General features: G+C 37.4%; 4 protein-coding genes and 1 long non-coding RNA gene across 6 annotated transcripts in view; 3 read left to right on the forward strand and 2 right to left on the reverse strand.

The window, feature by feature from the left end:
• The window catches only part of LOC101006247 (olfactory receptor 14A16), a 5,977-nt gene extending 3,029 nt beyond the window's left edge, over positions 1 to 2,948 (forward strand). Inside the window, exon 1 of the mRNA XM_021932251.2 lies at positions 1 to 2,948. This exon is cut by the window's left edge and continues 3,029 nt beyond it. Coding sequence (XP_021787943.1) covers positions 570 to 1,499 — 930 coding nt within the window. The 5' untranslated portion in view covers positions 1 to 569 and the 3' untranslated portion in view covers positions 1,500 to 2,948.
• Positions 2,949 to 22,030: 19,082 nt separating this feature from the next.
• On the reverse strand, positions 22,031 to 23,330 carry LOC101005205 (olfactory receptor 1C1). The gene has a single exon (XM_031660393.1). It carries the CDS (start codon positions 23,054 to 23,056, stop codon positions 22,097 to 22,099), a length of 960 nt encoding a protein of 319 aa, XP_031516253.1. The 5' UTR covers positions 23,057 to 23,330; the 3' UTR covers positions 22,031 to 22,096.
• Positions 23,331 to 40,706: 17,376 nt separating this feature from the next.
• LOC101004852 (olfactory receptor 1020-like) lies at positions 40,707 to 46,352 on the forward strand. The gene has a single exon (XM_003893647.4). The coding sequence runs from the start codon at positions 44,829 to 44,831 to the stop codon at positions 45,954 to 45,956; it is 1,128 nt and encodes a 375-aa protein (XP_003893696.1). The 5' UTR covers positions 40,707 to 44,828; the 3' UTR covers positions 45,957 to 46,352.
• Positions 46,353 to 50,165: 3,813 nt separating this feature from the next.
• The window catches only part of LOC103880238, a 23,550-nt gene continuing 1,626 nt past the window's right edge, over positions 50,166 to 72,089 (forward strand). Inside the window, exons 1-4 of one of the 2 annotated variants that reach the window (XR_002519354.1) lie at positions 50,166 to 51,395; positions 54,147 to 54,340; positions 64,363 to 64,447; positions 71,830 to 72,089. The exon at positions 71,830 to 72,089 is cut by the window's right edge and continues 1,626 nt beyond it. This is a non-coding gene — a long non-coding RNA (uncharacterized LOC103880238). The remainder of the gene's footprint in view (positions 51,396 to 54,146; positions 54,341 to 64,362; positions 64,448 to 71,829) is intronic. The other variant, XR_002519355.2, reaches the window with a different exon arrangement.
• LOC101004511 (olfactory receptor 11L1) overlaps positions 71,946 to 72,089 on the reverse strand; it is a 6,805-nt gene continuing 6,661 nt past the window's right edge. Inside the window, exon 3 of the mRNA XM_021932262.2 lies at positions 71,946 to 71,997. Coding sequence (XP_021787954.2) covers positions 71,979 to 71,997 — 19 coding nt within the window. The 3' untranslated portion in view covers positions 71,946 to 71,978. The remainder of the gene's footprint in view (positions 71,998 to 72,089) is intronic.

The following is a 72,089-nucleotide window of genomic DNA, read 5'->3' on the forward strand; positions in this document are numbered from 1 at the left end:
GATTTTATTTAACTCAATAATTAATGGGGGAATTTGCAAGATATTCCAACTGGTTCAGAAGAGAAGTCAAAGTACCACAGTGAAATCAAAGTACCACACATATAAGGGCAGATAAAGAAAGCTGAAATAAACTTACAAATAGATGTAAAATAGGTCTACCTACAGAACAGTAATCAATTACATTACATCAGAATATAACTAATTTGTATTTTTATGAGAAAGAATAATTTGCACATTAACTGCTTCCTATGACTTCCAGAATTGTAAAGTAGCTCAAAGATAATAAAAACAACTAGACAGGACACTTAGTATTTTTCACTGTTGTTATTTTCTTATTACAAAGTTTTTCACAATTTTTCCTGACTCTGGCATAAGAATGAAGATTGGATGAGCAGAGGAAATGCTATTTGTTAAAGTCCTCCTTGTTCCTTGGTGTTGTCTGATATGATCTTGAAGTTTTTGGCAGATGCACATCTGAGTGGGAGAAAGATAAGTGAAGGAAATAAAACAGTAAACCCTTTTGTCCAAGTCTAAAACTGCTTACTTTATTTTTTACAGCAACTGGTAAAATGTCCAAAGAAATGAATAACTTCACCTTTGGGAGACTATTCTTCCTCATGGGGTTCTCCGACATTCGGGAGACCCAGATCCTACATTCTGTGCTCTTTTTGCTAATTTACCTGGTGGCACTGATGGGGAATCTTCTCATCATCACCCTTATCATCAAGGATCATCGGCTCCACACGCCCATGTACTTTTTCCTAAAGAACTTATCTTTCCTGGATCTGTGTCTCATTTCCGTCACTGTTCCTAAGTCCATCACAAACTCCCTGATGAATTGCAACACCATTTCATTCCTTGGATGTGTGTGTCAGGTTTTTTTCTTCTTTCTCTTAGCCAATACAGAAGTAGCTGTTCTCACGGTCATGTGCTATGACCGCTATGTTGCCATCTGCCACCCACTCAGATATGAGGTCATAATGAGTCATGAAGCCTGTGTGCAGATGGCTGTCTCTTCATGGGTCAATGGAGGTCTCAATGCAATCCTGCACACAGCTTGCACCTTCTCTGTGCCCATGTGTGGGTTTCCTGAGGTTCATCATTTCTTTTGTGATATCCCACAACTGCTCTCCCTTGCCTGTTCTTACAACACTGGTGAATTGGTAATCATTGGGCTCAGCCTCGTGTTGGACTTTGGCTGCTTTGTGTTTATTGACATTTCTTACATTCACATATTCTCCACTGTGCTCAGGATGCCCTCCAAAGAAGGCAGGTCCAAAGCTTTCTCCACATGCCTGCCTCATCTCACTGTTGTGACTTTATTTTTCTCTTCAGGGTTTTTTGCCTATTTACGCCCTCTGCCTAAATCTCCATCACCCTTGGATTTGCTGGTTTCAGTGTTCTACACTGTGATGCCACCCATCATGAATCCCTTCATCTATAGCCTAAGAAATAAGGATATGAAGATGGCATTCTGGGAACTACAAATTAGTAGATAGCATCTTTCAAATTAGAAGAGTTATTCTCACATACAACATCAGCTTTTCATAATCATCTAAACCATATGGTTACATAGTCTGGCAATAATATTGGACATCTAGAGTAAGAGTTCTCATGAAAAATCTGGTGACACTCATTGGAGTGCTACTGAGAAGTGCCCTTATGCCCAGATCGAGTGTGTGGTAAGGCCAGTAGTGTTCCACTTGTAGACACTGGGAAGAAGTATGCCTTGTATGTATCACCCTAGTGGGAGCTCCTTTGTTTCTGACAACTGGACAGGATGCTGGGACATTGGAGATAAACGTGGACACTCCCAGGAAAACCAAATGTATAGTCATTCTTAACTAAGGTGATATCTGAAATGCTATGTGAGATGACATGTAGAATCAATTCTCAAATTAAAGGGACTAGGTAGAGGTGATAGTTGCACAACCTTGTGAATGTACTAAATGCCTCTGAATTGTACAAGCTATAATGGTTGATTTCATGTTATGTGAATGTCACAACACCAATAAGACAAAACTAAAACCAAACAAGTCTCTTTTCCTCTTTTCTTCCCCAAATCTACTAACATTTCCTAGCATAGTGTGGATCCTTGTCATCTGGAAAGAGATATATTAAAACTCAACTTTACTATATATCAATACATATATTTTTAAATATTAAAACAAGTTCCTGGGTGCACTGAGTAAAAGTACTCACACTAAAGAGCTTAGAATAAATTTGGGTATAGGGAGGCAATATAATATTTTTTGGAAAGGGAAATATCTAAGCTGTATTTGAGAGGATGAAGAGGAATAAACCTGAAAAAGAGAGAGAAAGACCAGAATGAAGGCTGAGAGGAAAGCAAAACTAAACAAAACCAGTGAAGGCTGGGAGAAGATGAGAACCTGATCTAGGAGGGAAACTACAGTGAACTGTGTCCTGAAACACATAAGGGAAAAGCTTGGGCAGAGGGGTAAAGGCTGGGCAAAATTTTGAGAGGCTGAAAACACACACAGGGAGATGAAGCTTTGCTCGACCTTTGGCATGAAGAGAAAGTAGCTACAGGGCCTTTCTATCACATGGCTAAGCTATTAGATATGTTTAGAGAGGCAAAAACAACAGCCAAGAAAATCGAGGTTACTCCCAATAACAATTTCAGATCTTATAACGTCTGGATATGCAACTCCCTGTGATTTTAAGTCTGCTTTGCCTTCCTACAGTAATGATTATTTTCCTGTTGTGGTGGACGTAGTCCAGATCACCTAGGCCTAAGAATGCTGCAGAGGAGCTCTAATTCTCTGCTTAGATGCTCTCCCAGCCCCATTGGCCTGTGATGGTGCTTATTTCGGCTGTGACTTGACATTCTCTCTCTAAGTCTTTGATATCTGCTGTCTTCCCTCACTAAGCTGTGCATCATGAGGTAGATTTCTTTCATTCATATATATACACACACACACACACATATACACGCACAGACATATATATAAAACTTTAAGTTCTGGGATAAAATATATATATATTGTTTTACTTTAACTTCTGGGATACATATGCTGAAAGTGCAGGTTTGTTACATAGGTATACATGCGTCACGGTGGTTTCCTGCACCTTTCTCTCTGTCATCTAGATTTTAAGCCCCACATACATCAAGTATTTTGTCCTAATGCTCTCCCTCCCTTTGTCCCCACCCCCTACAGGCCCGCCGGGTGTGTGATGTTCCCCTCCCGGTGTCCATGAGTTCTCATTGTTCAACTCCCACTTATGAGTGAGAACATGCGGTGTTTGGTTTTCTGTTCCTGTGTCAGTTTGCTGAGGATGATGGCTTCCAGCTTCAACTTACTGTTTTTTATGGCTGCATAATATTCCATGGTGTACATGTGCCACATTTTCTTTATCCAGTCTATCACTGATGGCGATAGATTTCTGTCTTTAGAATACGGGCGGATCACGAGGTCAGGAGATCGAGACCATCCTGGCTAACACGGTGAAACCCCTGCCTCATTACAAAAATACAAAATTAGTCAGCGAGGTGTCCTCACTGTGGTTCCAGCTGCTCGGGAGGCTGAGGCAGGAGAATGGCTGTGAACTCCGGGAGGCGGAGCTTGCAGTGAGCTGAGATCCCGGCCACTGCACTCCAGCCTGGTGATAGAGCTGAGACCCGCCTCAAAAAAAAAAAAAGAAAGAATATGGCTTCATGTGTGGCCTACCCTGGACAGTAGCAAGTGGTTAACACATGAATGAATGGGCGCTACTCACATCTTTCTCTGTTGCCACAAAATTTTGTTATTCTCCCTATTTTCCCTATCTTTAAAAGTTTTAGACCCCTGTGCCTGCCAGACCTTGGCGGTCCTATGAGCCCTGGGAGCCCATGGCCATCCCCGACCCAGAGGCATCTGGGGCCGCACAGCCTCTCGCCAGCTGTTGCCGTAGCCCGGGAGGTCAGGCCAGTGAGGGCGCTCTTTGTGGCGGTAGGTGTGTTAAGATGGCGGCTGTGGCTACGGAGGAGGGGAGCGGGAGGCGGAGGAGGTGCCAGGAGGGAAGCAGCGGCCGAGAGGGGAGGGGGAAGGAGGGGGAAGGAGGGGAAGGAGGGGGGGAGGAGGGGGAGGAGGGGAGGGGGAGGGGGGAGGAGGGGGGAGGAGGGGGAAGGGGGGAAGGGGGGGAAGGGGAAAAGGCAGGGGCCACCAGTTGCCATAATTCCAATGTTATTTTTCATAGAAATAGGAAAAAAATCCAAAAACTTGTATGGAACCACAAAAGACTGCAAATAACCACAGCAATCTTGAGCAATAAATAAATAAATAAATAAAAAATGAAGAGAACAACAGAAAAATGAAAACAAAGCTGCCAAAGCTGCAGGCATCATGCCACCTGATCTAAAAATATAATGCAGATATATCTGACCATTTTTAAATAAGATTGTTATTTTGCTATTTGAGGTGATTGCATTCCTTGTATACTCTGGGTATTAATTATCTTTCAAATAAATGGTTTGCAAATATTTTATCTTTTTCTGTAGCTCTTTTCACTCTTTTGTTTCCTTTGTTATGCATAAGCTTTTTTAGTTTGATATGATCCCATTTGTTTATTTTTGCTTTTGTTGCCTGTGCTTTTGAGATCTTATTCATAAAGTGATTTCACAGACCAACTCTTGAAGTATTTTGCCTATTTTTTCTTTTAGTAGTTTTGTTGTTTCCGGTCTTAAATTTAAGTCGTCAATCCATTTTGAATTTTGTATAGGGCAAGAGGTGGGGATCTAGTTTCATTCACCTGCTGATGGATATTCAGTTTTCCCAGCACCATTTACTGAAGAGACTGGCCTTTCCCCAGTGAGTGCTCTTGGTGCCTTTGTCAAAAACAAGTTGACTGTAGATACGCGAATGAATTTATGGGTTTTTGTATTCTGTTTCATTTGTCTGTTTCTATTTTTATGCCAGTACCATGCTGTTTGATTACTGTAGTTTTATACTTATATTGTTTTTAACTTTTAGGTTCAGGAGTACATGTGTAGATTTGTTATATAGGTAAATTGCATGTTGTGGGGGTTTGGTGTACAGATTATTTTGCTACTCAGGTAATAGGCATAGCACTCAATAGGTAGTTTTTTGATTCTCATGTTCCTTCCCCTACCCTCAAGTAGGCCCTTGTATCTGTTGTTCTATATTTTGAAGTTTGGTAGTGTGATGTCTCCAGCTTTGTTATTTTTGCCCAGGATTGCATGAGATATTTGGGGTCTTTTGTGATTCCATACAAATTTTAAGGTTTTTCTTTCTATTTCTGTGAAGAATGTCATTGGTATTTTGCTAGAGATTGCATTGACTCTGTAGATTACCTTGGGTAGCATGGCAATCTTTTTTTTTTTTTTTTAATTATTATTATACTTTAAGTTCTAGAGTACACGTGCATAACGTGCAGGTTTGTTACATATGTATACTTGTGCCATGTTGCTGTGCTGCACCCATCAACTCGTCAGCACCCAACAACTCGTCATTTACATCAGGTATAACTCCCAATGCAATCCTTCCCCCCTCCCCGCTCCCCATGATAGGCCCCGGTGTGTGATGTCCCCCTTCCCGAGTCCAAGTGATCTCATTGTTCAGTTCCCACCTATGAGTGAGAACATGCGGTATTTGGTTTTCTGTTCTTGTGATAGTTTGCTAAGAATGATGGTCTCCAGCTGCATCCATGTCCCTACAAAGAACAGGAATTCATCCTTTTTTATGGCTGCATAGTATTCCATGGTGTATATGTGCCACATTTTCTTAATCCAGTCTGTCACTGATGGACATGTGGGTTGATTCCAAGTCTTTGCTATTGTGAATAGTGCCGCAATGAACATACGTGTGCATGTGTCTTCTATAGCAGCAAGATTTATCGCTGGGTATATGCCCAATGTAATGGGGATGGCTGGGTCATATGGTGCATCTAGTTCCTAGATCTTGAAGAGATGTACATACATTTTCCACCAATGGTTGAACTAGTTTACAATCCCATAACAGTATAAAGTGTTCCTATTTCTCCCACATCCTCTCAGCGCACGGTATTTTCCTGACTTTTTAATGATTGCCATTAACTGGTGTGGGATAGGTATCTCCTTAGCGGTTTTGATTTGCATTTCTCTGATGGCCAGTGATGGTGAGCATTTTTTCATGTGTCTGTTGAAACAGCATGAATGTCTTTACTTTTTAAGAAATGTATTTCATATCAACTGCCCACTTTTTGAGTGGGGTTGTTTGCTTTTTTCTTGTAAAATTTGTTTTGAGTTCTTTATCAGTTCTGGATATTAAAACCCCTTTGTCAGATAAAGTAGTTGCAAAAATTTTCTCCCCATTCTGTAGGTTGCCTGGTATTTTACTCTAGGTGGTAGTTTCTTTTGCTGTGCAGAAGCTTTTTGATTTAATTAGATCCATTTGTATCAATTTTGGCTTTTGCCGTTGCTTTTTGGTGTTTTGGGCGAAGTCTGCGCATGCAGATGTCTAGATAATTTTACTGCCTGGGATGAGTTTTCCTCTGAGACTTTCCATGTGGTATTAGGTCTAACATTTAAGTCTCTAAATCCATCTTGATTAATTTTCATTATAAGGGTAGGAAAGGATCCAAGTTTCGAAAAGCTTTCCTGCTTATGGCTAGCCAATATTCCTAACAGAGGTATTTATTAAAATAGGAATCCTTTCCCCATTTCTGCTGTTTCTCTGAGAGGTTTGTCCAAAGATCAGATGAAACATAGATGTAGGTATTATTTCTGGACTCCCTATTTCTATTCCATTAGTCTATATCTCTGTTTTACAGTACCAGTACCATACTGTTTTGAGTTACTGGCCTTGCAGTATAGTTTGGCAGGTGGGTGTGATGCCTCCAAAGCTTTATTCTAACGACAGGATTGTCTCTAGGAGATGCGGGCTCTTTTTTGGTTCCATATAGACTTTAAAGCAGTTTTTCCAGTTACCAGCAGAAGAAACTCATTTAGTGGCTTGATAGGATTAGCATTGAATCTATAGAAGCAGCCTTGGGCAGTATGGCCATTTTCACGATATTCTTCCTGTGTCCATGGGCATGCTTCCATTTGTTTGTGTCCTCTTTTTATTTCACTGAGCAGTGGTTTTGTAGTTCTCCTTGAAGAGGTCTTTTGTCCTGTAAGTTTAGTTCCCTGCATTATTTTATTCTCTTTGGAAGCAGTTGGCAGATGGGATTTCATTCCTTGATTTGGCTCTCTGTATCATGCGGGTGTATAAAGTGCTTGTGATTTTTGTTAATTTTTGTACATCCTACCAGAGACTTTGCTAGAGTTTCTTATCGAAGCATAGGAATTTTAGGCTGGGACAATGGGGTTTTCTAAATATACAATCATGTCATCTCTACAAAGAGGGACAGATTTGACTTCTTTCCTAACTTTCTGAATACCCTTGATTTCTTTCTCTTGCCTGATTACTAGCCAGAACTTAACACTATGTTGAATAGAATTGAGTGAGAGAGAGGGCATCCCTGTCTTAATGCCAGTTTCAAAGGGAATTTTTCCAGTTTTGCCCATTCCGGTATATGATGTGGCATGGGTTTGCGTATTATCAATAAAACTCTTATTATTTTGAGATACGTTCCATCAATGCCGAATTTATTGGGCGTTTTAGCTGAAGGGCTGTTGAATTTTAATCAAAGCCTTTCTGCATCTATTAGGGGTAATCATGTGGTTCTTGTCTTTGGTTCTATTTATATGCTGGATTATGTTTATTGGTTTTGAGATGTTGAACCAGCCTTGCATCCCAGGGATGAAGCCCTTGATCATGGATAAAACTTTTGATCTTGCTGCTTGAATCCGGTTTGCCAGTATTTATTGAGGATTTTTGCATCGATTTCATCAGGGATAATGGTCCGTTCCCTTTTGTTGTATTCTCTGCCAGGGCTTTGGTATCCAGGATGATGTTGGCCTCATAAAATGAGTTAGGGAGGTTTCCCTCTTTTCTTGATTGGAATAGTTTCAGAAGGAATGGAGTACCAACTCTCCTTGGCCTCTGGTAGAATTCCAGCTGTGATCATCTGGTCCTGGGCTTTTACCGCACACACATGGTGGTAGGCTGTTAATTATTGCCTCAATTTGGGAGCCTGCTATTGGTCTATTCAGGGGATTCAGCTTTCTTCCTGGTTTAGTTTTGGAAGGAGTGTAGAATTAATCCGGTATCCATTTTTCTTCTAGATTTTCCTGTAGTTGTTTGCGTAAGTGTTTATAAGTATTCTCCTGATGGTAGTTTATGTATTTTCTGTGGGGTCGGTGGTGATATCCCTTTATCATTTTATTCGTCACATTTGAGTTCTTCTCTCTCTTTCCTTTTTATTAGATCTTGCCTAATTAGTCTATCAATTTGTTGATCTTTTCAAAATAACCCTGGATTCATTGATTTTTTGGAGGGTTTTGTGTCTCTATCCTTCCAGTTCTGCTCCTGATCTTAGTTATTTCTTGCCTTCACTTCTTAGCCTTAGAGATATGAACACACTCTTGCTTCTCTGATTCTTTTTTAATTTGATATTAGAGTGTCAGTTCGATCTTTCCTGCTTTCTCTTGGCATTTGGTACTTATAAATTTCCCTCTACACACTGCTTTAAGTATGACCCCAAAGTTCTGGTATGTTGTATCTTTGTTTCATTGTGGTTTCAAAGGGAGACATCTTTATTTCTGCCTTCATTTCGTTATGTGTACCCAGTAGTCATTCAGGGCAGGTTGTTTCCAGTTTCCATGTAGTTGGTGGTTTTAGTTGGGTTTCTTAGTCCTGAGTTCTAGTTTGATTGCACTGTGGTCTGGGAGACAGTTATTTATAATTCTGTTCTTGTACATTTTGCACGGGAGTGCTTTGCTTGCAATTATGTGGTCAATTTTGGAATAAGTGTGTTGATGTAGTTGAGAAGATATGTATGTCTGTTGGTTTAGGGTGGAGAGTTCTATATAGATTCTATTAGGTCTGCTTGGGTGCAGAGATGTGTTTCAATTCCTGGATATCCTTGTGTAACTTCCTGTCTCATTGATGATCTGTCTAATGTTGACGAGGTGGGTGTTGGGAATCTCCATTATTGTAGCAGGAGTCTAAGTCTCTTTAAAGTCTCTAGGGACTTGCTTTGTAAGATCTGCATTATGCTCCTGTATTTGGGTGCATATATATTTACAGGATGGTGCCAAGAAACCTTCCTGTTGAATTGATCCTTTACCAGTATGTATGACTTCTTTGTCTCTTTTGATCTTTTGATGGTTTAAAAGTCTGTTGTATCAGAGAGACTAGTATTGCAACCCTGCTTTCTTTTGTTCTCCGACTTTGTGAAATCACCTTCATCCCCCGCTATTTTGAGCCTATGTGTAATACTACTGTGAGATGGGTCTCCTGAATACGTGACAGACTGATGGGTCTTGACTCTTTTGTCAGTTTGCCAGTCTGTAGCAGGTGGAATTTTAGTCCATTTAAAGGTTAATATTGTTATGTGGGCTTTGTTCCTGCCATTATGATATTAACTGGATTTAAACTTTTGCTCCGTTAGTTGATGCAGTTTTCCTGGCCTCGATGGTCTTTTACATTTTGGCATGTTTTTGTAATGGCTGGTACCGGTTGTTCCATGTTGAATGCTTCCTTCAAATTCTCTTGTAAAGGGCTAATGGTGACGAAAATCTCTAAAATTTGCCCTCAAAAGATTTTTCTTTCCTGTAAAAATATATGAAACTTAGTTTGGATATGGTCTGGGTTTAAGGCCTTTTCTTTAAGGATGGTAGAATGTGGCTTCCACTCTCTTCTGGCTTGGAGTTTTCTGCAAGGAGACTCTGCTGTTAGTCTGATAGGCTACCTTTCTTTGGAGTAAGCCTGACCTTTCTCTCTGGCTGCCTTGCCAGATTTTTCTTCATTTCAGCTTCGGTGAATCTATGAATTATGTCTTGTGGGATTTACTCCTATCAGGGTATCTTTGTGGCTGGATCTGTATTTTTAGGATTCAGATGTGTGGCCTGCCCTCTCTGGAGTTCAGGGGAAATTCTGGATGTCCATATAAAATCTGTTTTCCAACTTGGTTCCATTTTCCCCTCACTTTCAGGGCCTTCCAAATCTCGGACGTAGATTTGGTCTTTTTCCCACATAATCCCACTTTTCCTTTCTTGGAGCTTTGTTCATTTCTTTTTCTTTTTCTTTGGTTTCCTTCATTTCGTTCATTTGATCTCCATTAAACACCTCTTCAGTTGAGTGGTGGGATTACTGAAACTTTAGCCATTTTATGCGTCTTTCTCGGTAATGGGTTTCATCTCTTTCATTTCGTTTGACCTTCTCTGCATTAATTCCTCTAGCCATCAATTCCACCACTTTTTTCAAGATTTTTTTAGTTTTCTTTGCGTTAAGATTGCATCAGTTCCTCCTTCCAAGCTCTGAGAGTTGATGGACAAAAGCCTTCTCTCATCTAAATCAAGTCATTCTCCAGATCAAGCTTTGATCGTTGCTGGTGATGAGCTGGCTCCTTGCTCCCCTGCAGGGGACCCATACTTATTTTCTGAATTTCCAAGCTTTTTGCCTGCTTTTCCCTTTATGTAGCTGGGTTTTGTCTACCCCTCTAGTCTCTTTGTTGGTGATCAACTGATGGGGTTTTGGTGTAGGTATGCTGTTTAGGTAGTTTTCCATTCCCAACAGTCAGGAACTTAAGCTATCAAGTCTATTTGGAGATTTGCTGAGGGTCCGCCAGACCCTGTTGCCACTGTTGTCAGCAGAGGCTGCCAGGGGAATGAGAATGTCTTCTTAACAGGTGTACCTATCCTGATTCTTGCTTTGGAGCTGCCTCTCAGGGTGTAGTCACCTGTGAAGTTGTGTGGGGTCAGGGCTGCCTGAGTGGGGATGTCTCCCCGGATGGTCTGGAGGCTACTCAGGGGTCAGGGTTGCCAGGCAGGCAGTCTGTCCTTTTCAGATCTCAGCCTCCACTGGTGTTGGAGATCCCTGCTCTCTTCAGCTGTCAGACCAGAGTTTAAGAATGCTGCAGAGGACACTGCTTTGTTGTTATCTGTGCCCTGTTAATACCAGAGGTGGGAATGTCTACAGAGACCCAGGCGGGTTTCAAAGCTGCTGTAGGCTCCACCCAGTTCGAACTTCCCAGCCACATTTGCCTGGCTGGCCCCTCAGCCTTGAGGTAGGCGAGGGCACCACCAGCCTCGCCTTGCAGTTAGTGTGAACTGCTTGGCACTGTAATGGGGAATAACCATTAGGCGTGGTTCTCCTGGCCGGGTGGGATATAATCTCCTGGTGTGGCCTTGCCTGTTTTGCTTAAAAGCCTGTGGTATTAGGTGGGGTGCCTCAGCTCCGGGTGTTTGGCTCTCAGTTCCACACTGGCTAGGAAAAGTTCCTTTTTATGGGCTTTGGTGAAAGTGATGCACCTCGCCCTGCGCTCCAGCCTCTTGCTGGTCGGGCTTGCAATTAGCATGGCGTTGCTAGCACTCCCCTAGTGAGATGGAGCCCAATTACCTCAGTTAGAGAAATGCAAAGTCACGTTAACTTCTTTAGCCGGCTAGTGCTGGGGTTGGGGCTGGAGCTGTTCCTAAAACATAACCCCATAAATGATGCCATAGAACATGGAATGAATTTAAATAATCTTTTCATTTGTGTGTATCCTCTTCAATTTCTTTTATCAGAGTTTAGTCGTGTTCCTTGTAGAGATCCTTCACCTCCTCGGTTAAATTTATTCCTAGGTATTTTATTTTATTTTAGTCTAGTTTAGTTTTGTAGCTCTTGTAAATGGATGGCCTTCTTGATTTTTTTCAGCTAGTTTATTGTTCGTGTATGGAAACATTACCAGTTTTCATATGTTGATTTTGCATCCTACAGTTTTATTGAATTTCTTTATCAATTCTAAGAGTTTTTTGGTAGAGTCTTCAGGATTTTCTTTTTTTAAAATTTAATTTTTTTTTTATTATTATACTTTAAGTTCTAGGGTACATGTGCATAACGTGCAGGTTTTGTTACATATGTATACTTGTGCCATGTTGGTGTGCTGCACCCATTAACTCGTCAGCACCCATTAACTCGTCAGCATCCATCGACTCGTCATTTACATCAGGTATAACTCGCAATGCAATCCCTCCCCACTTCCCCCTCCCCATAATAGGCCCTGGTGTGTGATGTTCCCCTTCCCGAGTCCAGGTGATCTCATTGTTCAGTTCCCACCTATGAGCAAGAACATGCGGTGTTTGGTTTTCTGTTCTTGCGATAGTTTGCTGAGAATGATGGTTTCCAGCTGATTATATAAGATCTTGTTATCTGTAAACAGGGACAATTTGACTTCCTGTTTTCCAATTTGGATGCCCTTTCTTTCTTTTTCCTCATTGCTCTGGCTAGAAGAGGCATTTTTCAAAAGAAGACATAGAAATGGCCAACAAATATATGAAAAGAATGTTCATTACTCATTATCAGAGAAATACAAATTAAAAACCCAATGAAGTATTTTCTTACTCTAATTAGGATGGCTATTATCAAGAAAACAAGAAATAACAAATGCTGGTAAGGATGCAGAGAAAAGAGAACTCTCATAAACTGTTGGCAACAATGTAAACTAGTACAGCCACTAAGGAAAACAGAGCAAAAGTTTCTCAAAAAAGTACAGATAGAGCTACCATATGATCCAGCAATCCCACTACTGGGCAGTTATCCACAGGAAAGGATATCAGTATATATTGAAGAGACATCTGCAATCCCATGAGACAATTGCACAATATTCACAATAGCCAATTGCAGCCCGATTCACAATAGCCAAACTATGGAATCAACCTGGGTGCCCAACAACAGATGACTGGATAAAGAAAATGTAGACTATCTATACAATGGAATACTGTTCAACTATAAAAAAGGAAGGAAACCCGGTTATTCACAGCAACATGGATGGTACTGGAGGTAATTGTGTTAAGTGGAATAAGCCAGGGACAGAAAGATAAACACTGTGTGTAGTGTTCTTACTCATATGTGAAAGCTAAAAATAAGTTAATGTCATAGAAATAAAAAAGTAGAACAGAGGATAATGGAGGCTGAGAAGGGTAGGGAGAAGGTTTTGATAAATAATCGAAAAACTCAAGGAGGTTTTGATAAGTAATTCAAATTACAGCCAGGCAGGAGGAATAAGTTTGGGGTTTTTTTTTTTTTTTTCCTTGAGACGGAGTCTCGCTCTGTCACCCGGGCTGGAGTACAGTGGCGCAATCTCAGCTCACTGCAACCCCTACCTCCCAGGTTCTCCTTCCATCAACCTTCCGAGTAGCTGGGATTATAGACAGGTGCCACCACTCCTAGGCCAGGAGGCCCAGCCAACTGGTTTTTTTTTGTTTTTTTTTTTACTTTAGTAGAGATGGGGCTTCATTCACCATCTCAGCCAGGCTGGTCTCAAACTTTTGACTCCAGGTGACCGGCCCACCTCCGACTCCCAAAGTGCAGGCGGGCACCACTGTGCTGACCCCCACGTTCTAATGTTCTGTAGCAGTGTAGAATATCTATATTTAATAATACATATTTAATATTACATAATCATATATTATTTATTATATATAATTATATATGATATATATTATGTATGATATATTACATATATTATATATTATGAAATTATATAATTATATATGATATATGTAATATGTCATGTATAATACTTTATATAAATATATAATTATATAGATAATAATTTTAATTATATATAATTATATATAATTTATATTATTAATATATAATTATACATATTTTATTTACAATTATATTTATTATGTATAAATAATATTTATATTTTTATATTTATAATTTTAATTTATAATTATAAATATATTTGTAATTTTAAATATAATATTTATATTTTCTATATTTATAGTTATAAATATAATAATTATTATATAATATTATATATTATAAATGTATAATAATATATTATATATACATTATGTATTAAATATTATATCATTATATATTATTGTATGTATTATATAATATAAAATTTATATAATATATAATATAAGATATAGTATATATAATATATAATAATGTATAATGATATATAATATATCTATATTTAATAATATATAGTTTCAAATACCTGGAAGGATATTTGATGTTTTCAACATAAACAAGTAATAAATGTTTGAGATGATGAATATGTCAATTACCTTGATCTGATACCTGTACATTATATTTATCAAAACATCCCTGTGTACTCCATAAGTGTGTACAATTATTTTATGTCAATTAAAGTTTAAAATGCAATAAAAAGACACAATAATAAAAAATGGCATGGTACTGGCATAAAAATAGACACATAGAAATAAATTGATACATTCATGGTCAATTGATCTTTGACAAAGGTGCCAAGGACACACAATGTGGAATGGACCATCTCGTCAATAAATGGTTTTGGAACAACTGAATATCCATATGAGGATGAATGGAATTGGACCCTTATCTCACACCATATACAAAAATCAACTCCAAATATGTTAAACACATAAACAGAAGACCAGAAACTATAAAACTAAAAGAAGAAAGCACAGGGGAAAAGCTTCATGATATTGGTATGCACAATAATATTTCAGATATGACTCCCACAACACAATCGACAAAAGCTAAAATTAACAAGTGCTACTAAATTAAACTAAGTCTTGTGTACAGTAAAGGTAACAACCAACAGAATGAAGAGATGACCTACAAAATGGGAGAAAATATTTGCAAACCATACATCTGACAAGGAGTTAATATTCAAAGTATATAAGGAGTTCAAATAACTCAGTAGCAAAAAACTGCCAAATTACCCAATTTTTAAAAAGAGCAAAGTACTTGAATAGACATTTCTCACAAGAAGACATTCAAATTGCCAACAGATATGAAAAAATGCTCAAAATCATTATTCATAAGGGAAATGCCCATTAAAACCACAGTGAGATGCACCTCACACTTCTCTGAATGGCTATTAAAGAAGTCAAAAGATAAAAAAAATTGATCAGGATGTGGAGAAAAAGGAATCTTTCTTTACTATTGGTGGGAAAGTAGATTAGTATAGCCCTTATGGAAAACAGTATGAAGTTTACTCAAAAAATTAAAAATAGAAGTACTATATGATCCAGCAATCACTATTGGGTATATATTCAAGAGAAATGGTATCAGTATGTTGAAGAGGTATCTGCACTCCCATGTTCATTACATTATTATTCACAATAGCCAAGAAAAACAAGATCTATCAATGGATGAATAGATAAAGAAAATGTGGTATACATAAAAAATGTAATACTATCCAGCCTTAAAATAGAAGTAAATCCCGTTTGTTACATGAATGAATCTGGAGGACATTATATTAAGTGAAATTAGCCATGCACAGAAAAACATATACTTCATGGTCTCACTTATATGTAGAATCTAAAAAATAAGTTTAACTCATAACAGCAGAGAGTAGAATGGTGATTGTCAGGGGTTGGGGCTGCTAAGATTGGGGAGATGTTGGTCTAAGGATACAATGTTTCAGTTAAACAGGCTGAGTAACTTCTGGAGATCTATTAATGTGTTGTATACCTGAAAACTGCTAAGAAATTAGACATCCAGCAGCTATCTGGATGTCTCCATAGCCACCTGAGTGCATAAAATGTTCTCAACATTCTTACAGGAAAAGAAATATGAGAGTGGTAGGTTAATTATCACAATTTAATCTTTTCACAATATCTCCATATATTAAAATATCACGTTGTACTTAATAAAAATATGGAATTTTTATTTGTCAATGATATCGTAATTCAGTTGAGAAAAAAAACGAAGAACAGAAACAAAATTAATAGAAATGACAATCAAAATTTATTTTGATAAAACACAAAATCTTAGAAACAGTTTAAAACTTCTTATTAAGCACAAACAAATAATCCAAGAAACTTTGCCCTTAAAGAGAAAAAACAGTCTCTAGTTTTGAATCAGTGTATTTTTGATATTAAAGCTAATTTTAAAAACTTATAAATAAATACATCCAATCTTAGCCAAATTTGACCACATAGGATGATTCATTTTCAAAGGTTCTTTTACCATGAATCTTCTATAATTTTTTATATCCATGCAGTTTTTTCCATATATTTCTTCTTTCTCATTCTGGGACAATGAATCATTTTATTTTAGATCAAAATTACTCTTTCTTTTAACAAAATTATATTTACTTTCTTTGCATACTTTTAATGTATAGTTGTTTTCCTTATTATTTTTATTAGTTTAATTTACATATCTTTATTATAATTTTTAACCATTAGTGACTATTCTTTACAGATAAAACAAGGAAGTAGATACATGTGAATTGCTTGTTAGATACCATGATTTTACAGCAAACTAGCAAATTTTATAAATATATCATCCTACAATATTAGAAGCATTTTTTATGGTATCAATTTTCTATGTGGCAAGAACATGTTCATTAACAGACAAATATGTTTTGTTTCTGTATAGCATATTAAAATACCCAAAAGTGTATGAATGAAAACTTATAATGAATATTTCAGTAGCTTCAATGAATTGAATATTTAATGAATATCTATTACTTAGAATGCATAACTCTAAGATTTCAAGTTACCAAAAAAATTTAGAAAATGTTTTTGATAGAAGTAAGTTAGCCATCATGTCAAGTTATTTCCCTGTTTACTGTTTTTACAGAACATTCATGTTAGGCAAGTATTATAGAAGTAAGCCTACAAAACATTATTTTTGTTTTGTTTTGTTTGTATTTGTTTTGTTTTACTGCTGTACGTGCTATGTGTTAAGTAATGGATATCAAGAAATTCTTTTTTTACTGTGTCTTTACTAGTACATTTGTTATTAGGTTGAATTTATAATCTTTATAGCCATAAACATTCAATAATTTTAACAGTTTATTTGACTAGTAAATCCAAGAAGAATAAAAATTCATGCTCATATGTAATCCCAATAATTCAGAAGATATAATTTTTATTAATCCAACAATATTAAACTAGTCCTCAAAGATTTATACAAATTGTAATAGCTTGAAAAGCATTTGGGTTAGTTTCTATAATTCAGGGAATTTTAGGAATATTTAATTTTCTATGCGTTTGCTCACCTCTAAACCAATAATGTAGAGCTCTTTTAAAGGATTTTATTGAATGATTTGACAAACATCTAGAGGTAGAAAAAATATTACATAAAGATATGAACATGCATATGTGAACACATGCAAATAGAGTCCTTATAGCTTTCATTCTAACATTTTAACTGCGAGTCAGATAAACACAGTAATACAAACTCACACATTTACATAAAATAGTAGGATCTGAATAGTGTTTGACAGAACATGGTTACTTATTCAGTATGAGGACTAGAGATTTTTAACAATATTTGTGGAAAAGCCTTTTAGGACTTTTTTGTCCCAATATATAATCTTATGGAGGCTATTTGTTACATTTTTAGTTAGTGGCTGAGAAGACATCAAGCAGCTATCTGGATGTCTCCATAGCCCACCTGAGTGCATAAAATATCTGGTCTGTTTCTAATTAGTTTGTGTTTTCTTTTCAGTCTCAGGTAGTTGCTTTTGGGGGCCCCTGAGTTCTTTGAGAGCCCAGATGGGGATCAAAATCTCTGTAAAGATTTAAGGGGCTAGAGTTGGGAGGGAGAAACTCTCATGTTCTAAACTAATGCTACCTTTATACTTGTGGACAGAGAAACTTGGGACTCTGACCCAGCTACTGTTTCTTACAGAGATGAGCCTCTTACAAAGAGAGAAGCCTACAACTGTAACCCAGCCTTTCTGCTTGCCTTAGATTCTAACCCAGTTTCTAACAGAGAAACCTAGGGTTCTAAACCGGGTTTGTTCATCTAGGACTCTAACCTAGCCTTTTGAGACTCTTGACATGGAGTCTTAATTATGAAAATCTGTCCTTACCATGCTTCAGTGGACAGCCATCCATAGCACTGGCTCAAGAGCCAGACCCCCAAGTGGATCCCTGATCAATTAGTCAGGAGTGAAGACTAAGGATTCAAAGGTACACATTTGGGGTCCTGAATGAGAGGTCAGGGGATCCAGTGATAAACCAGATACTGTACAAGCTTTAGCAGCATAAGGAATAAATTATTCCAACCTGCACTGAGATGGTAAGAAAGACTTTTTTTCAGGACTATCACAATGAGGAAGAAAAACTGGTCTCAACTTTGAATACAGCACAAATAAGTGGAGATTTGTAGCCAAGGAGTAGTTTGGGGATTAGTAAATGGAAAATTACTGCAGTTAAACATTGGGGTGTGGGGGTAGTTCTTGATAGATGGGCCAAACAGAATTTTTGCTGAAGACAGGCCAGGGTGATCAGCTATCAATGGTTGGGGATAAGGAATTTGGTTAGATATCAAGAATCGTCAGATAATAAAGATGGGAGATTCTCTCTAAGCTGACTTAGGTGGATTCTTACTAAAATGGGGTTATGCAGGCATGGCAAGGACAATATCAGGAATAAAATAGGTGTTACTCCTGCCAGACAGACTGCGGATAATCAGAATTTGGTGTTTGACATTTTTTTAATGAGTGAATTGTAAACCATTTACAAATTGAGTTGCTCATAATAAAATTTGAATTTCAAATCAAAATTTGAATTTTGGACACTTGTGTTATTCACATGAGCTTGATGTTTTCTCAATACTTATAGACCTTTCTGATGAGATTAGTAGTGTTGTTAATCAACATAATTGACTTTGGCATTGTATAATGAAGTATATTAAGAAGGCCTGCGTCATTCTGTGAGTCAGTATGTGCTAGGTGACCAATACAGGATGTTACAAAATTATGCAATAGTAAGTGATCCATTAAGAATGCGAATGGTTTCAGATTGCAAACTGCAACTGTCCTGTAAGAGATCAATTTGTATAGTATGAACTATTCTAACTATTCTAACTAAAACAATGTGTTACAACAGAATAAATGAAGTATATCTGAGATTCACTGCATTCTGCTAAGCCAGACATTAAATAAATTTGCAAAGTTATACAACAGTGCTTCTCATGTCATGAATTTATTTTTATAAATTATTTTTAATAAAAATATGTTATGGCATTAATTTAAAAATGATTTTATTTTAATAAATATGTATTTTAAATGTGTATCAGTTTTTATTTCTAGTATGGTCAATATTAATATATGTAACCCATTTGACATTAATCTTCTGGTGTCTCCAATCATTTATAAGAACATAAAAAGTCCAAGAACCCAAAAATCAATGGGTAACTATTGCTTTATGTTAATTATATTTGAAATTATGTTTTTCTGTTTCAAAGAACTTCAGGTAACATAGCTTACTATTGAATTTTCTATCATTATTTTGCTTTGAGTGCTATGTTTTCATTATAATAAAGGTCCTATAGTTTATTAGTTGCCAGGCTGCCGCATTTCCTCTGACACATCTTAAGCTGGAAAATCTGGCAGTCATTTCTACTAGAAAGATAACTAAGAGTCTTGTTTATGGAATGTGTTTAGAAGACTGTATCTGGCTTACCTAAGTTGCTTCTGGTAACAAACTTACCATTAATAGATCAATGGACGTGGTCTACTGAAGCATGCCAGTGACAGATATATAATTATTGTAGTATACAACTGAGATGTTTCCTCAATCATGTAAATCCTTTGGTGTAAGGCAATGACCCTCAGGTATGATTGTGAGACCTCAGATATTAAATCTGGGTCATGGTCCATTTTAGTGTGTAAGGAAGGCCTGTGCAGCTGTGCTAGTGGTCTCAAACTAGTGTCACATCTTGCAGTCACCTATATCCTTAGAAACAGTAGTAAAATATGATGTCTCAGATATTGAGAGTCCAATTTATCGGTTGCAAAATATAATTTTGCATTCCATGCCAATTTTAAAGCATACCAAATGTATTATGAAACCCCAGGTTCATGCTCCCAAACAACATCTTAGTGTCAATTTACCTCTTTCATCTAAGAAGGAATACAGTAATACATGCTGGGGCCTGCTTTACCTCCACTGCCAGCATTCACTATCACTTCTTCCTTTCTTATTGCCCACACATGCCTCTTTTTATTTCTTTTCTTCTCTTCCTTTCTTTTCTAAACTTAAGTTTATAAATAAAACCTGTAAGGCCAGGAGCAGGACATTTAGGAGTAGCATCCTCTACTTTGCTGTTAAGTGAATGGTGGAATCTGAGCTCTTATGGGCTTCCATTGTTTCATGTTTTTGCTCAAGTTTATCATCACCAGGCAGGTGAAATTTTACAAAATATTATTGAGGGGAGGATATAGCATTTCCCCTGTTATATAGTTGTGCCATTTTAGTTATTTAGAGGAGAAAGGAGTCAAACAATTAGACTTATATCACTATTTTCATTCTGGAAAGCTACTACCTGATTTGAGCTTTACTATGATTCTGTAATGAACGTTTTAAGGATTTAAATCTCATAAAAGAAAATACAAATTAATGTAGAGAAGTAGACTAACTCAGGTAAGACAGATAAGATGATAAGAATGAAGAGTATAATATTACCTTTACTGGATAAAATCACCATTATCAATATAATATTGGATGTCATGGGATAGTAGGCTGCCCAACCTGAGACTGGCCTGGGGAATATTTGAAAGCCTAACATGGATAGTCTCCAAACCCTAGCAGTGTCCTGCACCAAAACTTGTAATCTTAAACAGTTTTCTACATCTATATTCTAGTAACGGATTGAATTCACTTTTGTGACATAATCTTTTAACTACAGACACATGAAGCAAATATCCATTTTTATTGGGTAAAACTGAAGTTACAATTTACTTCACCAATGCTTTTATTTATTTATATTCTGAGAATCTACATTTTTAAACTGTTATTTTAGATTCACGAGTACCTGTGCAGATTTGTGCAGGTAAACTGCATGTCACAGGAGTTTGGTATACATATTATTTCATCACCCATGTAATAAGCATAGCACCTAATAGGTAATTTTTTAAACCCTATTTGGCATTATAAATTAGGTATACATGTTAGAAGAGCTAAAATATCTATATCAACATTTTTGCTTTTTTGAAGAAACTTTTTTTCCCTGAATGGATTTAAATTTTCTTATGTATTTGGTCTTCCTTGAGAAAGGGTGTATGTGTGTTTATAAGGTTTTAAATATTATACATGTGTTCATTCAGGAAATTACAGAAGTCTAGGAGCAGATATTTTAATTCTAGAAAAGGACAGGCAGAAATGATCTTAGTTCATTCTCAGATATAAAATTGTAGAAAGGAACCAGAATAGGTTGAATAAACAACTAGATTGGATTGGATTGTTACTATCTTAAATGGAATCTATTTAGTTGAATGACCTAAAATATAATTATTTTTGTATATGGTATGTTAATTTTTTGTTAGGAAAGCAAGATAAAATAAAACCCAAGGGATTGGGCATGAGACTTTGTTTTGAAAGAAGTTAATATATTCCCCATATGAAAAATGCAACTGAGAACCTGATCTCTTCTCTAAAAATGTTGTATACCAAAAGCACTCCTAGTTGTTGGAGGAGATCAGCTAGCCCCTGCCCTATAAAGGTGGCTGGGAAATTCTGAGTTCCTCCATGCCTGAGACCAATTAGGGACACGCATGACAAGGACATGGGTCAATAGAATAAAATCATTGACTGTATTTGAAGTGAGAGGGGATTGGAGGAAAGCATACATACTTTAAAACTTGAATAAATTATTTTAGTGATTTTTTAAGAAGACTCACTATTTAAAATGTGAGAACTTTGATATTCTACCACATTGTGGAATTAACATTAGAATGTATGCTCCTTTAATTCTAAATCTGAACTCACAGACAAGAAGTTTAGGAAAATTTATCTTAATATGTAGCATTTGGGAACTATATCACAGAGATTTTCATCACTAAGGTATATTTGTACTGGAGTCAGAAACTATTTATCAGCTATGAGTTGTATGCAGACTATTTAACTTCCCTAAGATTCACTTTCTATATAAAGAATGCTATATAGTTTTTAGATGTTTACTCAGAGGATTTAATGTGATAATTCACATAAAGTACTTACAATTTCCAGCATAAGGGAGACATTTAATAGCAGTTGGTTTCTCTTCTCACTGTTATTGTGAGCATCTAGTCACACTTTCTTATCACCACATTAGCATTATTTAATTCAGTCACTGAGGTCATTATTGCGCTGAAAGACTGTGCACTTGAAAAGCATTTTCTGAAGTCCTCTCTTCATATCCCTGTTCCTTATGGTATAGATGAAAGGATTCAGCATCGGGGCCACCACTGAATACATGATGGTTGACACACTGTCACTCTCAGGCGTATGGGAGGATGAAGGACTGAAGTAGACAGCGATGGCTGTGCCATAAAACACCACCACCACTGACAGGTGGCAGCTACAGGTGGAAACAGCTCTCTGCTTCCCCTGAGTAGAGGTGATCTTCAGAACAGTGGAGAAGATAATTCCATAAGATATGAGGATACAGACAAGGGGCGTGATAGCCAATAGACCTCCTACTGCAAAAATGATCATTACGTTGAAGGAGACGTCAGAGCAAGAGAGCTGCAGGAGAGGGTTGAGATCACAGAAGAAATGATGGATGATATTGGAGGCACAGAAGGACAGCCGTGCTGTTAAGACAGTATGCAGGAGGGCATGGAGGTAAGTAACAAGCCACAGTCCAGCCATTAGCTGGACACAAAGGCACAGGTTCATTGTGGCAGTGTAATGTAAGGGGTGGCAAATCGCCACATATCTATCATATGCCATCACACACAGAAGGAGGCTGTCCATATTCACAAAAGTAACGAAGAAGAAGAGCTGACTGAGGCAGCCTGCAAAAGAGATAGTCTTGGTGCCAGTCAAGATATTCACTACCATTTGGGGGACAGTAGTCGACGTAAAACAAATGTCAATGAAGGCCAAGTTACTAAGGAAGAAATACATAGGGGAATGAAGGCGGGAGTCAAAGCCAATGGTCACAATGATGAGCATGTTCCCCAAGGTGGTGGCTAAATACATACAGAGAAAGAGCACAGACAGGAGGTGCTGCTGCTCTGCTGAACTAGGGAGTCCCAGAAGGACGAATTCCCTGACGACTGTTAGATTTCTTTTTTCCATGTTCCCAAGAAATCTAGAAAAAGAAATTATTAAATTGTAAAATCCAGCAGTGTCAAGTCTCTTTTGAGAGAGAGAGAGAAAGTGAGAAAGAGAGAGAGTGTGTGTGTGTGTGTGCGCGCACGCATGCAGATAAGTTCCATCCAAACTCGTGCTTGCTTGAATGCTTGCCAGTTATATCTTGTGTTTATGATAGTCTGTCTTCATAGTCACATAGACATGCTGGATACGTCAGTATCAACTTCTTTCAAGATTGATTTCTTCCTTCAAAAGAAAATGCAAATTATGTGAATAATAACCATTTTAATTGAGTTATTTTGCCTTGTCTATAGTAATCGTGTAATTCATATCGACTTTATATGTAAGGTTATTTGTTATTTTTTAGTAGTCAAGCTATTTACTCTTACCCAGTAGAAATAGTTACCTTTAATAAATAATTTTCCTCCTAATCTGATGCTTATACTTGTGATGGAAGATATCCTCATGTTAGCTTTCTTTTCTTTTAACGTATTTGGTCACTGATAATTGCAAGCTGACCTCTGTTCCTTGGGTTGACCATTGCTGTTTTGGTCTCTGATGGTCATTTGGTGGAGCCTCTGACTTGTGTAGTAAGTTATCGAGAGCCCAGTGCTTATGGCGTGTGCTTTCAGGACCCTTCCTTATGGCATCTTGGGTGTACTACATTCTCTAGAAGGTGCCAGTATTCTCCCATACCTGTCAACATTTTTCAGAGTGTTTTGCATCTTGAGGTCCCTCACTGTACTCTCCAAATTGTCATTTCTGTATCAATCCCATTTATACCTTCCTTTTAGTTATAAAAATTATCAAATTATACAAATTTTTTATAACAAGCAAGCAAACATACATCATTCATGTAATCCATATTTTCCTTCAGCAAACATTTATTGAGCAACTTCTATGATCCAGGTGCTGTGCACAATTTAGTACCAAAGTTTTTTTCTAACTGAAGCAAAATTTGTGATGCCTTCCTAAACATTCTCTTCGACACCTGAGGCCTTTCTAGTCTTTTCAAACTTACATTATTTCAGTTTATGTTGTTTAAGTCATATGGCTATCAAGTAAAGGGCGTGTTGTAGAAGTGGGAAGAGATTTGGGATTTTTAGTCCAAGTATCATTATTTTCTCACAATATTCCAAGAGTTATCTAGGACTTCTATTTTATTGATTTTTATGACAAGGATTCTAATGAAAATAACATAATGTAATACTATATAATATATATGTTCTGATTTTATGTTAAGACAGCTGATTAACCCTAGAGAACACAATGCAGTATATTTGTTTCTATTACAATGTTTTGAATTCCAACTTAATCAGAAGCCTCACTAACACTAATGATTACATTCATCTTCCTCTGATTCCTGTCAACTTTAAATAAGTTCCATGCACCCCCTTTTGCCCAACTTGAAGCATGTCAGGATAAAATCTGTGTGGAAAAGAAACTACACACTCTTGTATTTGCGTGCCTTTGAGGGAGAAGCACTCTTTCAAAGACAATTTCCTTCCCCCGTAGGCACTATCAGTTACGTCGTTTTTATTAATCTCATACTCACTGTACAATATTCCTTTCATGACAAGCATAACAATTTCCCTTTTTCTTGGTCTACTTCATTGTAGTTAGTGAAGTTTTAGGAAAGAATTGCGATTTATTATATTGAATCCTTAGGATATAACACATATATGCATGTAGTTTGCACAGAGTTGGTGCAAAAGACTGCTTATGGAAACAACAAATGAATGAAAAATTCTGGAGAAATCATTTGATTATACAATGAATATATGAGTTTTGGAAGATATTTTTAAATTCTATATTCTCATTTGCAGCACATCATCTTAATTTCAAAATTTTCTCAACTCGGATTTGGAAAAAGTTAGTCCATCTTTGAAATGCTTAACAGCTTCATCAAAAAACTTTCATGCATTACAACTCAAAGGATTATACATTAGGTATGTCTTCACTAAAACAAAGAAAAAAAAGTATGAATACATACCCTTTTCTGAGACCTTTGCCACCTGTGATTTTTTCTCTTTCCTGAATATCCAATCACAAAAACAGAGATGGACCTATGCATTGATTCCCATTTCTAGTCAAGAGTGAAAAAGAGAAAAATGAGATATAGACGCGTGTGTTTCTTTCAACAGAGAATAACACTATCTCACAAGGGGGAGTATTTGGTTAAATTTATTTATTTTGATAATACAAAGGGGCAGGCCTTTAACATGGCACAGTTTTATCCCTTGAGATCAGCACCCAAGAGGCTTCATGAAGTTCTAAATTTAGCTTCTAATGACTTTTATTTAGTTTATAAAATTTAATTATTTCTCTTGGTATTTTGAAGAGGCGGAAACCTGGGGGAAATATTGTATGCAGGAAGAAGCAAATGAAGAAGGTTCAGATACATTCTTGTTTTCCTTTGCTCTTTTTTTTTGGGGAATGAGTCTGGCTCTTTTCGCGCCAGGCTGGAGTGCAGTGTGGCCGGATCTCAAAGCTCACTGAAGCATCCATGCCTCCGGTTCCCGCCATTCTCCTGCCTCAGCCTCCGGTAGCTTCTGGGACTGACCCATACCGGCAGCCCTAGTTTACCAACATTGCACCCAGTAAGAATGAGGGTTTCACCATATTGTAATTGTAGCCAGCTGGGATGGTCTCGATCGCCACATTTTCGTGATCTGCGCTTGCTGCCAGCTCGTACTTGTGGGATTACAGGCAAAGGTACAGCGCCACGGCCTCGGCTTCGCTTTAGAATGTGAATAATAACGTTGGCCAGGTGAATGAATGATACAAAAAGATGGAAAACTGAAGCCACAATTTTACAAACCTATCTATTCCATCTCCATAAAACTTACAGCTTATCATGACTGCCTAGTGCTAAAGTACAGTGGTAGAAATAACCACTTGCAGGTACAAGACCTTACATTTTTCAGTTTCCGTCTGGGCGCCGTGAATTAATCGTTGCTTGACCTTGCGCAAGGCATTATATTTTGTATGCTTTAGTTTTTTCATCTATAAAAATTCAAATACTGCTTATCTCATTTAGTTGCTATAAAATCTATAACATTTATATAAAAACCTAGAATTGTGCATAGACCCAGAGGTTATCCTGAAGCTTCTGATCATCTAGTGAATTAATGACTGGGATAATCAAATATGTGCCAATAAAAATGAAAACCAAAAGAGTGTGTTTGGAAATGAGATTTTTCACTGTACATTAGATAAAGATTATGTGTGTGGGCGATTGCAGATATATACATAGATAAACAGTTTTAAATCATCCCGTGAGCTACACTGTTACTCCACAGGGCTATATAACTTAGTCTGAAGACTACAGCTAAACCAACCAATATTCAGAACATTTGAAACAGAGGCCCATTTATCTGAATCCAAAGATGCATTTATTCCTCTTTATTGAAATCAATATTTTATTAAACACATTGTTTTTGGTTTAATGTATTTAGGTAAATATAAGAACAGACTACAGTGACAAACATTCAAATAACCTTAATGTATGCTATACGTGTATGTGTGTGTATATATGTATGTATGTATACAGACACACACACATATATAGAATGAAAGGTATACATTGTATATTATATACATATGCAATTTGTGTATGTGTATATAAGTGTACATATATATTTGCAAACACATGTATACATTTTTTTCTAATATAGGGAAGACCTCTATATTATCAATTGAAAGGAGATTCATTTACATTTATGTTTAGTGATAATGTGTGTCTCAGAGTTGATACAATGTGGATAACTTAACAGCTTTTGTAAATTCTTTTAGAACATAAGTATAAAGCATTAGACTTGCAGAAGATCCATGAGCTGCTGAAAACACTTTAGAATTAGAAATCTGGAAAGGAGCAAGACAGGGATGATCTGTTAATAATTACCATGTGTGGTGTACTATGAAGTGGCTTTTCATGCATCCTCTCAGGTAATACCTAAAACAGCTTTGAGACAATTAATTTTCCTTTTAGAGAGAAAAAAACAACACTTAGAGAAGTTACGAAGTGCCTGGGTGTGGTGGCTCACGCCCGTAATCCCAGCACTTTGGGAGGCCAAGGTGGGCAGATTACAAGGTCAGGAGATTGAGACCATCCTGACCAACAAGGTGAAACATAGATCTACGTTTGCATGCTCTATTTGTACATGTTAAACCTTATAAAAACACCCAGGTAATAGTTGCTTACATTCAAGAGACAAAATATGTTTGTGTCACTGCCAAACAGAATTTGATTTACCGTAACTCGTGCCTATGAAGAGATGGGGTGAATGATAAGCTTCATGTTAACAATTTGACATCCAAGCAAAACTCCACTTTTGACTAATTTCTATCTAAAGATGTGTGTGTGTGTATGTGTGTGTGTGTAATGGCAAAGATCAGAGGCGGACTGAAATAGATGATGTGTTGTGGGTCTGGTGATAGGGAATCACAGTTAAAAACTGTCTATGGTTGGGGAATGTCTGGGGTAGCCATGACCTGTCCACAGGCACTGCAGTAAGGATGTTGGAATAGCACACATATACTACATAAAAATTTATACCATAATAATAGACAAATTCAGTAAAATTATAGAATAAAAAATCAACAAACCAATCTCAGTAGTATTTTTATACATAAATAATGACCTGGCCGGGAGCGGTGGCTCACACCTGTCATCCCAGCACTTTGGGAGACCGAGGTGGGTGGATCACGAGGTCAGGAGTTCGAGACCAGTCTGACCAACATAGTGAAACCCGTCTCTACTAAAAATACAAAAATGAGTCAGGCATGGTGGCATGCACTTGTAATCCCAGCTACTCAGGGGACTGAGGCAGGAGAATCGCTTGAACTCGGGTGGTGGAGGTTGTAGTGAGCCAAGATCGCACCACTGCACTCCAGCCTAGATGATAGGGCAAGACTCCATCTCAAAATAAATAAATAAATAAAATAATAATAATGACCTAGCTGTCAAAAAAATTAAGAAAAACAATTCCATTTATAACATTAAAAAACCTTAGCAAAAAATGTAACTAAGGGAGTAAAAGATCTGTACACTGAAAACTAAAAAACATTGATTAAAGAAACTGAAGAAGGCGCAAATAAATGGAAAGGTTTCCATCTTGGATAAATCGCATGGAGCAAAACAAATTTACTGAAACGGGAATTGACTTTGAATTTTTACCAAACGATCATCATGTCTCGTTGATATAAATGTGGAATTTGGGAAAGTTGAGAGGACCATAGAATCCTCTGGGTTATCAGATCACCAAAAGCAGGAAAATGTTGAGCTCTGATGGCTCAGAGTTTTAGGATCTAAGCCTGCTCTGTGAGGAACTCTTCAAACCTCAGGATCACAAACAAAATCTGACTTCAATAGGACAAGTTTTTCTGCACCAGGTCTTCCTGGTGTTTAGAAGATAATCAGTTTAATTAATGGGAAGAAATAACACAATTTGAGGAGATCCGGAAATACATTTCCAAAGAAGGGGAAGCAAAAGGTGGTCTTCTCGTGGAATGATCCTGAGACCCATTTAGAGTGTGAATCTCTGACTGTGAACACATGCGAGGACGAAGCGTGACCAGCTGCATCCCCCACAGACCGGAGAGAAGAATGAGCTGCTTTGAAAGCATTAAGGGAATCTTCACATCATTTCTACTGAACTTCATTTCTAAGATGCATTAACCCACTTTATAAATTCAAGACATATTAAAACTCCTGACATCTGCAAATTCAGAAGAACTGGCAATGTGAGGAGAAACAGAAACTATTTTTCTCTTCTTTCAATAAGAGAAATGCATATTTCATTTAATAAATGAAATAAATAAGCTTTATTTCATTGTTTATTGGACATTTGTATATTATGTTTTGTTAAGTGTCTTTCAAGTCTGTTTTTCCACGTTTTAACTTGATTTATTGTCATTGCTATTGTATTGCAGGAATTCAATATACATTTAGAACACAAATCCATGATTAAATACACGTATGTTAATAATATTTTCCCACAGTGGCTTGCCTTTTTATTTTCTTCAACACGTCCATTGATACGCATATATTTTTAATATCCTGTCAATTTTATCATTTTGGTGAAGATTAGTACTTTCTGTGTCTTCAAAAGAAGTTTTTGCATACCCCACTGCTTTCTTCTAAAACCTTAGAATTTTACATTTTATGCTCAACTCTATGATTTCTCTCAAATTAAATGTTGTGTACAGTATGAGGTAGTAATTAATAGTTTTTTCTGATATGGATATACAGTTTTTCCAACATAATATTTTGAAGAGATTTTTCAATAGCTTTGATGTCTTTCTTGACAATAATTTGATCATAAATGAATCAGCCTCTTTCTGGACTCTCTGCTGTTTCATGGATCTGTTTGAAAATTTAAATACATATAAAATAATACTCAAAACAATCTTGGAAAATATGTGTAAATTTGAAAGACTTATTCTAACTTCAAGAAGTGTCACGAAGAGTGTGGTAATGATGATAAATTATAGACAAATATATTTTAGAATCAACTTGTCAATAGTCTCAAAAAATTTGTCTGTGACTTAAGTTGGAAATGTATTGAATATATACATATAGAGCCTAATTTGGAGATAGTTGGAAATGTACTGAATATATACATATAGAGCCTAATTTGGAGATACTTGGCATTTAACAGCAATGTGTCTCCCAACATGAGAGAAAGTTGTAACTTTGAATTTACATAGGTGTTTTTTTATTTCTCTCAGCAGTGGTTTGTAGTTTGCAGTTTATTTCAGTCCACTATTCTCTAAGAATTTTCCATTATTTTTATTATATTTTAAATGACACTTCTAATTTCACTGTCCAGTTGTTGCAAATATACATTAAGATGGTTGATTTTTATATTGTCTTTGTATTTTGACCATGAACAATTCAGTAATTACTTCTAAAGTTGCTTTTTAGATTTCTAAGGGTTTCGTACATACATAATTACGTCATCTGTGAGTCAGCACGGTTTTCCTTCTGCCTTTCCAACACATATGTTTTATCTTTAATGCATTATTACGCTGGCTAATACTTCTAATCCAGTGATGAATGGGAAAGTTAAGAGTGGACCTGCTTGTTCAAATCCACATTTTAAGGAAAAAGCATTCAGTGTTTCACTGTTTATTAAGATATTGACTGTAAGCTTTTTGTAATTGTCCTTTATCAGTGGAGGACATTTCCTTTTATTTTTGGTTTTCTGAGAGTTTTTAAGTTGCATGTGTGTTGACTTTGTCAAGTGCTACTTCTACATCCATTGAAAGTCATATAAATTTTCTACTTTAATCTGTTAACATGGTTAAATTCCTTGATTTTTAGAAAATTTTATATACATTTTTAATTGTTGATATACACAACTGTATATACAGTAATTGTATTTTTATTGATATGCAATACTTTGATCTTGTTACTTGCTGTTGTTCTGTTCAGGCTTTCTGTTTCTTGATGGTTCAATTTTGGTAGGCTGTATGAGTCCAAGACGTTTTTATTTTACTTTATTTATTTATTTTTGAGACAAGGTCTCACTCTTTCACCAGGCTGGAGTGCAGTGGCGCAATCATGGCTCACTGCAGCCTCAACTTCCCAGGCTCAAGTAATCCACCCATCTCAGTCTCACGTGTACCTGGGACTACAGACATATCCACCACGTCCAGCTAATTTCTTTTTTTCTTTCTTTCTTTTTTTTTTTTTTTGCATTTTTTGTAGAGACACAGTTTTGCCATGTAGCCCAGGCTGGTCTCAAACTCCTGGGCTCAAGCAATCTGCTCACGCTGGCCCCCCAAAGTTCTGAAATTACAAGCCTGAGCCACCATGCCTGGCCTATTCTTTTCTTTTAGGTTTTCTAAGTTGTTGGCATATAGTTGTTCAAATAGTCTCTAATTATCCTTTGTATTTTTGTGATATCTGTTGTAATGTCTTTTTGTTTGTTTTTAACTTTATTTATTTGGGTTGTCTCTCTTTTTTTCTGAGTTGATCTAGCTAAAGTTTTATTTAAAAAAAAACCTTTTTGTTCAGTTAATATTTTGCATTTTGTTTTAGCTATAATTTCATTTATTTTTGCTTCAATTGTTATTATTTATTTCCTTTTACTAACTTTGAGCTTGGTTTGTTTTTGCTTCTGTAGTTCCTTGAGATGCATTGTTAGGCTGTTTATTTGAAATATTTTTCACTTTTTTGATGTAGGTGTTTATTGCTATAAACTTTCCTCTGTGTATTGCTTTTGCTGTATCTTATAGGTTTAGATATGTTGTGTTTCCATTTTCATTTGTTTTAAGAAATTTTTAAATTTTCCTCTTAATTCGTTCACTGACTCATTCTGCAGTCAGGAGCATGGCTTAATTGCTATGTATTTGTATAGTTTTCAAACTGCCTTTTCTAATTTGTTTCTAGTTTAGTACATCATGGTAAAAGAAAGAAAAAGATACTTGAATAGCACTGCAGTGAACATACAAATTCATGCATCTTTGTAATAAAATGACGTATATTCCTTTGGGTATATACCCAGTAATGGGGTTGCTGGGTCAAATAGTGTTTCTGGTTCCAGATCTTTGAGAAATCGCCACACCACCTTTCACAATGGTTGAACTAACTTACATTCCCACCAACAGTGTAAAAGTTTTCTTATTTCCCCACATCCTCACCAGCATCTGTTGTTTCTTGCCTTTTAAATAATCGCCATTCTGACTGGCATGAGATGGTATCTCATTGTGGTTCTTATTTGCATTTCTCTAATGATCAGTGGAATCAACCCAAATGCCCATCAGTGATAGATTGGATAAGGAAAATATGGTACATATATACCATAAAATACTGTGCAGCCATAAAAAGGAATAAGATCATGTCCTTTGCAGAGACATGGATGGAGCTGGAAGCCATGATTTTCAGCAAACTAACACAGGAACAGGAAAACCAAACACCACACGTTCTCATTGGTAAGTGAGAGCTGAATAATGAGAACACATGGACACAGGGAGGGGAGAACACAGCCTGGTGCCTGTCGAGGGTGGAAGTAGAGCATTGGGAAAAACAGCTAATACATGCTGGGCTTAATACCTAGGTGATGGGTTGACAGGTGCAGCAAACCACAATGGTACACGTTTACCTATGTAACAAACCTGCACATCCTGCACATGTACCCCAGAACTTAAAATTAAAATTAATTTTAAAAATCCAGTGGGGGAAAAATGCTACTTGATATGATTTAGCTTTTTGAATTTGTTGAGACTTTTGTTGCCAAATATATGATCTGTCATGGAGAATGTTCCAAGTGCTGATCAGGAAAATGTGTGTTCTGCAGCTGTTGAATTTAATGTTCTATAAATGACTATTAGGTCCATTTGGTCTGAAGTGTAGGTTAACACTAACATTTCTTTGCTGGTTTTCTGTCTGGGTGATCTGTTTATTACTGAAAGTGGGGTATTAAAACCTGTCTATTATTATATTGCAGTCTATCTCTCTATTTAGCTCTATTAGTAGTTGCTTCCTATATTTTGTTGCTCTGGGGCTGATTCCATATATATTTACAATTGTACCCTTTTGCTGAGTTGATTCTTTTGTCCTTACATAATAACTTTCTTTGTCTCTTTTCACAGTTTTGACTGTAAGGCTATTTTATCTCATAGAAGTGTAACTATTCCTGCTCTTTTGTAGTTTCAATTTGCATGATTTTTTATTCATTTTTTCGTTTCAGTCTATGTGTGTCCTTGTAGCTGAAATGAGTTTCTTGTAGGCAGCATATAGTTGGCTCTACCTTGGATTCAACTGCTCAATGTCTTTTAAATGAAGAATTTAGTCCATTTACATTCAGTGTTATTATTGATAGATAAGAATTTACTTTTGCCATTTTGCTACTTGTTTTTTGGTTGTGCTATAACTCCTTTTATCTTTTCCTTCTTTCTTACTGTCTTCATTTGTGATTAGGTGATGTTTTTCCTGATATTATGTTTTAATTATTTGCTTTTTATTTTCAATGTATATATTATAGATTTTTGCTTTGTGGTTACCATGAGGCTTACAAAAATATCTTATAGTTCCAACAAGTTATTATGAACAGATAACAAATGAACGTTCATCACAAAAAAAGGAAAAAGGGAAAAATGTTAAAAAAAAAATCCTCTGCATTTTATTTTATTTTATTTTATTTTATTTTTTTAATTTTTATTTTTTTATTATTATTATACTTTAAGTTCTAGGGTACATGTGCATAACGTGCAGGTTTGTTACATATGTATACTTGTGCCATGTTGCTGTGCTGCACCCATCAACTCGTCAGCACCCAACTACTCGTCATTTACATCAGGTATAACTCCGAATGCAATCCCTCCCCCCCCCCCCCCTCCCCATAATAGGCCCCGGTGTGTGATGTCCCCCTTCCCGAGTCCAAGTGATCTCATTGTTCAGTTCCCACCTATGAGTGAGAACATGTGGTGTTTGGTTTTCTGTTCTTGTGATAGTTTGCTAAGAATGATGGTTTCCAGCTGCATCCATGTCCCTACAAAGGACACAAACTCATCCTTTTTGATGGCTGCATAGTATTCCATGGTGTATATGTGCCACATTTTCTTAATCCAGTCTGTCACTGATGGACATTTGGGTTGATTCCAAGTCTTTGCTATTGTGAATAGTGCCGCAATGAACATACGTGTGCATGTGTCTTTATAGCAGCATGATTTATAGTCCTTTGGGTATATCCCCAGTAATGGGATGGCTGGGTCATATGGTACATCTAGTTCTAGATCCTTGAGGAATCGCCATACTGTTTTCCATAATGGTTGAACTAGTTTACAATCCCACCAACAGTGTAAAAGTGTTCCTATTTCTCCACATCCTCTCCAGCACCTGTTGTTTCCTGACTTTTTAATGATCGCCATTCTAACTGGTGTGAGATGGTATCTCCTTGTGGTTTTGATTTGCATTTCTCTGATGGCCAGTTGCCCACAGTTTGAATTTTTGTTGTTTCAATTTATATAGTTTTGAATTACCTACCTCTTAACAAATTGCCTTAGTTATTATTATTTTGATATATTTGTCCTTTAGTCATAATATTCAACATATGAGAGCTTATTGGATTACTATTAGATTCTTCATGTTTGAAGAAAAGATTTTCTAAGTAGGTATTCTCTATTGACAGGTAGATTGCATAACACAGGGATTTGGTATACACATTATTTCATCACCAGATAATAAGCATAGTACCTGATAGGTAGGTGTTTGATCCTCTGCTTCCTCCTCTCCTCTGCCCTCAAGTAGGCCCTGGTATCTGTTGTTCTCTTCTGTGTCCATATGTTCTCGTTGTTTAGCTCCCACCTATAAGTAAGAACTTGTGATATTAGGTTTTCTGTTCCTGCATTAGTTTACAAAATGGGCTTATAAAAACTATGTTTAAAATGGAGAAAACCTGGCAATAACTTGGGTAATTATTAATATAAACAGTGGAAGAATTCAATGAATTAAGAGTCAGTAAAATATCACACAGTTGTTCAAAATGAAGTTGATGCCTATTTAAAGAAACTGAATGTGGAGGAAAAGTTAAATATTAAATCTGAACTCAGTTGGACATGGGCGCAGACAATGGTCACCAAGTCCTGGAACAGGTTGCGTGAGCCCCCTGAGGCTTTCATCCAGCTCTGTTTTGGAGAAATCTGTTTCCATACGTTAGTTATTGAAAACAACAGACAATCCCAAAAACAAGTTGACCTTTTTGTGTTCCTTGAATCCAGTCGTGAAGGGCCCTCATGACTGGGCCCATGCCAAACAACTCGTTACAGAAAGAGCTAGGGTCGCAGACCACCCCAAAGCTTCATGAGACCTCTTCTCATCTGTGCATGGACAGGTGGCCGACTCTGGAGCCCAGGCTGTTTCTTCCCATCTAGTGATGAGTCCTCCACAGTCTGGTGACTGTAGTGGCTGACTCTGGAGCCCAGACTCTTGCTTTCTGGTCTGCTCATGCTTCCTCCATAGTCTGGTGAGTGTAAAAATATAGATATACTTTTTCTTATCCCTTTCCCACTGTGATTTGCTTATTATATCTGTATTGCCATATACTTGGGATAAAGACTTGTTTACCCTTAAAAGTATTATGTGTGCCTTTTCTTCTACCTCGTGTGTATTTCCTGCACAGAACACTGAATGATGACAATTTTAAAAATTAAATAAGTGTATATTCAAATGGGGTTTTAAAAATTTACTTACAAAGACATATAAACAAAATGTAGGGTCCAATACCTTTTTATGAATATAAATATCATACATGTGCAGTGTGTTCGCCTATGTGTCTACGTGTGTGTGTGTATATATAGGTATCTATATATACACATATGTACACATATATATGTATACATACACACACACTATATGCTATAGAGAGATACACAGAAGTGTATAGAGATTATACATAGATATTTTCTCACACACACACACACACACATTTCCCTATATTCTTTCTTCCACTTAGCCTTATACTATACATGTGCAGTGTGTTTACCTATGTGTCTGTGTGTACATGCATACACATATATATGTATATACACACAATCTATATGCTATATATAGAGAGATACACAGAGAGAAGTGTATAGAGATTTACATAGTTATTCACACACACATACACACACACACACGTCTTCCCATATTCTTTCTCCCACTTAGCCTTTGTTCACGATTAAGGTTCATCTGAAACAAATCTCTCAGTAAGAGATAATTGAATTAATTACAACCATACAGAAAGTAAGAAGTAATTTGATTGCCTAGTTTATTAATTTAGCCAAACATTTGATAACAATACTTGTAAAAAAGTATAAATGATTAGTTTGAATTATTGAATTGGCTGGCAGATGAAACCATGATAGTTATTCAGATAATCCTAAATAGATACAACATACTTTATCCTTCAAGAAAGTGTTTTGAATTAGGCAAACTTATGTGAAAAGCTGATATTACCTTATGTTACTCCAGAAGTTCACATGTAAGTTAGCCACCTCTTAGGCCTGGTTAAGAAAAATTTAAAAAATATTAAATACAGTCAAACCCTGTTTGCTTGTTTTCCCTTCTAAAAGGATTAGGTAGAAATTATGTAAGCATACATTTCTTCTCACCATAAATCAATTTTCTGTCTCCTCCTTACAGATTTCCTAAACTCTGTGTATTTTCTGCCTTTAAAACTTCTACTGCTGTCTACCATTACACACCTCCTTTGCTGTGTTTTTTAAAAATCTTTATGTCAGTTTTATCACTCAGTCACAAACACATGCAGACATGAAGGTATTTATTTACTTTGTTGTTTGTCCACATTTTCCCGCAACATGCACAACATTTTATACATCATGGATGATATTTGTGCATTCATTATACTTTTTTTAATCATAGTGCTAGATTTCTAAATAAGAGAGATCATTTCATTTTGTCAAGTTTCCCAAAATGCATACTAGAATTTAATCCTTATAGAATAGAAACAATTTCAATAAGTCTTCAGGGAATATGAGGGCAAACTGCATAATCCATTAAGTTAGTTTGCATTTTATTCAAATTCTAACTCCATCAGTTACTCTGTAAATAATGTTTCAATGCTTTCTTTTTTTTTACATGTCATATGATTCTATTAAATATTTGTATAACATTCTTAAAATGACAATTATGGAAATAAAGTACAAGTTAGTTGTTGTGGGGGTAGGGAATGGAAGAGGAAAGAGAAGTGGGAGCTAAGGAGGTGTTGTTAAAAATGGGCTACACGAGGGATCCTTTGGTGATGGAAAGGTTCTGGTTTTTTTGTGTTTTTTGTTTGTTTGTTTGTTTTTTGAGACAGTGTCTTGCTCCGTTGCCCAGGCTGGAGGGGAGTGGTCTGATTTTGGCTCACTGCAACCTCTGCTTCCTGGGTTCAAGTAATTCTCCTGCCTCAGTCACCGAGTAGCTGGTACTACAGGTGCGTACCACCACGCCTGGCTAATTTTTGTATTTTTAATAGAGATGGGGTTTCACTATGTTAGCCAGGCTGGTCTCAAACTCCTGACCTCAAGTGATCTGCCTGCCTTGGCCTCCCAAAGTGCTGAGATTACAAGTGTGAGCCACTGCACCTGACCTGTTCTGTATCTTTAAAAAAAAAAAAAATTATTTCTATAGATTTTTGGGGAACAGGTGGTATTTGGTTACATGAGTAACTTCTTTAGTAGTAATTTGTGAGATTTTGGTGCACTCATCACCCGAGCAGTATACACTGAACCCAATTTGTAGTCTTTTATCCCTCAACCCCCTTCCCACCCTTTCCTCTTGAGTCCTCAAAGTCCCTGTATCATTCTTTATATCCTTATGGCTTAGTTCCCACTTATGCTTAGCATGGTGGCCTCCAGCTCCACCATGTTGCGGCAAAGAACACGATCTCATTCTTTTTTATGGCTGCATAGTATTCCATGGCGTATACGTACCACATTTGCTTTATCCAGTCTCTCATTGATGAGCATTTGAGTTGATTCCATGTCTTTCCTATTGTGACTAGTGCTGCAATGAACATACACATGCATGAATTCTTCATGTTACTCATTTTCCCTGACTTAGAAACCTAAATTTTAGTGTTTTGATGCCAATTTCTGGCTGGGTTTGGTGGCTCACACCTGTAATCCCAGCACTTTGGGGGGCCAAGGCAGGTGGATTACCTGAGGTAGGGAGTTCGAGATCAGCCTGACCAACATGGAGAAACCCCATCACTACTAAAAATACAAAACTAGCCAGGCAAGGTGGTGCATGCCTATATCCTAGCTACTCGGGAGGCTGAGGCAGGAGAATCACTTGAACCTGGGGGGTGGAGGTTTTGGTGAGCCAAGGTTGTAGCAAGTCGAGGTTGCACCATTGCACTCCAGCCTGGGCAACAAATGGGAAACTCCATCTCAAAAAAAAATGCCAGTTTCCAAAGATGGTATATCAATGTTAGTCTGGCGCCTTGAAAGCAATAGGTAGCAGAATTTCCCTCTGTCCTATATTGGGCATATGCTATAATAGAAAAATAAAGTTTCATTAAGTCTTAGAAATTTGAGGCTTAAATTTCCATCACAGAATATTGCATTGGATGAATGAAGGATAGTATAGGGGTTAAGCATGAAGGTTGCAGAGCAGTACTCCCAACAGAACTTGCTGCATTAATAAGAATGTTCTGTGTTGGTGTTGTTTCTTATGTGGAACAACATGTGACAATTGAGCACTTGAAAAGTAGCTAGTTTAATCAAAAAGTGGCACTTTAAATTATAGGTAATTTAATTTTATTTAAATTCAGATATAATCGTCCAATATGGCTAGTAGCCACATACTGTGAACCACAGTTCTATTGTCCAACAATTTGAGTAACAATCACTGCCCCACAATTATTTGCTTTCAAGCCTTGAGGATATTACTTGAATCTTAAGTGACTCCATTTCCACTTCTGTAAAATGTATATAAAATATATTATAAAATTTTTATACTGATTAAATAAATATATGAGTGTGAAAATTACAAAAGGTAACCTTGAGGGAACTCTTTAAAATTTTTTGTATATTGCTGGTGATACTGTTTCTTGAGATGGGTGCTGTGTACATGGATGCCATCAGTTAACGAAAAACTAATGAATTATATTATTAATATATAAATTCTATAGGCTTTTTTATTAGTTTTAAATATTCTTATTTATTTGATCTAGAAGATGACGATGGGAAAACCTTTCTAGACATTGGTTTAGGCAAAGACTTCATGACCAAGAACTCAAAAGCAAATGCAACAAAACCAAGAAAATAGATGGGACTTAATTAAGCTAAAAAGGTTCTACACAGCAAAACAGATAATTAGCAGAGTTAACAGACAATACACAGAGTGGCAGAAAATCTTCACAATCTATACATCCAATAAAGGACTAATATCCAGAATCTACAATGAATTCAAACAAAAAGCAAGAAAAAACAATCCCATCAAAAAGTGGGCTAAGGACATGAATAGGCAGTTCTCAAGAAAGAATATACAAATAGCCAAAGAACATGAAAAAATTCTCAACACCACTAATTATCAGGGAAATGCAAATAAAAACCACAATGTGATACCACCTTACTCCTTCAAGAATAGCCATAATAAAAAAATCACAAAGTAATAGATATAGGCATGGATGCAGTGAAAAGGGAACACTTCTACACTGCTGATGGGAATTTAAACTAGTACAACCACTGTGGAAAACAGTATGGAAATTCCTTAAAGAACTGAAAGTAGATCTACCATTTGATCCAGCAATCCCACTACTGGGTATCTACCCAGAGGAAAAGAAGTCATTATACGAAAAAGACACTTGGACACACATGTTTATAGCAGCACAATACACAATTGCAAAAATGTGGAACCAGCCCAAATGCCCATCAATCAATGAATGGATAAAGAAACTGTGGCATATATGTACAAAGAAATACTACTCAGCTATAAAAAGGAATGAATAAATGGCATTCGCAGCAACCTGGATGGGAATGGAGACTATTATTCTAAGTGAAGTAACTCAAGAATGGAAAATCAATGCTTTCTTGATGTTTCAACCCCTTAATTTTTTAATACACAATTCAGGAAATAATAAATATTTCAAAGATAATATAAGCAATCACTTTCTTGTATTATATGGCTTAATACCTAACATATATTAACAGCAATTATTATAAGTGCTTTGGATATTAGTTGTCATTATAATCAGAAACACATAAAGCAAAGTCCTTATTTCTTTTTCACCACCTATTTTCTATTAAAATCACTGTAACCCAAATATAACTTTAAATGTGTTAAGAAGTATATCTAAATAATGTATTTTTATCCTTGAATTTGCTTAGGTCATCAGAAATCTAGACACCTGACAGATATGATATAGATTTGATCATATGTGTTTATTCTGTTCTACATCTGTGATCATGGGGCCTAAAGTAAAAGCAGATCAAATTCTATTAAAGTTTTCATCCTCAAAACTGACAAGTATGGTATACTTATTATTGTTTAAAAGATAGGCTTGTGATTGGGGTTTCTTTTGTTTGGTTTTGCTCCCAAATCTTTACTCTGGGACTTCATTCTGTCTTCTTGCCAAGTTATAGCCCTTGAGTGAGTCAAACCACTCTTGTTACAATAAAACCTTGGGGAATAAATCTCAAATGACCAACACTGAGGAAAACAATATTATAATTCTTGCTCTTATTCCTGGAAAAACAGTGCGGTGGAAATTTTGTGTGGACTTTACTAACTGCAGAGTTGATGAGGCACCCGAGAGTCAGCAAGAAAGAGAAAGACGTCACGCATGAAATTTAGGTGAGACTTATTTTACTGAGAACGTAAAATGATTATACAAAGACCCTGTAACCAATTCCATTAAATAGATATAAATTCTAGTAAATTAGGTGAGCGATATAAGTCAATCACAGTTTACTGATGAACTCCAATTAATCTATGAAAATGGCAGACCTTAATTAAAACAGTATTGGCAGCACTTTAGCAGGCTGAGGCCAAGGAGTTCGAGACCAGCCTGGCCAACATGATAAAATGCCGTCTCTACTAAAAGTACAAAAATTAGTCAGTGTGGTGGTAGGTGCCTTTAATCCCCGCTATTCAGGAGGCAGAGGCAGGAGAATCACTTGAGCCAAGGAGGCAGAGGTTGCAGTGAGCCAAGATCGTACCACTACACTCCAGCCTGGGTGACAGAGTGAGACCCCATCTCAAAACGAAACAAAACAAGACAAAACAAATAGCATTGGTCAATAATAGACTCAATAATAATATTAATACTGACTTAAATTGTATTTATTATACTAAAAACAATAATGACAATATGTGCATTGCACTTACATTGTACCAAATATAATATTATTAACAACGGAAATACTTACATTGTGCTTATTTACCAAGAGATCTCCAAAGTACTTTCATCTGTGAAGTGCTTTAGCCCTCACAATGAAGCACATGCTCTTAATACTTACATTTGATAGGTCAGACTAATAAAATATAAGAAGAATGAGGCATTTGTCCAAGTGAGTACAAGTGTTTGAACCCAGGGCTGCTGGCCTCAGAGTTCTTGATGTTAACCACTGTACTCCCCAGAGTTCTTGATGTTAACCACTGTACTCCATTGACATTTTATAGTATAGTGCCCATATCACTGTGTTTCTTTCACACGAGTAAAATGTGTTTCTACAACATCATGTATCATGGTTATTTAAAAGTATGCAGACCAATATTTAGGATCTTTTAAGTTGAGGATCACTGATACAAATTTAAAATACAAATGTATCATAAAAATAATAATGCTTTGATTTCGTTTTGTAAATGTAAAAAGACAAAATTTAAAAGTATGAACAGTTTATTCCGGTCTCTAACAAATAGGCAGAGTGGTGTGGGTTCTGGAGCCAAATGTTCTGGGCTCACATTGTGACTTCCCTGTTCATTAGTAGTATGAACTTGGATAAAGCCTCTGACTTTCTCAATCTTGTTTTTCCTCTCTGTACAATGAAAGTAATTACAGGGAAACCTCATATGGTTTTCAGAAGAATCAAATGACCTAACGTTTCTATAATGGTTAGGTCCCTGCCTCACATGGGAAATCTACTCAATCCATCTTACTACCAAACATCACAAAGCACATTGCTCAACCCTTTTATTGGGCTATTGGCAGATTAGGAGCTAGAAATGCATTTCCAGATTTAGAGTTCAGGGAACACTCTAATATTACATTGATTTTTCACACCATCATATCTTCAAATATTCTTTCATTTATAAGTTTGTATTTTTGATAATATTAATCCAAAGAAACACCGAAGTATTGTGACATCATGGTTAATGTTTCATTAGATTTTCCACCTTATCTCCACAGATACAACAAACAGATAGAGTAAGATATAATACAATGAAAAAAATTAATGGTATTAACAATGAATGAATCTTGGCAATCAGCTATTTCAAGGCTTCTGTCTCAAAAGATTTTATGCATATATTTCTCATCACAAAACTCATTATTGACCTAATCAGAATTAGACACCATGCTTGATGACTTGCATTGTGCTACCTCTTAAGATAGTGGCATTCTAGTGAGTACACTGAATGTTGTGCACCAAGGGATAATGATCCAGCAAAAAATCTGAAACACATTAGCACACAGCATTGCCACAGACACTGATCTTGACATGAGGGCTTGGATTAAAACCATGGCAAGTCAACGAGAGGGCAAGAGATTAGGCCCTGGAGTAAGGCAGAAAAACTCGGTTATTTTCTAGAGGGAAAACCTGTAACATTTCTTAATTTCCCTTGAAGAACTTACTAATATTAGCATGTGCTTGGGGCTTGGGGCTTCTGTGAGCATTAAATAAAATAAAGATCATTTAAATTTTTTAGCTTGATTAGCCTATAGCAATTGTCCAATAAATGTTAGCCTTTTATCTCAGAATTAAATTTGTGCTATTTTATTTTCTATATCAGTTTATTAGATTGGTGCAAAAGTAATTGTGGTTTTTGCCAATGTAATGTTAGTTAATAATTAATTGCCACAAATATTACAGTGCAACCACGAATACTCATATAAAAGCACCCAAAACTGGGACCATCGGTTAAATGAATGTTAAGTCCTCCAGTGTTCACAAAAAAGGAAAAATCAGGTCCATAATTTTTCTGTGGTTGTTGCTGATTCTTCCTTTCTTTTGTGAGATTCTGTTGCACTGGCTTTTCTAGGAAAATGAATGGCCTTTGGTGAAATGAGAACACGCATTTTTTCTCTGGGAGTCATTTGGTTTATGCTACTCTAAAATTTGCCTCCCTCTAAGATAAAATAATACTATCTACACCATGTTTATTGGATCTCAAAAGTGCAGCATCATGCACTTATGACCATAAACTGTAACTACTGTTTAACATAAAAATGACTTGCTTTGCTTCTCCTTAAACATGGAATGGCTTTGTGATTTGTTTGTTTCTACTTAGACTTTACTTTAGATCTTGGAATCTGGACTTCCAACAACATAAACTCTAATACTCAAAGTAAGGAATAGTGTTATACTTTGCCCATTATGAAAGCATGTGAAATCAGTTCCACTCATGAAATCAATTCCATTCATTGAGGAATCATTTATTCATTCACTCAATACATTTATTTGAGTCTTGAATCTCAGCCAAGTGTTATTCTATTTGCTCAAGTTTGACTGGTGAAGTAAACAGCAGAATCTTCTCTTGGAGCCTGGAGCTTACATAGAAACAATGTGCTCCCATATTTAGTTGGGCTAAATTATCAGAACACAAGGAAAGTCAAAAAATCATAGAAGTATGATTATAGTTTCATGAAATCCCAAAGATCTAGAGAATTGAAAGTTCTAATGAATTTTTAAAAAAAGTTTCTGATACCTTCTCACCGAGAAACTAAATTAATTGAGAGTTATTGAATTAATGGTACAAATTTTATGAACCATGGTACATAAGAAAAGAGAACAAATTCATCTCCATTTTGCATTTATTCTGAATAAAAATGTCCATTTACTCTGTCTTTGAATCTTCCCAGGGTATGTTCATTTCCATTTTGTATAGAGTAGGAAACAGTATCAGGAAATTTCCAAATGACAAATTACCACACACATGCAAACACATACACATATACATGCACACATACAAACACATGCATTGCTCTATCCCATGCTTCCTGTTCCACAGATGCAAGTCATACCCCACAGTGGAATTCCAACTTCTTATAGTTCAAGTAGTCCTAAGGTAAACTGCCTAAATATATTACTGTTTTGTATATAATATTTAATAAATAATGGAATGTACGAGAGAGAGAGCTATTACAGGTAAAAAGAAATAAAAATAGGTTGATAATCACTGATTTAGAAAGAGGCCACATCAGTGGTTACAATAAAAAGGTCTAATTTGTATCGCAAACCTAGCACATATTGTTAGATTTCTTTCACCTTATAATATAACCAAAATTTCGTAAATCTATTCAAAATATATCAAACAGATAGTATGGTAGGATAAAAAGTGCCCTTCCAAGATGTCCATCTGGTAAATTATGAAGCCTGTGGATATATTACCTTACATGGTAAAAGGAAATTTGCAGATGTGAATATTAAAAATGTTGAGATGAGATACCATCCCGGTTTATCTGGAAGGTCTCAATGTCATCACTAAGTTCCTTCTAAGAGGGAAGTAGGATGGTTGGGTACAGGAGATGTAAGACCAGAAGCAGAGGTTGGAGAGAAGATGCTGTGCTGCTGTCTCAAAAGCAGAAAAAGGGGCCATGGATCATTGAAAAAAGGTGGACTTTAGAAGCTGGCAAAGGAAAGCAAACACATTCTTCTCTAGAGCCTGCAAAAGAAACATGGGCATGCTAACACATTATAGGTCTTTAAAACTTACTCTCCACTTTTGTCCTCTGGAACTGTAAATTAAATAATTCCTATTGCTTAAAGCCGTTAAATCTAAGATAGTGTGTTTTAGTAGTACCAGGAAACTGATAGAAATGTGACCAAAAATTCTTAGTTAATTGATTTTACATCATCAACTCCACTTGCCAGCGTCTCCCTCAGGCCAGATCAACAATTCTTAAAAAGAAAAACTAAATAGTTAAGTCTCAGGTGTCATCATGTTTTTCTGCTCTGATTTTGAGACCTCTTTAAATTAAAAAAAAAAAAGAGCTAATGATGTGGAGTAAAAAAAAAAAATTACTCATAACACCTAAGTATTTTGAGATTAGAGTTGAATTATATGACGCCATATTTATAGATGCAGACTATTTCTACATAAATGATTATTTATTTTCCATTTCTTTCTCTTACAGCTGAACTTTTCTCTTTACGTGAAATACAAAGCATAGTAGACCAAGACATCATTGCATTAAGTAATTTTTGCCTTGGCTTACAAGTGTTTTCCTTCTTCTTCCTCCTCCTCTCCCATCTTTCTCTCTCTCTCTCCCTCTCTCATTCTCTTTCTCTCTGCAGTTACACAATGGTGAATTTTACACATGTCTCAGAGTTTGTTCTACTTGGATTCCAAGGGGGTCCCGGAATGCAGGCAATGCTATTTCTGATTTTTCTGATCCTCTATGGCATAGCTGTGGTGGGAAACCTTGGCATGATTGTAATTATCCGGGTAGATGCACACCTCCACACCCCAATGTATGCCTTCCTGCAAAGCCTTTCATTGTTGGACATCTGCTATTCTTCCACAATTGCACCCAGGGCTCTGGTGAACTCCATGCAAGAGGACCACACGGTTTCCTTTGGCGGGTGTGCTGCTCAGTTCTTTTTCCTGTCTCTCTTCGGTACCGCGGAGGCTTTCCTCCTGGCTGCCATGGCCTATGACCGCTTCACCGCCATCTGCAACCCTCTTCTGTACTCTGTGAGCATGTCTCACCGGGTCTGTGTGTTGTTCATATCAGGATCCTACTTGTGGGGTGTAGTCAATGCTGTTGCTCAAACAACCATGACCTTCAGGTTGCCTTTCTGTGGGTCCAATGAGATCAACGACTTTTTCTGTGATGTCCCCCCACTCTTGTCCCTCTCATGTGCGGATACGTTTATAAACCAACTGGTTCTTCTTGGTTTATGTGGCTCCATTATTGTCAGTACCTTCTTGATTGTCCTGGTCTCATACATTTGCATCATCTCAACAATTCTGAGGATCCCGACCACGCAGGGACGCCAGAAAGCCTTCTCCACGTGCACCTCCCACCTGACAGGTGTGTGCTTGTTTTTTGGTACCGTTTTCTTCATGTATGCACAACCCAGCGCCATCATCTTCATGGAGCAAAGTAAAATAGTGTCCGTATTCTACACTGTCGTCATCCCCATGCTGAACCCCCTGATCTACAGCCTGAGGAACAAAGAGGTCAAGCGGGCTGTGAGACGGAGCATGCGGAAGCTGTCTGTGTGATCTCCATGGACCTCCTTAGTCACCCCGGACCTCACCCCAAAGCTCTGCTGCCCGTGGAGATTATGTCTTGGAATATGGCATTCCAGGGCTTCTTACTTTCTTTCTTGAAGTCTGTGATCCAGAAGACCTGGGGTATTTTAATTGTCTTTATATGTTTAACGATAAACAAAATCAAGGCTTATGAGGAATAAAATGCAGACTGGCGGAAGAGGTGACTGAATAGACGGATATACATGGCTTTTTTGTCTCACATATTACATAGCATCTTGGTCCGACTCCATCAGAAAACAATTATGTAAAAATTGCATAGTTTATTTAGAAAATAAATAAAATGCTTATCTTGGATGTAGCTTACCAAGTACAAATATGGATCCTACACAAAGGAAAAGAAAAATAAAATGCTTTAATATTTTACCTAAAACATTTAGAAATATATAAATTAGTAATTAATATTTTTCATGTTAAAAATAAATAAATTAGAAAAATATTATTAAATTCTATTTTAAATAGCTTTTATGGATGTATAATTGACACACAAGAAATTCACATAAAGGGTATAATTTGTTATGTTTTGACTTATGTAAACACTGGTGCGACCATTCCCACAATCAAGATAATGAACATATTATTATGCCAAGTCACACCAAATGGTTCCTTAGTTCTTTCCTAATGCTTCCTTCACTTCAGCCATGAAACAACCCTCCTCCCAGGAAATAACTGATCTGTTTTCTACCACTATAGATTAGTGCACATTTCACCTAAATTGAATCATAAGCCATGTAATCTTGGGGGGGGGAATTAGACTTGGAAGGGGTGTAGCTTATTTTACTCAGCATAATTAGTCTGAGATTTATACAACTTGTTTCATACCTCAATTGTTTGTCATGTTTATTACTGGAAAATATTCCATTGTGAGAATATACTACAATTTGTTTATTGATTTACTTGTTCATAAACATTTGAGCTGTTTCTAGTTTTTGGCTGTTACAAATACAGTTGTTGGGCTGAGAACGGTGGCTTATGTCTGTAATCCTAGGCATGATGGAAAGGAAAATCTGTAGAAGCAAATACAGAAATAAATATCATGACATCTTTCTGCTTTTATCCAATATTAACTTATTAAGCATCTTCTGGACACACTATTTGAGGAGAAGCACGAATGAATAAAACTCATATTTCACTTTAAGAATATCACAGTACAGTTGGAGAATTTACTTTCATAAACACAACATCTCAAGATTTACACTTGGAACTCATCACAGTAAAATCAGAGTAATAAACGTACGTTGAAACATTAATGCATCAAGGTCTTAACTGCCTGGATGCAGACACAATATTTTAATTATGAAAATTTCACTTTTAGTAGAGGAATGAAAAACATGGAAACTCTAAAAAAAAGTAACAATTAATGAATGAACTTATTTAATTGTTTGAGCAAATATAATTTTCTAAGCCCTAAACTGTTGCGATACCAAACTGAATAAACTTTTTTCCTCAGAAAGCTCAAGTATAGTAAATCATTGTTAGAAATGTAGTGTTATTAGTGCTGACATAGGATAAGTTTATATGTATAGTACCATGCAAATTCAAACTGTGTTCAAGTATTGAGAACAGGGGTCAAGGTGCCTTCACAGAAGGGGTGGCACCTCTGTCATAGTTTATTAACATCTGTATGTTCCCACTCCTTACGGATTTCTTTATCTTTTTAAGGGTTCAAAGTCTAGTAACTCTCATTCCTCGCACAGCATTTTAGGGATTAAAAGCTTCCAATTACCTTGAATATAAAAATATGTGCTTCTGCCATCATAGACATATAATGCTTAATGCTTTCGTGTACTGAAACCAATTCAAAGAAATACAAGAGAAGAAAAAAAGAGAAAAACAGAGAGAGAGAGTGAAATTTCAGCTTCCACTGAGCAAGTGAGATTCTAAAAAGATGGAATCTTTGAGTCTCAAGCTAGGACTCAATGTTCTCAAACATAGTGGGATAGTTGGTACCTCCTTTTCTTCTTGGATAGGATATATTAATAAGATGTCTTTATCCTGACTTATCCACGAAGGAAGAATTAACAAGTAAGATGGGGGTGCTCGTATTAACTTACCGGACTTAGCAGACCAGCTATGAGATGTGAGTGCTGTTGCCCACTACAGAATCATGATTAGCATTTCCCTGACACAGGTGATCAAATTTTATATTTTGAATTAATCATTTGGGTGTCCTCTTTTGTGAAGTGATTGTTTAAACCATTTGCCCATTTTGGCTGGATTGACAGTCTTTTCCACTTTTTTAAACATATACTTTATATATGCTGGATATAGGTTTGTTTGCGAGATGTATACATGACAAATATCTTCTTACAGTTTTGTGTCACGCTTTTTCAAAATTCTTTCAATAAAATTATTAATTCTTCTGATGAATTCTGATAAGTTTAAGAAGTCATTAAATTTAATGCAGTGCTTATTTCTTGATTTATTCCTTTTATCTATTTTATTATCCCAGTACATGTAACTTACAATCATGATTTGGCTTACTACAATTAAAAAGAATTTCAAAAAAAAGTAGTCACACTTTTTTTTCTTTACAAATATCTTGCTATTCTGGCCAATTAATATTCTACAGACACATAATATTTGCTTCTTGGCCTCATAAACCTCATCAATATCATTGACTGGTAGTTTCGTGCAAATTTTGGATAACTGATAATAGCTTTATGACATTGAAAAATTCTATTCATGAACACAGTATATAATCCTATTTAATTATGTTTGTTCATTGTTCATTATATTTTTCACATGTTTATATATTCTGCCAACAAATAATATTATTTTTGATGCATTATCGAATGGGATATTGAAAAACATATCTCAAACTTGATAGTGGTATATGAACTTGCATGGCTTCATGTATTTATCTCAAGGATTCTCACTAACTTTCTAACTTCTCTTAATATCTAAAATCGATATTCATAAATTATTATAATTATTGACAACAATAACCCAAGTCTACTAAATCATAATAGAAGAAATTCTTCTTAGCCATCTTATTTTATTTCAATGTAATTAATATTGATTTATTAACTAGATGGAAGAGAAAATTTATTTCACCCTAGTGTCCAGGGGTGACTTTTTTCTTGAATGGTACTTTGTTGAATATTTTTCTATAGTGAGATAATTTTAGCATTTTATCATGTGTTATTGTGTTGATCTGTTATAATAGGTTTCATTACATTGATGCAAATTTGCACCACTGGAGTAATTCGAATGTGGTCATGATTGTTTATTGATGTACTGTTTTATTTGTTATACTGAAACCTATGTCTCCTGTAAGGATTGGCTTGTCACTCTTTTTCTTCTAATGCCATTGTGTGGTTTTGGTGTGAAGCTACATCTAAATATCTAAAATATGTTAAATCATATTTCTACTTTCCCCTGAAGACTTTGCATGCGTTAAAAACCACATATATTGCTTAAATATTGAGTACAATTCACCTTTGCAAGTACTCATGCTGGATTTTTTGTTCTTTTTTAAAAAAATTGATTTAGAGCATGCAAGTGCGGTTTTGTTACACTGATATATTGCATAGTAGTAAAGTCTGAGTTTTTATAACTTACCTATCACTCAAATAATGAACGCTATACCCAATAGGTAACTTTCCAATCCCCTCTTCCACACCAACTTCCCCACTTTTGGAGTCTCCAATGTCTATTATTCTCTTCTGTATGCTGGATATTTTCTTTATGGAAATATTTTCTCATCCCTGATTCAGTTTCTATAGTATTGTAGGATAATTTGGGTTTTACATTTCTTCCTGAGTCAGTTCCATACAATTTAACTCATTTAAAAATATTTTCATACCAGGCATGATGGTGAGTGTCTCTAATGCCAGCTACTTAAGAGGCTGAGGCCTTGAGTTCACTTGAATTCAGGGGTTTAGGCTATAGTGCGCCATGATCACTCCTGTGAAAAGCCACTTTGCACTGTAGCCTGGGCAACGTAGCAACAACTATGTTGCTAAAAAAATTAAAATGAGCCAACAAAACTGTTTAAAAGTATTTCTAGTTCATATAAGTCTGCTATTCACTAATATACAATAATAGTTTCAGAATGTTTTAATCTTTTAAAAATGTATGTGACATTATAATATAATTTTGTGACATGACATTATGTAGATGATAATATATAAATTATATTATTATAAATATAATTTATATCATTAATAAATATGTTACACATATAATTTTCAAATATTTTATCCCATTTATCATGGATTGTCTTTTTGATGGCATACTTTCATTATGGTAGGAAAATGATGTAGCATTAAATTAACCATCTGAACCATTTTTAAGAGTACAGTACAGTAATGTTAAGTATATTTGTATCATTGAACAACAGATCTCTGGAAAGTTTTCATCTTGCAACACTGAAACTCTGTACCCATCAAACACCAATTTCCTGACTCTCATCCCCTCAGAACTTGGTAACCACCTTTCCACTTCCTATTTCTGTGATCTTGACTACTCTAGATACTTCATGTAAAGGGAATTACACAGTATTTGGCCTTTTGTGTTGTAGCTGGCTTATTTTGTTTAGTATAAAGTTTTTGAGCTTCCTCTATGTAGTAATATGTGACACGATTTCCTCCTCTTTCTCACTTACTTGCTCTCATTCTGTCACTGTAGGACTGAAGGGTACAATACTTACTCAAAACACTACAATGTACTAAAACGTTCCTAACAACATTCCTAAAATTTCCAGATTCACTGAAAATATATAAAGAAACAACATGATGATACAACATTTCCCTGTCAAATTTCCCTGTCAATAAGAAAGACGAACAAGAAACAACAGATGATAACTTAGCCAACTGTAGTACACCTGCATTATAAATGTGGCCAGTTGTTCAGTCTGCAATAAATCTTCACTGTCTTATGGCATAATCTTGGTAGTTCCATAGTTTTGGGTCTATCACTTGCAGTACATTGATTTTAGGGATCAAATTTTGAATGGTTTGGTCACAACTGGCAAAAACTCAATCCTTAGGAGTAGGGCACTCAGGGAGAATTTTGAGGGCTGAGAATTCTGTGAGAGTTTCATCAAGCAAAATACAGGCGTCCAGGCTGACTAACACTCAAAGGGCTCCAGGCCTTTCCCTGGGATCACTAACGTCTACTTCTCTCTGCTCGTTGGCTGTGTTCTCTCTGAAGTAAAAGAGTTTTCCATCTTTTGAGGGGGAAATACTTCCAGCCATAGATTTGATATTAATACGTCACAAATGAATGCTGCCATCAAAGAGAAATTGACTGGCTCTAAGCTTTGTTTTAAAAAGTAGAGGGAAGGAATCTGATGTGACTGGCTTAGGTCAGCTGACTCTCCCTGTGGAAGATCCCTGCACCCAGCAGAGACATGCTCACCTTGACCTGGTGCCTGCCTAGAATCATGTAACTATTATCAGGAAGTGGCTCATGGGTAAGGTTAACGTAGCATCATTTTCCTTCTGAGATACTCTGGAAAATGAAAGGGTATATACTGTTAACGGTTACAGTAGGATAACAGATGTATCTAATGAACTATGTTGATGGTGTTGGAGGAAGGATCTAAGACCTTGGAACAACATGGGGCATCCTTCATCTCACCCTCAACCAATTAGTAGAAAAACCATGTACCGAATTTCCCTGTCAATAAGAAAACCGCATTAATACCATTATAAATTTCTGCTAGTTAAATGGAATTCTATAGGCTTGCTTTTGGTGTCTTATGATGCTATTTAATGTAATTCCAGTGCTAAAAATTAAAAATGCAAACTTCATTATAAACAAAAGGGACAGTTTTTTTTTTTTTTAGTTAACTCTAATTCTTAATGTCTGTGATGATTGTTTCTTTTCTTTTCTTTTTCTTTTCATGTTTGAGACAGAATCTCTCTCTGTCTCCTCCACTGGAGTGCAATGATGCGATCTTGGCTCACTGCAACCTCCACCTCCTGGGTTCAAGCGATTCTCCTGCCTCAGCCTCCCAAGTAGCTGGGATTACGGGCACCTGCCACCATGCCTGGCTAATTTTGTATTTTTAGTAGAGATGGGATTTCACCATGCTGGTCAGGCTGATCTCAAACTCTTGACTTCAGGTGATCTGCCTGCCTTGGCCTCCCAAAGTGCTGGGATTACAGATGTGAGCCACTGTGCCCAGCTGACTTTTTTTTTTCTTTTTTTTAAGCTTTCCTCCCCAGACATTAACATTTTGTTTTGTTTTGTTTTGAGACAGGGTCATGGTATTTTCACCAGGCTGGTCTCAAGCTCTTGGCCTCATGGGATCCTCCTGTCCTGGCCTCCCAGTGTGCTGGGATTACAGGTGTGAGCCACCACACCCAGCCTCCAGGTCTATTTATGTCACATTTTATCCACTGGGACTGAGCTACTTAGATTGCATTGCATTTGTTCAACAAGCACATTGAATAGTAGCTATGGGGCAATGATAATACCCATGCCTGGATTCAAAATAAAAATAGCTTTTCTTTCTATTACCACTTGCATAGTCAACCAACCAAGAGCCAAGTCTGAAGAAGAGCCGCTGAAGTGGCATAGTTCCCTGGCTGTACCAGCTCGCCACAGAAAGATCAGCGATTGTTCCTCATGAGTCAGGCTATCACTGCCATCATTTGCATGATCACTGAAGTTCCATATCTACCTTTGTGGCAGACCACAGATTGCCTTTTGGCAGAGGAACTAATTTTACGTAGTTGAAAACATGGTGATGGGCTCACACCATGGAATTCACCAGCACTGCCCCATCATCCGGTAGCAGGCAGCGTGGCAGAAAGGGGGAATGGCGAGCTGAAGGCTGGGGCACATCCTGCAGTGATGCTTGGATGATGTACGTGATAGAGTAGATGCTTTAAACTAGAGACCAATACATGGTGGCATTTCCCCTGAGTCAGACTACCCAAATTTAGAAAGCAATGTAGGGTGTAGGGCGGCCTCTCTCAATGTTACACTTATTGATCCATGAATAGAGAACAAGTGTCTCAATATTGATCCATGTGTAGAGAACCAGACACAGCACCCGTCAGAGGGCTGGATGCTGACTGCCAAAGGGAAACAGTGGAAACGAGGGAGTCTAAGCCTGGGACCAGGAGACTGACTGTTCCACTAAACACTTAGTACTTGGTGGTTTATTCTTATTTTATTTATTTATTTTTTGAGATGGCATCTGGCTCTGTTGCCCAGGATGGAGTGCAGTGGCATGATCTTGGTTCACTGCAACCTCCACTCCAGGGCTCAAACCATTCTCTCATCTCACCCTCCAGAGAAGCTGGGGCTACAGGCACGTGCCACCACGTCCTGCTAAGTTTTGTAATTTTGGTAGAGACCAGTTTTTGCTATGTTGCTCAGGCTGGTATGTATGTATGTATGATGTATATATGTATGTATGTATGTGAGACAGTCTCGCTCTGTCTCTCAGATTGAGTGCAGTGGTGCAATCTCAGCTCACTGTAACCTCCCTTTCCCAGGTTCCAACAATCCTCCCACCTTGGCCTCCTGAGTAGCTGGGACCACAGGCTTGTGTCCAGCTAATTTTTGTATTTTCGTAGAGACTGGGGTCTTCCTATGTTGCCCAGGCTGATTTCAAATTCCTGAGCTCAAGTGATCTCCCTGCCCCGGCCTCCCAAAGTGCTGGGATCACAGGTGTCAGCCACTGCACCCAGCCAAAAACACTTAACTTTCCAGCTAAGAAAATGTGTATGTTTTATAAAAATATGATGTTCTTAACACATTACTTTTAGAACTTCCAAATTGAGCTGTTTCTTTCAGAGAAACAATAGAGTTAACAGATAGCACCCCAAATAGTAAATTATAAACTGCATTAATGAGCTATCTGCCATCAGCAGTAAGTGGAACATAAATTGTTTTTCTTTTTTTTTGCGTGAAGTTAACTGGTTCCCTTTGGGATCAACTCAAAATTTTGCCTCTGCTAATAGACTTTACTCAACTCACTGAAGCCTCTACTCTCGATTTATAATGACTGGAAAATAATTTTACCCTCCATTTCAATCCCCTAAATGTAATATAAAGTTGGGATAAATAAGGAAAAGCATAAAGAGAATGTGGACAACTTCTATACTAAAATTAATCATGTAAAATCAGGGAACAGGTTGTGCATGTTAATAGCTATAGCTGTCTCATTCTTCTTAACAGAACTTCCATGGAGCTGAGGAGCACACTGCCAAGAAAAGATGATGAGCTCCAGGGGCTGACCAGCGGCTGTGCTTCCCATGCGTCTCCTTTAGAGGTGAAGATTTGATAGTTTCACCCTTTCCAGGAAAATTCACTTATCAGGTGCCAGCACTGACTGTGGATGACCAGGTTTCCTACATCCAAAGACTGGGCAAGTATGTCAGCTGCTCTCCTCTCCCTAAACTCACTCCCTTCCCTGTCGCAGAACTGAGATTCACACACACTCTCTCTCTGTCTTTCTGTTTCTCTCTGTGTGTCTCCCACTCTCTTTCTGTCTCTCTCTCTCCACCCCCACTACCTTGTTGCTGTGTCATGCGGCCTGCTGGCTCAGTAGTTCCGTCTGGGCAGACAGGAGAGAAAGCTAAGTAGAGAGTCAGAGCAAGATCTAGAAGAATCCTTTACATAGATGCCAATAAGAAAGTGACCCCCAGACAGGAAATTTTAAAGCAGAAAAAAGAGAAAGCACTGGAAATGTGAAAGCGTGGAGAAAGGAAAGGGGTAGGGTACAGGGAGTTTCACTGAGTCTATGTGACCCCCAGGCTCTGTGTTTTACATGTTATATTCCCCTGTGTCTAAAAATGTTCTCCTAAGCATCGGTTTTGTTTTGTTTTTGCTTAATGTTGTGTCATTTTGTTCGTCGCAGCTGACATTTGATAATGTGTGTTGTGTAAGACAGTCTGCACTTTATACAACTAACCCACATCTTCCATTTCAGCACAGGCTGGTATGTTTCACTCAGATTTTGTGGAGTACAGGAAGCGTATCGCTGTAGATGTACATGTATGAGTCATAAGCCCATAAAAGCAGTTTCACACTGTGCTTAAAATGGTCAAAAAGCTTGGTTTTGGGACCAATATGTTATCTTCTCTAAGACCACTACTAGACATTTGGACTCTCAAACGTTTAGAGGATTAACCATATTATTTTTACTAATATTGAGGGAGTTAAAATAGTCTAAGCAATTAAATTAGGTGTATTATTCCGATACGAGATGATAATTTATACTCCTTAGGAATCAGAAAGGAAAAAAAAATCAACCCCTTTTCTCACTAAATGGAAACTAGTGTCATTTCTGACTTTTAATGTAGTAGGAGAAGAACGGAATGATTTTCAACCTGCACATTTTCTGCTCATGATGTTAGAAAAGTCATTTTCTTTGATAGGACCTGTAGCTCTTTTTTAAGAAATGGATAATAGCATTTGATTAGCCAAATATAGAGGAGTGCTCTGTAGTACATGCGATATAAGGGTGAAATTTTCACCTTTAAACAAAAAGTTCTTTTGTAATTTATCAAAAATAAGTAACCATATGATGAGAACTATGATTTGAAGTTGTTCTTCATGTCCACTGAAATTTCACAAATAATTTTTATTCCAATTTAAGATACATTTATCATCAGCATTAAAGTTGCTGTGAAAGAGAATTGATTTGACCTCAGAATTTTCATATAAGACCATTTTTATTTTCTCCTTGCTCCCATTTGAACAGGCATATTTCGCTGGCCAAAATGGGACATAAGAATTCCAGCACCGTCACTGAGCTGGTCCTTGTGGGATTTTCCAATCATCCCCAAAGTGAGACACCCCTCTTCTTCCTGTTCTCTCTGGCCTACTTAGCAAATTGTTTTGGAAACACAGCTGTTATCACTTTGGTAGTTCTGCATTCCTCTCTCCAGACACCCATGTATATCTTCCTTTGTCACCTGGCCTTTCTCAACATATTTTTTAGCACAATCGTGGTCCCCAAGATGCTCTATAACTTCCTTGCAACCAGGAAAGTCATCTCTTAAACTTCTGCCTCGCTCAGACCTACATCACCTTATTCCTGGCGGTGACTGAGTGCTTTCTTCTTGCAGTGATGGCACTGGACCGCTATGTGGCCATTTGTTTCCCACTGAGATATCTGCTCATCATGAACACGTCTGTGTGTGTGGCACTGGCTCTGGGAGCCTGGACCACAGGCTTTTTTGCTTCAGTGGTTCCTCTGTTCTTCACAATCCTCCCACTCTGTGGTCCTTATGTTGTTGACTATATTTTCTGTGAACTGCCCATCCTTCTTCACATGTTCTGTGCAGATACATCCCTGCAGGAGGCCATGATGCTTGCAGGAGGGGCTGGAACAGTGTTACTCCCCTTCCTCCTCATTATTCTCTCCTACCTGCGCATCCTGGTGGCTGTGATGAGAATAGACTCAGTTGAGTGCAGGAAAAAAGCCTTTTCAACCTGCACTTCCCATCTGACTGTGGTGACTATATATTATGGAACAGGATTAATCAGATACATGAGGCCCAAGTCTCTTTACTCAGCAGAGGGAGACAAACTGATCTCCTTGTTCTATGCGGTCATCAACCCTATGCTGAATCCTTTCATTTACAGCCTGAAGAACATGGAAGTGAAGCAGGCTATGGGAAGAGTTATAGGAAAATACAAAAATAAAATTAAATCACATACTAGGATGTGTAGAAGTTAAAGACAAGTTTATATTTTTAGCATAGTCACATCCAAATTCTATGAAACTAACCTCCATCACAAGAAATTCCACTTAGGCAAACTTGCAGAATAAGATGGTCATTCAGTTTTTACAAATCCTCCCCCAAGTGTTTTCAAGTCAGATTTCTCCTCTCTGTGAATACACATTTATTGATAGTCCTTTGTTAAGTGTTAAAATATTGCTGTGTCTGGGGCAGGCATGGTGGCTTATGCCTGTAATTCCAGCACTTTGGGAGGCCATGGTGGGCAGATCTCCTGAGGTCAGGAGTTCAAGACCAGCCTGGCCAATATGTGTGTGTGTATGTGTATGTGTGTGTGTGTGTGTGTGTATATATGCTATGTCTGCTCAATCAAGTATTGTGTTAACATAGCCACAAGCTTCCATGTCATCAATCTTATCATTCCCTGTGGTCACTTTTACAGTATTTTATTTTCATTTTCTATTCATTTTCAAGACCTCAACTTATGATAAGATGCCTATGCCTCCTCCATGAATCAACTCTACCCTGTTGAGACTATCAATCTAAAGATGAGTCTTAGCTTTGTCCAGGACTAAATAAAAAAGCAATGCAAATTATGAAGTGTATGTTATTAAATCATATAGGAGGAAAATATTTTTGAAGTTGGTAATGAAAAAATTTTTAGGAGTGTAGAACACTTTATCTAATTTATCTAAACTTTTGTCTAAGTTTTGGATAATTTAAGGAAAATGATATGCTTTTTTAATTTTAAAATTGAAGTAAGTTCTTCTCAATTGCTTTAGTTTTCATTTACTCCATATGGATGGTAGTTCACAGAAATAAATATTAATAATCATTTTAGGTATTTACTTTTTTATGTATTTAAATAGATTGATTACAACATATTTACCACTGTGACATTTCAGGCAACTATGTAGTAATTAATTTAATATTCCTGAATTTGGAGGCAGGCTGCAGAGTTTTTTCCAGGTTCAACCACTTAGCTGCTTTATGTCCATTATTTTATCAAATAATCTCTCTGTGCATCAATTTCCTAGTTTAAAAATCAGTAAATTCAATATATAGGTTGTTGTCAAGATTAACACATAAATAATACACCTAAAACATAGTAAAGGCGTCATCACACGAGGTGCTTCAGCTTCCCCAATGAAAAAATGCTACTGGTAGGAACAATTCTCTACTGGATTTTTGTTTTACTGAAAACTATGCAACTTCAGACTGTCTTTACTGATTCTGCTGGGGCTACGATGCTCCCGTGGGAGTGGGAAGTTCCCATCTTTGCACGGAGGCTAGGGGTGCGGAGACTCTCTCTCCACTCCTACAAGGCTAGGGGTGGGCGCTCCCCTCTTTCCTAAGGCCCCTAAGGTGGGGCTCTTACTCTTTTCTAGGAATGGGGGTACCCCGTTGGAGCAATTACAAGGCTTTCCCACCTGGCAGGCACATGGCCGAGATGGCCAGGTGAGGCTCAGAGAACCGAATGTCTTAACTGATGCATGCATACCTGTGTTTAGATGATGCAGCCCTCCCTTCTATGGATGGCCTCTTTTTGTAAAGAAATCTCACGTCAAACTCTCCAAGAATGTGGATTCATTACTCTGTCATAAAATCTTATTGTATTCTGATATACAATGCCATATGAGAAAAAAAGAAGAAGAATCAAATCTTCTGTGGAGTGAGACAGTAAGCACCTAATTTATAATGTTACCTACAATGTCTGTTTCTCCATTGCAACTTTCTACAAACGTGCATGTGAATGTTTTTTGTGCGTGTGACCCAAATTGTACATGTTCATTGTGCAATGACCACATCTTAGTGACTTTTGTTGAAAGCTACACTATCTCTGTGATCTAAAGCATTGCCAACTTACAAGCACAATTATCCACTGGCATCATATCTTGCTCTCATAATCATTGCTCCAGCCGGTGAACCAGCCCAAAAAATGGTGTGAAAGGGAAGGGACACTGTGTATAGAATCAGAAGGGCTGAATAAAATCCTTCCTCAAACCAAACTTTGTAAACATTGGGGCCCATTCTACTTAACTCGAATTTGATGACCAGACTACCTTTAGTTTGTAGCACATTGATCACATTGATCATTTTATTGTTCTCATTTATAGTCCACAAATAATGTAAAACTATTGTGTAAGATTGTGGTAGCAGTTAAGTAAATCTAGAGCCCACATATATGCAGTAAAACCACTGTGTTCCTTTCTGTTATTGTTTAAATAACACTCTATTGGGTGAAATAATTTATTTTTATTTTTATTTTCATGTTTTAGAGACAGGGGCTCCCTATGTCGCCCAGGGTGCTCTCAAACTCCTGACCTCAGGTGATCCGCCTGCCTCGGCCTCCCAAAGTGCTAGGATTTCAGGCGTGAGCCACTGTGCCCAGCCAGTCTGAAATGAATTTGAAGTAGCATCAGATAATTAGTTGTGAACTAGGAATCCCAGTTTGGTATAAATCAATAGTTACCAATATTAAGAGGTTTTTTTTCTTTTCTCCTAGAGAATCATAACAGGCCTGTATCCCACCCATTTTAATTGAATGCCTAATGCTGAGTTTTTTCTAAATAAAACCCCCAGAGTATAAATGTTGTCTATTTTCTAGCAATCCCCATTGTTTGTTACTTTTCTGGCCTAGTGAAAGAAACTTTAATTTCTTGTATAATAATCTCGGTTAAAACCTTTGGGAAACAACCTGAGTTTGACTAAATTTTCCACTTGATCTCATTAATTCATTCTCACTTTTGGTTAGACCAAATTTCACTCCGCATCAAAAATAAATATTTGACTGACTGCCGATAATATGGGGTCATACAAAACTAAATAATTTTGCAGTCAAGTCTGTCATTGGAAACCATAGGCAAGAGCACAAATGGACAAGAAAGTGCAATTACGGGAAGATGATGTGGAGCGGTCAGTTCCTTAAGGGTTCATTACAAGAAACTTTCTCTTCGAGTAGTGATAGCGTAGTCTTCTCAGAAATCTTAATGAGATCATGGTAGGGAAATAAGTTTCTTAATTTTGGTTCAATACTCTCTCAAACATAAATGAGAACCACTTTTGTTTTAGAGGCTTAAACACAAAGTTGGATCCTTATACACAATCAGTTTGACTATTTGAGAAGAGCTGACTTGTCAAATAAATAAAGTCTCACTAACTTGGTTCTTTCTAGTTTACAGAGGGCAGGCTTGTGGGTGTGAGTGTATGTGTGTGGGTGGGTGTATAAGATATGGGCTTAAGAATTAATTCTTTGTTGTGTGTTCTAATCAAACAATATATTGCCGAATACTTAGAGGCAACAAAAATTTTGGTCTCTTTCAGCACTGCATTACAAATTAATCTCAGAATCAAATACTAATGTTTACCCCAAAAATTTATTTATATGTATATATCTCTTTTTTCACATATATATGCATATACCTACAATATACAATCCATTATATAATACATATATATTTTATACAAATATAAAATATATGTGTAATATGTATTATATATGCATATAATATATATTATATATGTATAATATATAACCCCTATATATGGGGTATATGTGTAATACACATATAAAACCACTATATATAGGGGTTATGCATATTATATATAAAATGTATTATATATTATACATATATATTTGTTGTATATTATATATTATACATGTATAAAATCCATTTTGATTATATTGTTGTTAATGGTGTACGATGAGGGTCCAATTTCATTTTTCTGCATGTGGATAGGCAGTTACCCCAATACCATTTATTGAAGAGACTGTTCTTTCTTCAATGTGCCTTTCGGTCACCTTTGTGGAAGAACACATATATCGATTTATTTGCAGAGTATCTAATTTGTTTCATTAAACACCATGTCTGTTTTTACCAGCATGATTCTGTTTTCAGTACTATATCTTTTCTTTTTTTCTTTTTCTTTCCTTTTTTTTTTTTTTTTTTTTTGAGACAGAGTCTTGCTCTGTGGCCCAGGCTGGAGTGCAGTGGTGCGATCTCCGCTCTCTGCAAGCTCCGTCTCCCAGGTTGAAGCTCCTGGGCTCAAGCAATTCTCCTAAGTCAGCCTTCTGAGAACCTAGGACCACAGGCATGCACTACACCTGGTTAATTAATTATTATTATTATTGTAGAGACAGGGTCTCACTATGTTGGTCAGAGGAGTCTCAAACTTCTGGCCTCAAGTGATCCTCCCACTTTTGCCTCCCAAAGTGCAGGGATTATTGCTGTGAGTCACCACATTTAGCCACATTTTCCACTTTTTTGAACAGTTTGAGAAAAATTGTTGTTAGCTCTCCTTTAAATGTTAGGTAGAATTCAACAGTGAATTCGTTAAGTCCTGGGCTTTTCTTCGTTCCGAGGTTTTTGATTACCAATTCGAACACCTTACTAGTTATCAGTTTCTTCAAATTTTCTATGCCTTATATTTTTATTTTTTTAGAGATGAGGTCTCACTCTGTCACCCAGACTGAAGTATAGTGGTGAGATAGTAGCTCACTACAGCCTCAAATTTCTGGGCTCAAGCTATCCTCCCACCTCAGCCTCCCGAGTAGCTGGGACTACAGCTGTGTGTCACCATGCCTGGCTCAGATGTATTTCTTCATGGTTTAGTCTAGTTAGATTGTATGTTTCCTGGAATTTATCCATTTCTTCTATATAATCCAATTTTTTGGCAAATAATTGTTCATCGTAGTCTCTTATTTCTTACCTCCTCTTTTATTTTTCCTTGTTTTTCTGACATTACTCTAAATTTCCTTTTGTTTTATTTGATATAAAGTTGCTAACACTTTTCCCTCAGACATATAATGGGACATCTTTCCTCTTGAATGTTATTCTCTCATCAAAATCATTTATCTTATTAAATGTTACAGAATGTAAAGAAAGTGTGATCTAAAAGCACCAGGTTTTCTCCAACTTAGAATCCCTCTGAAAGGCATATATTCTCAATCAGCAGCACAACCTAAACATTTGTACTGAGGATGGTTATGAAATGCTAAACTTTCTTCCCAAATTTTTACAATGGTAAATCATTCCTACATACTTGCTCTGCCACTTCTCATCTGGGAAATGTTTACACATTCTTTAACCATTCCATACCACTTCCAAATATAGAGGTATAAATATATGCAGTGAATAACGCTTGACATTATTATCCCAATATTAATTATAATAATGGTTATTATTTAATCTAATAATAAAGTGGAAATGCTTCTTTAGTTATGTAAAAGCTATTTATTTCCAAACAAGATATCATATCGATGTTAATTGTTATGTTGCATAGAGTCACAAATGTATGCATATATCCAAACTTACCAATTATAAATTAATGCCTTTTACTGACTTGGTATTCCAGTTACTCTCTCCTACAGGCTCTGTGTATCTGAGGATCTATGTAATAAAGAAATTATATTTTTGTTTAAAATAAAACCTTAAGGCAGGGCACAGTGGATCACATCTGTATCCAAGCACTTTAGGAGGCTGAGGTGGGCTTATAGCTCAGGAGTTCCAGACCAGCCTGGGCAACATGGTGAACTTTCTCTCTACAAAAATACAAAAATTAGCCAGGTGTGGTGGCACATGCCTGTAATCCCAGCATCTCTGGAGACTGAGGTGGGAGAATCGTTTGAGCCCGGCACGTTGAGGCTGCTGTGAGCTGTGATCTGGGAGACTCAGCAACATCTAGTTTCAAAAAATACAAAACCAAAAAAACATAAAACTAACACCCTAAAAGAATCTGAGGTAAGTTTGCATCTCAAAAATAAGTCTGAACATCAAGTCAGAGTGCCAGACAGATATTAAGAATATGTTGGTTTGATTATATTTTTTCATTATCTTTAACTACAACTTTTTAATAGAAAATTTTCAGGGGAAAAATGTCAAAGAGGTTGCATATTAATAAGTTAAATAATTACCTAAGGTGCAACAAATATAACGTATTTAACATGAAAAAATACATTATAAAATACATTAAAATAAAATTCTTTACCTTTACATAATGACATTGGGCAAGACTCTAATTTTGATGCAATGACAGAAATCAATATTGATATCATGTGAAAGAAACCAATGTTAAATTTGTTGGATAAAAATTAGACTATCATTGACAACACATGGACACAGTAGACACCAGGGCCGACTTGAGGGTGGAGGGTGGAAGGAGGGTAAGCATTGAAAAGCTACCTATCAAGTACTATGCTGATTTCCTGGGTGACAAAATTGTCTGCACACCAAACCCCCGGGACACGCTATTACTCATGGGACAAAAATGTCCATGTGTCCCCTGAACCTAAAATAAAAGTTGCCAAGAAAATAAAATTAGTTTATGATACGTGCATCTCACTGCATGTAGCAAGAGAAATGGAGCAGATGGTATACAATATGGGACATGCAGATGTTTATTCATAGAACACTTCTGCAACACACAGACCATTTCTAATTTGGCAATTGTTAACCCACACATGTGCCTATTTTCCTTCTTTCTTTTCCTGTTGTAAAATAATTCCATTACTTTCCTCGACTGCTTTGCACAGAAGTCTTAGTGAGAAGTCTGAAGAATGGTTCCCACTTTTGATAATGTCCTGTGATCACTACGCAGCCATCTACTCCCTTCTGCACCATGAGGTCATCGTGACCCCAAGGCTCTGTGTGAAGGTGGTGACTTCAGGGCTTACGGGCTGGAGGAAGGGGGACATAGCTGCTGTTCTCTCCCTTTGGGAATCTAGTGTTATCCTCAGTTCTTGACATCTGTTTATCGTGAAAGCTCCCTTCTTCTAAATATGAACCTCAGGTGCTCTCTGTGAGACTCTCTAGCACATTCCCTCTGTGTGCTGTGTGCTGTGCTCCGTACACTGAACTCTGTCATCTCTAGTCTGAGGAACAAAGGGATTTTTTGAACAAAGTTTTCCTTAAAGTTACATAAAAATCAACTTTCTCTTAAATGGCAAAATAATCAGAATATCAGACCACTCAAGTTCTTTTTTCATTCCAACAAAAAGTGGCATTGAAAATAGATACTGGCCAGACCCAGTGGCTCACGCCTGTAATCCCAGCACTTTGGGAGGCCCAGGCGGGTGGATCATTTGAGATCAAGAGTTCAAAACCAGCCTGGCCAACATAGTGAAACCTTGTCTCTACTAAAGGTACAAAAAATTAGCTGGGCGTGGTGGGTGGGCACCTGTAATCCCAGCTACTCAGGAGGCTGAGGCAGGAGAACCCCTTGAGCCTGGGAGGTGGAGGTTGCAGTGAGCAGAGATCACACCACTGCACTCCAGCCTGGGAGACAGAGTGAGGTTCCATTTCAAAAAAAAAAAGGCCGGGTGCAGTGGCTCATGCCTATAATCCTAGCACTTTGGGAGGCTGAGGCGGGCGGATCACTTGAGGTCAGGAGTTCAAGACCAGACTTACTAATATGGAGAAACCACGTCTCTGCTAAAAATACAAAATTAGCCAGGCGTGGTGGCGGGTGCCTGTAATTCCAGCTACTTGGGAGGCTGAGGCAGGAGAATCGCTTGAACCTGGGAGATGGAGGTTGCAGTGAGCCAAGATCGCGCCACTGTACTCCGGCCTGGGCAACAAGAGTGAAACTTGGTCCACCCACACCGCCCCCTAACAAAAAAAAGAAAAGAAAAGAAAAATAAAAAGAAAGTAGTTACTGAGAAAAGTAGAGGATTTCAGGAATCGAATCTAACCTCTTTGTCATTTCAGGATGAAGCAGAAATGAGTAGCCAGTTATCAGGCCCAGAGTTGAATGGACCTTAAAATTAATGGTTAGAGAAAGATGAATGTGTTGGTAAGCATTTTATATATAAACGAGCCAAAGATGTCCTCCCTCTATTGACCCTATGTTGTTTACTTCTTCTCTACTTCAGACTGGTAACTGTTAACTCAAAAAGCCCTCCAATCGCGCCAAACTCAAATTTTTGCACACTCAATTGTTTTCAATATAGTCTAAGTAAGCAGATTTTTAGCTGTTTAGAACCTGACTTTTACAAATTCCATGAAACTTCCTACAACATCTGCTAGTCATAGGCAACATAAACCCTGTATCCGTAAAGGTTTCAAGCTCCACCACCCCTCCCAGCTCTCTGACCTGCAGGCTCCTCGTCCTCATCCTGTTGCTGAGTGGCATCAGCTAGACATGTAAGCTCCCTCCCAATTTCCGTCTCCACTGGAGTTCGCATTCCCTCCTTCCTTTTGGGGTAGTAGCCCCTGTATCTGAGCCTTTGGAAGGTCTCATGGTTGAAGGACTTTCCTAGCATTCAAACCTGTCAAAGCAGCGCCCAAATAAAGCTAGTTTGTGTTACTGTTACTTCCTGATTAGATCTTTTTCTCTGATTGTCAGCAAGACTCCTCAAACTCACTACAGTAAATGACCAAGAAAAATGTCCCAGGATACTATGAATGAGTAAGAAGCTCAGATTTATTTATTTATTTATTTATTTATTTATTTATTTTTGAGATGGAGTTTCGCTCTTGTTTCCCAGGCTGGAGTGCAATGGCATGATCTCAGCTCAACGCAACTTCTGCCTTCTAGGTTCAAGCGATTCTCATGCCTCAACCTCCTGAGTAACTAGGATTATAGGCATGTACCACCTCGCCTGGCTACTTTTGTATTTTTAGTAGAGATGGGGTTTCTCCATGTTGGTCAGGCTGGTGTCGAACTCCCGACCTCAAGTGATGTGCCACTTTCAGCCTCTCAAAGTCCTAAGATTATAGGCATGAGCCACAGCGCCCAGCCGCAGGTTTTTTCCTTACTGAAATTTAATATAGCTAAGACATAAGCTATTAAGCAATAATGAGTTATTGAAGGATTGTATTCCAAATATTTCTAACTACTTGGCGGTGTAAGGAATTGAGTTGGTGAGGATGACGCAAGTCACATTTTGAGTAGACACCTTGAGTGTCCCTTCTGCGTGCAGATGGACTTCTAGCTGCTTCTCATCGGTCACGCTGGTTGTGTACATGGATTCTGAGCCTTACCAAGTCCCAACTGGAAAACGCTAATGAATCCAAGTCAATCAGGCTGATTCCATTTACCTTTTCAGGGACTGGTTCAATCAAGAATGGCCTTGAGAAGACCTTGTGGTAAAAAGTACAAAAGGAGAATATTTTCTCTGGAAAGTTTCCTGCATTGTTGAGAAGAGATTTAAGGCAAATTGACCTTTTCCTGCCTCTTGGTAATGAATTGTGATGACACAATATTCACAAGAAGTAAAAACATGTGACCATGGGTAAAATCAAAGGAATTCCAGCAATGCCAATGCTGCAGGTGATGTTGACAGCCTACAGTAACGTACCATGGCAACTTTCCCTGACAAACATACTAAACATTTTTCATCTTTCCCTCGTCTTTATTTGGCTGTTCTTTGTAACATAGCTGGAATCATTCTGTCTGACTTAACAGACTACCAGAAATGGTAGAAGCCATTTCTTCTACCATGGCTCAGTAGAAATAATGAAAGGCTGAGCGTCACAGGAAGTAAGAATGGAGAAGGTGTGGATTGGAAAGGTATTACAGATGTAAATACACTAAGCCATGTGGAGTCATTCCATAAGAGACAAGATGTACCACAGGAAAGACAAGGTGTGCAAGGAGCATGCGCCAAAACATTTCAGTGTTCTAGAATATATACTAATATTTGCGGGGCAGTTTCCTAGTCTTTGCAATTTTTATAACAGGCTTGAAGAAATAAAATCAAGAGTGGTTTATGTAAGCAATCAAAATGCCCCAACGTCATCATGCTATGAAGAAGCCCAAACTAGCCCAGGTGAAGAGACCACCTGGAAAGGCCCTGAGATTACAGGAGGACAGAGATATCCAGCCAGACCCAACTGCTCAGCCTCCAGCCATTATCTGACAGCAACCACAGGAGAGACCTTGAGTCAGGAACAGGCAGCCAAGGCCTTCCCCAATAATGATCAGAGAAACTGTGAGAGACAACAGAATGGTTGTTACTGTTTTGAGACACTAATATTTGAAATCATTTGTTTTACAAGAGTACGTCACTGGAAACTTCAGTTTAGACCCTTTGAGGGTGTATCTGTGTCCATTAAGAGGATACTCTCAGTGTTTTCAGCCCTAGTTTGTGATGGAAAGTGGGAGGTGCCCACCCTAGTAGACTTCCATGTTTGGGGGCTTGTGTTGCCTAGTGCTGAGCTACAATATTGACATTGCTACTTGAAAAGGGAAATGACTGACACAGTTTAGTGCACTTGAATTGTGCATCTTACTGAACTTTCAGCATCTTGGAGTGTCACAGGGGATGAAACACAAATTTAGCCAGTTAATGGCCCTGGTGGCTGTCATCTGCCTCCATGAGGTAGCTTGGAAGGGAGCTAGCTCTTCAAAACGAGACAAGACCACTAGACATAACTACCATTTTGTCACCTAGAATCTCCCTTGTCAGGTAGTCTACAGGTGTTCTTGCCCACCTCCTTGCCACAGTTTCCTAGTAAATATTCCCAACAGTGTGGGTTACAGATCCCACTCGTGCAGTGCCGTCCAGTCTGCATCCACGGTGCTGGCCCCACCACATTCTCCGTGAGAGCTCGAGGAATTGTGGGCACTCTGTTGCTGTTCTGCTCATATGCTTTTTTCAGTAAACCTCCCTTTAGGCTTAAAAAAAAATAAAAAAATGGCTTGTTGTTGCCTTGATGTATTTCACTGGAGCCAAGCCACCAAAGGAGCATTCCTTTTAACTGCCAAAGCACATTCTTTATCTTGAAATTATTTACAGTTGTAGATTATAATAGTTTGTTATCTGCAGACCAGTTTTAAAAGGCCTTGTGCCACTCAAATATCATAATCTTTGTCAACATTCAGTGTCTCCAGCAAAAGAAACTATCAACAGAGTAAACAGCCCACAGAATGGGGGAAAGTATTCCAAACTATGCGTCCAACAAAGGTCTAATATCCAGAATCTATAAGAAACTTAAACAATCAACAAGAAAAAAAACAAATAACCCCATTAAAAATGCAAAGAAAAAAAAGACACTTCACAAAAGAAAACATACAGGCAGCCACAAAACATATGAGGCAGGGTGCAGTGGCTCATGTCTGTGATCCCAGCACTTTGGGAGGTCGAGGCAGGAGGATTGCTTCAGCCCAGGAGTTTGAGACCAGCCTGTGCAATAAAGTGAGACCTCTTCTCTACAAAATTTAAGAAATTAGCTGAATGTGCTGGCATGTGCCTGCAGTCTCAGCTACTTAGGAGGCTGAGGTAGGAGGATTGCTTGACGCTGGGAGGTCGAGGCCACAGTGAGCCAAGGTCTCACCACTGCACTCCAGCCTGGGTGACAGAAGGAGACCCTGTCTCAAAATAAATGAATGAATGAATGAATGAATGAATAAATAAATAAATAAATTTTAAAAGCATATGGAAAAATGCTCAACATCATTAATTATCAGAGAAATGCAAATCAAAACCACAGTGAGATACCATCTTACACCAGTCAGAATGTCTATCATTCATAATTCAAAAAGCAACAGATGCTGGCAAGGCTGTGGAGAAAACGGAGCACTTTTACACTCTTGATGGAAACATAAATTAATTCAGCCACTGTGGAAAGCAGTTGGAAGATTTCTCAAACTACTACAAGCTGAACTACCATTTGACCCATCAATCCCATTACTGTGTATATACCCAAAATAAAATAAATTGTTGTACCAAAAAGACACATGCACTCATGTGTCCACTGCAGCACTATTCACAATAGCAAAGACATGAGGTACCCATCAATGTTGGATTAGATTTAAAAAATGTGGTGCATATATACCATGGAATACTACACAGTCATAAAAAAGAACAAAGTCATGTATTTTGCAGCAACATGGGTGCAGTTGGAGGCCATAATTCTAGGCAAAATTAACACAGGAAGAGAAAAATCAAATAGTGCATGTTTTCACCCGTAAGTGGGAGCTAAACCGTGGGTACATGCAGATACAAAAATAGCAACAATAGACACTAGGGACTACTGGAGAAGAGAGGGAAGGAGAGGAACAAAAATTGAAAAACTGACTATGGAGTACTATGCTCAGTATGTGGGTGACAGGACCAATTGGAGCCCAAACCTCAGCATCACACAATGTACCCATGTAACAAACCTGCACGCGTGCCCCTTGAACCTAACATAAAAGTTGAAATGATTTAAAAAAAAGAAAAAAAGTTAAAAAGTGTAGGCCTTCCAATGCAAAAAATAATAAAAATGAAAAAAAAGTAACTGTAGGGAAACAGAAAACAAAAAGCATTGAGTGCCTCAATGTTCCATTAATGCCAGTAATTTCAGTCATAATCACACATGACAGCTTTGTAACTTAGAAAAGCCTCTCTATTTAAAACTTTCCCAAGACTGCCTCCTCTTATTCTTCAACAAACCTCACCCTGATGCACGTGTGCCTGCGGCTGGAGGTGGGGAGAGAGGGACACATGCGTATGTACATGTGTGTGGCCCACGAAGCTCCATAAGTATCTCCTCATCATTGCCACAGCTCCATGTGCCTTCTGAGAAGTCAGAGTTCATTAAATGTGCTTCTTGTTAAGATAGAAAGTACAAACACTACTGTGTCCAATTGACCGCAATTCATTTTAATTTTCACACCAGTGCTCTATAAGAATGAGAAGATTTCTCTTTCCTTCATTCTGAACAGAAGTTGAAGAAAGATTTTTGTGCCCCCAAATCTGACAAGGTGAAAGACATGTAGATAGAGCTATGGAACTCTGTGGTGCCCAGACTGAGTGTATACGTCCAAATGGTAAACAGATATTTTGTGTGTGACTCAGTGTCACCCACCACACTCTTGACTCTCTTGGCAGCTGACCTGGTTCAACAAGCACCCTCAGACCTATACTCTTCCAGATTTTATCGTGTGTAATCTGCCACCGTATATGCACTTTTATAGATAGAAATTGTATATCTTCCCAACTCATGATATTGCTCTAGACTGCACTTGAGCATTAGAAGTCTTGACTCTTGCACCTGGGTTACTAACACTGGAGAAAAATCACACAAGAGGAAAGAATGACTACCCACATGCGTGGTCTCTTATTCCTACTTGGCTGTTAGTATATTCTACAACTTTCTGGATGCTTCTGTTGTCTCTAAAGTATCCCCTAAGAGAAATTCTAACTATTCATCATTGTGTACAAACTCCCTCTCTTATCTCCTCTATTATTCCCAATGATTGACTTTACTTCCTGAATGTATGGAATGAACCAAAGCTAAGGATTTCTTCTCATTTCTGTTCTTTCCAATCACCTGCAAATGCATGTGTCTGCACCTACATCACACCTGGAAAGCAGGAGCCCCTCTTTATTCATGGGTATTCTTGGATAATCCTCTCCCTGTTTTCAAGGTCCTTGCGGCAATATTAACTATATTTCTCTCTCTCTAGTGCCTTGCTCTCTACTTGCCCTTACTCATCAGCATTTAAACATGCTCGAGTTTTTAAACTGAAAAAAATAACAGAAAATATCTCTACAGCAAAGAAAATAATCAACAGACTAAAAACACAAACTAGAATGGGAGAAAATATTTGCAAACCACATAACTGATAGGGGCTAATATCCAAAATACATGAGAAACTTCTATAACTCAATAGCAAAACAAAACAAAACAAAACAAAAAATGTGTGGCACAGTGGTTCACACCTGTAATCTTAGCACTTTGGGAGACTGAGCTGGGAGGATCGCTTGAGCCCAGGAATTTGAGATCAGCCTGGGCAGCACAGTGAGACCCTGTCTCTTAAAAAATAAAAATAAAAATTAACCAGGTGTGGTGGCACATGCCTATATTCCCAGCTATTCAGGAGGCTGAAGTAGGAGGGTTGCTTGAGCCCAGGAGGTCAAGACTTCAGTGAGCAGTGTTTGTGCCACTCCATCCTGAGTGACACAGTGAGATACTGTCTCTTAAAACAACAACAACAAAAAGGAGGCCAGATGCAGTGGCTCACACCTGTAATCTCAGCACTTTGGGAGGCTGAGGCGGGTGGATCACCTGAGGTCAGGAGTTTGAGACAAGCCTGGCCAACATGGGGAAACCCTGTCTCTACTAAAAATACAAAAATTAGCTGGGCATGGTGGCAGGCGCCTGTAATCCCAGCTACTCAGGAGGCTGAGGCAGGAGGATCACTTGAACCCGGGAGGCAGAGGTTGTAGTGAGCTGAGATGGTGCCACTGTACTCCAGCTTGGGTGACAGAGTGACACTCTGCTTTAAAAAAAAAAAGGGAAAAGAAAAATGGTAATGATGCAATTAAAAATGGGGAGTTGGCAAAGATCTTTTGGATATGTTTCCAAAAGCACAGATAACAAAAGCAAAAATCCAGGAATGGGATTGCAAAACTGAAAAGCATCTGTTCAGGAAGGGAAACAATCTACAGAGTGAATAGATGACCTAGGAATGGGAGAAAATACTTGAAAATCACACATCTGATAAGGGGTTACAAGTCAAAATATGTAAGGAACTTGAACAACCCGACAGCACAAAAACAAGTCAATTAAAAATGGGTAAAGGTGCTGAACAGACATTTCTCAAAAGAAGACATTCAAATGGCCAAAAGGTGTATGAAAAGCTGCTCAGTGTCACAAATCATCAGAAAAATAAACAACAAAACCACAATGAACTATCACTTCACACTTCATAGGATTGCTATTAAAACAAAACAAAATCAATAGATAAATGTTGGTGAGATAATGAAGGAAAAAACATCCCTTTGTACACTGTTCGTGGCCAGGCAAATTGGTGTAGTCACTATGGAACACAGTACAAAGGTTCCTCAAAAAATTAAAACTAGAACTATCACACAATTCAGCAATCCCAGATGACAAAAATGGCCCAAGCAGGCCACCAGGGAAACCTGGGCCCAGCGTGCATCAATGCAGAGCATCAAGCACAGCATAACAGGTGTACAGTTGCCTATTCCTGTCCAGAGAGAACTGCATCCCTCACTCTGGAAAATGGGGAAATGCAGAGAAGCAGATGTAACTGAAGAAGCCAGCTGGAGCAACAAGGAGGGACAACCACAGCCTGGGAGGGCACCATGCCAGAGACGCCTGGACCTCACGCTAGGCTCAGTGCCCGTTATACTCTTGGGACCCAGCGCTTTCCCTCTGCATCACTTGGCATACTTGACATTATTTGTTGCTTAAAATAATCCTAGTATTCACCTTTCCTAGGAGACCTAGGCAGATCCTGTGACACTACAGCTTCGGCACACAGTAGGTGCATCACAAACATCTGCTGGGTTCACACACTCTTGCCTTCTCCAACCTTCTTGAGAAGTCTTCAGTGAAAAGGAATTGCTGATTGAGCACGAATTAAACTTCTAGAGACTCCTGGATCCGCTGAAGTTTGAGACAAGGTAAGATTTGTTTACTGCCATATTCCTAGCTCATAGCACTTAATATGTAGTCAGTTAATAAATGTTTGTTGAATA

This window comes from Papio anubis, chromosome 1 (genome assembly GCF_008728515.1).
Source record: "Papio anubis isolate 15944 chromosome 1, Panubis1.0, whole genome shotgun sequence".
Lineage (NCBI taxonomy): Eukaryota > Metazoa > Chordata > Mammalia > Primates > Cercopithecidae > Papio > Papio anubis.

What these genes read in the sequence shown, in the direction of transcription:
- LOC101004852 (XM_003893647.4), top strand. Translation starts at nt 44,829, where the DNA reads ATGATTATTTATTTTCCATTTCTTTCTCTTACAGCTGAACTTTTCTCT.
- LOC101005205 (XM_031660393.1), bottom strand. Translation starts at nt 23,056, where the DNA reads ATGGAAAAAAGAAATCTAACAGTCGTCAGGGAATTCGTCCTTCTGGGA.